The sequence below is a fragment of the Chelonia mydas genome, chromosome 12 (assembly GCF_015237465.2).
Source record: "Chelonia mydas isolate rCheMyd1 chromosome 12, rCheMyd1.pri.v2, whole genome shotgun sequence".
Classification (NCBI taxonomy): domain Eukaryota; kingdom Metazoa; phylum Chordata; order Testudines; family Cheloniidae; genus Chelonia; species Chelonia mydas.
This window is the reverse complement of record NC_051252.2, coordinates 14,656,338-14,728,426: the sequence shown is the minus strand read 5'-3', so window position 1 is coordinate 14,728,426 and position 72,089 is coordinate 14,656,338. Positions and strand designations below refer to the sequence as shown.

General features: G+C 39.9%; 1 long non-coding RNA gene across 4 annotated transcripts; it reads left to right on the top strand.

The window, feature by feature from the left end:
* The first annotated feature begins 27,300 nt into the window (after nt 1-27,300).
* Nucleotides 27,301-52,698, top strand: LOC119563728. 4 transcript variants are annotated; one of them, XR_006285198.1, is made up of 6 exons: nt 27,301-27,751; nt 29,051-29,259; nt 48,992-49,090; nt 51,016-51,186; nt 51,823-51,911; nt 52,468-52,698. It is a non-coding gene; the product is annotated as an uncharacterized LOC119563728 (long non-coding RNA). The 4 variants fall into 4 exon arrangements; XR_005222306.2 differs by lacking the exon at nt 51,823-51,911; XR_005222307.2 differs by lacking the exons at nt 48,992-49,090; nt 51,823-51,911.
* The last annotated feature ends 19,391 nt before the right edge of the window (nt 52,699-72,089 follow it).

Here is a 72,089-nt window from a genome sequence, read left to right as displayed (position 1 = left end):
CATTGCTAATTAAACCTTTGGAAATTAATTGCTCTTGTACTGAGGAAATGAAACTGCCTTATAAAGGCTTAAGCAGTCTTATTTTCAGTGTTATTTATGGCACCTATTTCTGCCTGCAAGCAAGTTATTTATATCGTCACCTTATTTGAATCAAACAGGCTTCATTATTATATACAGGATCCACATTCTGCTCTCATTTACACTTGTTTAAAACGGGGGCAGCTCCCCTGCTATCAGTGGAGTCACTCCGCATTTGCATTCATCTAACAGAACAAAATTTGGCCCACTGGAATTACAGGCTCACAAGAATTAGTCTGGCCCATATGGGCATACTATGCAAAAGCCCAAATGTTATACAACTCTCTTCAGAGTTTTTGTGCCAAATTCTACAGTTATATGTGTGTAAGTTGCATGTGTGGTATCAGTCAAAAAACAGATCTCAGTGTAAAGGAGGGTGTAAAATAAAGGCCATCCCACACTTTACTTGACACCCTCTGATAGTTGCTTTCCTGCTATACACACAGCCTTGACATGTAATTTACACTCCTTTTTCTACATAACTGTACATTATACTACTTTACCACTTACACCGTGATTTTTATCTTTGTAGAATTTAGCCCAATGTGTATACAAATAATAAGTGTACCTGTAAAATGCAATGATAGATATGTCTTTTTTTTGTAATGATTCGGGGAAAAAAAAAGTTTCCTACCTATGGCAGTCATAGCACATCTTTTAAATTTGCATGGAGCTGCTACACATTGAACTTCTTTAGCTTCAACAGCTCTTAATTCTATAATTTTATTAGATATTCTGCACGCATGAAGAAGGGACCAGGTTAAATCAGAGAGAAGAACAAGATAAACTATTTACGCTTTTGCTTCCTGTTCTTTGAAGTTTAGTACCATAAACGCTATTATGGTGAAATTCAAACTTTTCTAAGCCAGCCACTTGTGACCAATGTGCTGTAAGTACATTCATAACTCTTCCTTTAAATCTCAAAGCCCACTTCTTCTGTGCTGTTTAGAATGATGAGCAACTTTTTCAAATTTAGTTAACTGTGTACAGTTAGAATGTATTTATTTTAACTCTCAAATTTGTGAGCGCAAATACAGGTGAACATTTTTCAAGCACTGTCTTCTGCACATTCAAGATGTATCATATAAACAGGCAAAATCCTTTTCTCTAAATAGGCGGTGTGTGTGTAGGGTAAATTCTATCCACCACACTATCATAGCAATTAAAATTGAACATGCAAAGTTGCACGTGCATAAATGGAAACCAGGTGGAGGCTTCCTTGAAAATTAGTCCTCTTGATCCTGAGTCTCCTGTTAATAGCATCATTTTTATGGTGCTGGTACTCCATTGATTTAAATGAAGATACTTCCAACAGACACCAGTGTAGATGAGAGGATGGTCAGCTCCCTTATATCTAACCAGGCAATGGGTACTTAAAAAACAGCATCAGAAGTTGTCATAATGATTTGGCACATAATCCTGACTTTACTCAGGCAGAGCCCTCTTTAATGCCAGTTGGAGATCCGCCTGAGTAAAGGGTTCAGGAATGGGTCCATTGAGCCTTTGAAGACCTTGAACTACCTTGGCTAAATCACCATTGTAAACAAGCATTTATTTTCTGCAGATCTTATTCAGCAAAACAATGGTTTTCAGAGATTGACAAGACATATAAGAAACAAAATAATCATGAAGAACTAAATCCAGTGCCCTCAGGAATTAAAACTACAGTCGGGAGAGGGGTTTACTAACACGCAACATGCTGGCAACCTGCATCAAGTGGACTTGAAGAAGAACGCTGTTTCCTCTTCTTTTTAACAGTTCTGCTCACAGGCTCAGTTTTTTCAGTACTTCGTGTTTCCAGATGTTCATAACTGAATTAATTTTTTTAAAGGAGCCCAGAGGGCTGTTTTATACCATTGGTCACATGGTGCCATAGTGACACAGAAACAGAAAAGAAAAACACCATATTACACCATTGACATCATATTGCTACATCTTCATTAAGAACTAGAGCTGTCAAGCAATTTAAAAAATTAATCGTGATTAATTGTGCAATTAAAAAAATAAAAGAATACCATTTATTTAAATATTTTTGAATGTTTTCTACATTTTCAAATATATTTATTTCAATTACAACAGAATACAAAGTGTACAGTGCTCACTTTCTATTTATTTTTTATTACAAATATTTCTGCTATAAAAACCAAAAGAAATAGTATTTTTCAATTTACCTCATGCAAGTACTGTAATACAATCTCTTTATCATGAAAGATGAACTTACAAATGTGGAATTATGTACAAAAAAACTGCATTCAAAAATAAAACAATGTAAAACTTTAGAGCAGGGGTGGCCAACCTACGGCTCCGCAGCCACGTGCGGTTCTTCAGAAGTTAATATGCGGCTCCTTGTATAGACACCGAATCCAGGGCTGGAGCTACAGACACCAACTTTCCAATGTGCAGTGGGGGTGCTCACTGCTCAACCCTTGGCTCTGCCACAGGCCCTGCCCCCAACTCCACCCCTTCCCGCCCCCTCCCCTGAGCCTGCAGTGCCCTCGCTCCTCCCCAGAGCCTACTGCACACCACGAAACAGCTGATCGGGAAGGAGGGGAAGGCGCTGCCTGGTGGCGCTGCTGGTGGGTGGGAGGTGCTGGGAACTGGGGTCAGGGTGCTGATGGGGGGGCTGCTGACGAAGTACTGTGGCTCTTTGGCAAAGTACATTGGTAAATTCTGGATCCTTCTCAGGCTCAGGTTGGCCACCCCTGCTTTAGAGCCTACAAGTCCACTCAGTCCTACTTTTTGTTCAGTCAGTCACTCAGACAAACAAGCTTGTTTACATTTGCAAGAGATAATTCTGCCTGCTTGTTGTTTACAATGTCACCTGAAAATATCGCAAGATATTTACGGACCAGATGTGTTAAAGATTCAAATGGTCCTTCATGCTTCAACCACCATTCTAGAGGACTTGTGCCCATGCTGATGATGGGTTCTGCTCGATAACGATCCAAAGCAGTGCAGACCGACGCATGTTTACTTTCATCATCTGAGTGAGATACCATGACCAGAAGGGGGATTTTCTTTTTTGGTGGTTCGGGTTCTGTAGTTTGCGCATCAGACTGTTGTTCTTTTAAGTCTTCTGAAAGCATGCTCCACACCTCATCCCTCTCAAATTTTGAACAGCACTTCCGATTCTTAAACGTTGGGCCGAGTGCTGTAGCTATCTTTAGAAATCTCACATTGGTACCTTTTTTGCGTTTTGTCAAATCTGTAGTGAAAGTGTTCTTAAAATGAACAACATGTGCTGGGTCATCATCTGAGACTACTATAACATGAAATATATGGCAGAATGCAGGGGACATACAATTACTTAACATATTATTTTTTTAACAAGCGTCATCAGCATAGAAGCATGTCCTCTGGAATGGTAGCTGAAACATGAAGGGGCATACGAATGTTTAGCATATCTGGCATGTAAATACCTTGCAATGCTGACTACAAAAGTGTAACGCCTGTTCTCACTTTCAGTGACATTGTAAATAAGAAGCCAGCAGCATTATCTCCCATAAATATAAACAAACTTGTTTGTCTTAGTGATTGACTGAACAAGAAATAGGACTGAGTGAACTTGTAGGCACTAAAGTTTTACATTGTTTTGTTTTTGAGTGCAGTTATGTAATAAAAAAAATCTACATTTGTAAGTTGCACTTTCATGATAAAGAAATTGCACTATGGTATTGTATGAGATGAACTGAAAAATATTTCTTTTGTTTATCATTTTTACAGTGCAAATATTTGTAACAAAAATAATAATATTAAGTGAACACTGTACACTTTTTATTCTGGGTTGTAATTGAAACCAATATATTTGAAAATGTAGAAAAACATCCAAAAATATTTAATAAATTTCAATTGTTTTATTGTTTAACAGTGCGATTAAAACTGCGATTAATCACAATTAATTTTTTTATTGCAATTAATTTTTTGAGTTAATCACGTGAATTAATTGCAATTAATCAACAGCCCTATTAAGAACCATAAACAACCCTACGGCATGACATTATGGTGATTCCTTTTCTGAGTGAATACAGTGCAAACTTTCCAAACAGTTCTCTTTCAATCTATGGTTCTTTATAATACTCACATTGCACCAGATAATGGGTTTCAAGACCCATTGTATTATCCACATGCAACCAAACTCCGTGGAGGGCTCTCAGCAGCATTCACATCTGTGTGTGTGTGTGCCGGGGGGGGAGGGGGAGAAGGAGAGCCAAAGGGAAAGATATTCACTGTCTATAGCACCACAAAGATTCCCCCCAAAAGGTAATGCAGCTGATCTGTATTACCAGTCCTGAAGCATCCCTTCTGTGGTAGGCGACGTGTAAGGTCTCCTCATGGCAGTAGAGGCCCCATGTTCTGCCAGGGCGGGAGTGGTGCCCCAAGGCATGGAGGCAGTACACAATAGGAGAAATCTGGGGGCAACCCCTTGGCCTGTCCATGGGATGGCGCACATTTTCCCATCAACCTTTACTGAAAATTAGAGTAAGTCAAGAGTCTCCTTGTGCTATAGTATTCCTCATTATTTTTAAAAAATGAAGGGATACATATTCTTTACTTGATAAATGGGTGTGCACGCATGTGTATGTGTGTAATTCATCACTGGGAGAATCTCACAAAACTTCATTTACATGATTTTGTGGAAGAGATATTCAGACCTTTGTGTATCTCACTCACAAAAACTAGCCTGATCACTGCTCTTGAATGACCAAACAATGCCTCAGCTTAGCTGAAATGTTTCCAGTGAAGTTGTAAGTGAACAAGAAGCTTGAATCAAGCACTGGAATAAAAGCCCTCCACAATTTCAAAGAAAAGATAATAGATTTGGTTTGGTTCCAAACATCGTCAGCTAGATGAACACCAAGGACAATGTTTAGTTATAGATTAATAATCCAAAGTACAAATAGTTCTGAACAAATTGGGGGAAAACATAAAACCACAATATTAAGCAAACCAGAGGCCAAAGGTCTGCCTGCGGTTACTAACCATTCTCAGAGTTATCTATTTTTTTAAAAGTGATGACACAAACTATACTTAATAAGCCACTGAACTTCACAACACAAATATTAAGGTGAATCAGCCTGAATCATATATGCTGCAAAGAATCATGAAATGTAAAAATCAATCACAGTGTGTGCAGATCATAGTTCTTATGCAAACAGCAGTAATGAAATCACATTTATTTGCTGAATAGGAAAATGAAGATTGCTTTGCTCTCCTTTAACAAGGACTCTCATTTAGAAGGGAGGGATTCTAAATTATGATTTAAGTTTATTATGGAAAGTTCTCAAGAGTTCTCATTTCTGCATGCTCCTTTAAACTGGCTGGTAAATGCCAAGTTATATGGGAAAGATTCTATATGAAATTTCAAATTCCATATGAAAGAAAACTGGCCTAATAATCCTATTATTTAGGTGACCATGTGGCTGTAATATGTAACATCACTGGAATTCTACTTTAATTATATTTACTGTCAACTCCTTATAAAGCATTACCTACAGAAGTAACATGGGTTGTGGATTGTTAAAATATCTGAGGAGTAAATAGAAAAAGAAAGAGAGATGGACTTTCTTTCAACAGGAAGATAACAGCTAGAAAGACAAATTCAGACCTGCAATTTCACATATACCAGGTCTGAATTTTGTCTCACATTTTACAAACTGTGATCATTCCTTAGTTTGTACCACTAGGCCCACCATCGAAGGTGACAGCAAAAGGCCTTCATGCAATACAACATGCAAATCCCACCAACGCTCTATTTTGAGGGACTAAGGTAAGATTTAAGTGGTGCACAATGTGGTTGTCCTCTTCACAGTCAATATTAACCTTTTTTCTGTTGTAGATCATTTCCCAAAGCAGTCCCAATTTGAATGAATGGGAGCAAAGCTCCTGTTGGCTTCAATGGGGGCTTCATGTGCATACTCTGGCCACAAAAATTTGTTTCATGACATTTAGCACAAATAATGTCACCATTTTGTTTTGCCTAACTTCACACCTTTCCCCACAGCTTACACCTCCCACTCCAGTTCTGATTTAGTTGCAGTTTTCCCTGAAACCTTGAACAAGTTTGCATGTTTAGTCAGCACTGAATTTTAAGCCTGGAGATTTCCTGACCAATTTGAGGTCTGATAAAACTTAAACCACAGCCTTATATCCTTTAGACTCTGATTCTATGTTACCATTCTATATGCACTGTATCAAACTATTCACATTTTTGCAACATACAAAGAGGCTTTTCTTTTAGTTCCCAAACAATTGACCTCTTCAAATTCATAATGAGGAATGAATCGAGCTAAATGGACTTCAAGGTGAGTCATTCATTAATCATAAACAAAACAGGACTGGAATCAAGGACACATCAGCACATACTGTAAAGGTAAAAGGTTGCACAAGCTTTTTATTTAATATTAACTACATTATGTTTTTTTTATGTGAATTCTGAGAAGTTGATTTTCTCAGCTTGTTTGGAAGTGTTCAAAGTGACTGGCTAATCGCTCTCCTCAACCACTTTCCCTTCAAGTTAATATTTGTTTAACAAAACTGTATCATGTGTTATGTGTTTCTCTTCCTGACGTTAGAAAGCTATGGACATATTTAGACTAAAATTATTTTGGCAATTATGTAAATAGAAAAGTGCTGGGGGAAATTTCACAATCAGAGGAGTTATGGGGACAAAGCCTCAGGTGGCTAACTCCACTGGAATCAACTATTTCATTGGAGTTATACTGACAGAATTTGGCCCATACCATTTAAGAGGAGGCCAACCATTGCATTTACAGAGCTCCACTCAGCACAGCTGAGAAACTGGGCGGTGGGGAAGGAGAGAAGGCTTTAAGCCAACTTTACTATTCCTAGATCCTGAGACCAGGTTGGGGTCAGTAATGCAGTTTAGGGTGAGGACTGCTCTAAATTACACCTCACTGCCCCTTCAGCTTTTTTTTTTTAAATAAATCAGTCAAGCAATCAATAAAATCAATAATTCTTCTCTAACTTGTTATTGTCATGTGAGGGGGAAATGGATCACAGCTATGATGGTGAGTACAGTTCCTAACAGCTGTTTTGAAGCGAAATACTGAGCTCTGATCTGGATGGTGGGTGCTGAGCTAGGAATATACAAGAGGTTGGGTTCACAGGCCGGTACTGATCTTATTTACACACGTTTTACATCCGTGTAATTCCATTCACTGCAGTGGAGCTATTCTTGATTTACATCAGAAACAGTCTCAAGGTCCTGGGCATGAAGGTAGATGAACCTTCCCTCCCATACACAGCAATGTGAGACCTAGCGAGGACCATGGTGTGCAACGTGAGAGTTGAGTGACCCATTTGGAAAGTACTAGGTCAAATCTGAGGGGGTTAACAGTGAGAGTACCACAGGCGGAAGACAGCATATCAATTTAAGTCCATATACCAAGGTAACAGGCTTGTCCTTTATACGGGCAGACTTTTCACCCTCAGTTCTGACTTTGAAAGATGTGGAGCATAGAAGTTGGTGAGGCAGATTCACAAAACTAAACAGCAGAATCACCCACAAGCTCTAGAACATTCTGTTGCCCAACCAAGACCCAAGTTCTGTTGGAAACACAACAAATGTAGCTAGTGATTACATATATATGCCAGGAGTTCAGTGGTGACTAAGCCTGGCTCTCCCTGCATGAGGTGTGCAACGAAACAAAGGTCAACTGGCAACTCTGTATTTTCATAGAAAGAGAGAATAGTATTTGGACAGCAGAGGAAATTAAATTAAACTGCTGCACCTGTTGCATCCAAAGCTGAAATTCATATTGTCTGAACATGCTTATTCTGTGAGCATATTTGACTGAAAGGTTCAGCAGCAGCTTGAGACACTTTCAATAAACAAAGGCGCAAGAGAAAGTGATTTAAACACATGGGGCCATGCTGCGACGTTGCACCTGTGCGATGCAGGGATTGAGTGGAAATACTCTGAGGCCCAGGGCAGAAGGCGGCAGACTGCCATAAGGAGAGCAGGGAACAGCACCCTTACACATGGGGCAAAATGAAGTCGTGTGCTTTCTCCATTGAACCTGCTGCAAAACACTAGCCGCTATACTGGGACTGGGGTAAGATGTGGCCACCCCATTGACTACATTTTTTAGGGGACCACTGGATGTTGCTGGGTATGCTAGCCAGCCTCCCACCCCAAAAATGTAGGGAGTGCTAGAGTAAGTACAGTGCGTGGCTCTACATTTGTGCAGAGTGGGGAGAGGAGAAAGGGAAGAGGTCTTCCTAGCAGTGCATATACACAGCTGCTCAGATAGTCCAGTGATGGGCATGATCTAAAAACCAAAGAATTGCACCCTTGATTCTGTGTAATCATTGTCCCTCAAGGGATCTCTAGTTTTCACAATATTACTAACCCCCTCCAGGGCTAAGGCACAGAACCTGGCTTTTGTCATACATGTATGATGCAGGCAACTTTAACTTCAGCAAATACATTTTCAAATAATTGTTCTAGAATTTCCATCAATTTGCCTGTTTTTCTGCAAACTCTCCTCCAGGAGAGGGTAAATAGGGGAATACTTTCCTCTCGGATAGGTATCCTGGACCTATTATCTGCACTGTGGATACTTCAGATAAATAGCCAAATACTGGCCCATTGTGTAAATGGCTCCAAAACAGATATGTAATATGATGCAAAACAGCTCTATTGTGAGCCCTTAATCTAACAAGGAATCCTCCCTCCCCACCGTCACACACCATAGCAGCCCTGAAGCAGGGTTACTATTACTCATCTGGGGCACTGGTGGGTCAGGAGGGTGACAATGTCAGAAACCCCCTGAGGTGGTTCTTGGGGTGATGTAATATATTGAGTCACCACTCTCAGAGCAGATTATTCACAGTAATCTGGATTGCTTGGTAAAAGCAAATAATATGTGTTTTCATACAGCCACATGTAAAGTTATACATCTAGGAACAAAGACTGTAAGCCACACTTATAGGATGGGGACTCTATCCTGGGAAGTAGTAACTCTGAAAAAGACTTAGGGGTCATAGTGGATAATCAGCTGAACAGGAGCTCCCAGTGTGATGCTGTGGCCAAAAAGGCTGATCTGATCCATGATATAAATAGGGCAATCTCAACCAGGAATAGGGAAGTTATATTACCTCTGCATTCGGCATTGGTGAGACTGTCACTGGAATACTATGTCCAGTTCTGCTGTCCACAATTTAAGAAGGTTGCCGATAAATCAGAGAGGGTGCGTGAAAGAACCACGAGAAATAATAAGGGATAGGGAACAAAACTTTAACAATGGACTTGAATAACGGACTCTTCAATTTAGCAGACAAAGGTATAACGAGATCCACTGACTGGAAGCGGAAGCTAGACAACTTCAGACTAGAAATAGGGTGTGTGTGTGTTTGTTTTTTAAAACAGTAAGGGTTACTAACCACTGGAACAATTTACCAAGAAAAGTGGTGGATTCTCCATCACTGCCAATTGTAAAATCAAAATGGGATGTTTTTCAAACAGATAGGCTCTAGTTCGAAAAGGAATTAATTCAGGGAAGCCCAGTGGCTTGTGTTACGCAGAAGATCAGATGAGATGATCACAGTGCTCTCTTCTTGTGTTATACTCTGTGACATCTATTCTTGCCCTGGACAGTGCTGGATAGACAGTTCTCATTGCCAGGTAAGGAGCCCTAGATACACTAGATGTTCAAACCACACACCCTTATGCTCTTGATTCACCATGGCATAAGAATAAAGTGTTTTTTGTAGCATATCACATGTCTCTCGGAGCACCACCTCTCTGGAGGCTTTGGGGAAACCTCAGAATCAGGGAGGAAATGTCCAATCTCCAAGAATCTGGCCCTTAGCAATAAAGATATGAGAGGCAAACATTGCCCTTAGCTTTTCAGGTGTGTTAACTATCTCCCAGACTACAATTTACATGAAGAAATACAAAATACTATGTCCACTTACGTAATCAGTCCCACGATCATGTTTTCCATACCTTATCTGAATAACCGATGCAAGTCCTGGAGGGCTGCTGTGGTATCTTTTTCCATAATAATCCCGTCACCTTCCATCTGTTAATAATTAGCTACGTAATCCATGTGTCATGTTATATAGTCATCAAAAAGTGATCTTACCTGCATATAACACACACAAAACAGTATGAGAAGATACTTTTAAAAAGAAGCGAGAACCTTAAACATTAATAAGTAGAAAATCTGGGAAATCAAAGCATTTTTTTTTAAATAGCCTTTCATTCTTTTTATGATTTTGTCTTTGAAAGCTCTTTCTGTGGATGACAGTTGATATTGTTCTTCCATCCTTCTGCAGACAGCATTAGGGAGGGAGAGAAAAAAAACTATTGTAGAGCTTCTCGTCTCTGCAACATGATTTTTATAATTAATATATACAACTGAGCAGAAAAAGGTACGTTATAATGAAGTGCAATTAAGAGGTGTTTGTTCCTGTCCCACACACAAGATGACTATAATTTCCCTGGCTGTTTAGAAGTCGACCATGATCATTATATTTCACACATATCTTTTCTACTTTTTTTTTTTGCACTCCTGATTTTGTTTATTTTCAATTAAAATACCAAACAAACATGCGTTCAGAAAATCTGATATTCTGTTAACATCATCTTTTAATTACCCTTCTTAGCAATCATTAAATCTAACATCCCACTCACAAAACCAAATTCTGTTCCAATGTATATCCGGCATAACTCCATATGGAATTATACCACATTTACACTGTGGTAAAGGAAAACAGAATTTGCTCTGTCCCCAGGCAGTCTGGCTCACATGCAACTTCTGAGTTATTAATCAATTAATTTTAAAATTAACTTACCTTAGAACAGTGGGTTTAGTTTACCAAAGCTGGGTTTAGACTATAATGCTTAAATTTCAGTTTTGCATTATTTGTATTGTAGTAGCACCTAGAGGCTCTAGCCCCATTGTGCTAGGGTCTGTACCAACATGTAATAAGAAAATGTCCCTATCCTGAAGAGTTTACAATCCAAATTCATGAGACAACCATTGGATGCAGGAGACAGAGAAGAGGAGAATATGGAGATAAGGTTCTGTTTGATATGGATCTGACAGTTTGTGCTCTAATTACAACCCCAACATGTTGGTGCCTTAATACTGATATTAAGAATAAAGATGGAGGAAGCCAACAAAAGCTGATTCAATTGTGGATCAAACTTTGCAGTTCAGGCCTGGGTCTGCAGGAAGTTGATCCAAAATGCTGAATCTGGCCCTCCCCAAACTTGGTTTTGGAGGAAGTCCAGAACTGAAGCTGTTTGTGAGTTTTGCAGGTTGGGCCAATTGCTAAGGCCGCAAAGGAGCTAAAGAAACATTCTCTCCCTCCCTCTTTAGATTTGGAAAACCCTTGTAAACCAATTCTGCAAAGCACCTAATAGTGACAGTGGAAAGCCAAACCAGCATTTATAACCTTATTAAAGCCAACTGAATCCAATGAAAAAACTACCTCTGACTTCGATGGGCCTTGGATTAGGTCTGTATAATTTTGCTCAGATCCCATTTACAACCATAGGTAAAGAGCATACTGTTTCTGAAAACAAGATTAAAACAGATTTGAAAATGTTATTAAACCTAATGTTAAAAAATTATATAATACACAGTTTAAGAAAAGAGTGTCTGTAAATCTGGGTATAGTGCTTAGATTATCCACAAATACAAAGTTTGTTTTAAAATTCATAAGATACATATGTACATAATCAGCAATAACCCAAATTTAGGTGAATAAATTTAACAATACAGTTTAGATATTAGCATTCAAGTATTTGAGTACATCACACATGAAAAGTTATACAGAGAGTTGGTTGTGGAAAGCAAATATATCAATGCATGAAGATTGTCCCTCAGCAATTGAGAATTTAGGGTAGTACTACCCCTGCCTATCTTGTGGAGATGACTTTCGAGAGGTAGGAGGGTATTATTTCTTAGATCTGAGTGAATAATTTCCAGCTGCATTATTAAATGAATGAATCCTCTGACTCTGCTTATAGGATGGCACAATTTCTTTGAAAAAATTCAAGAAGTTTGAAGCACAGATATAAATTTTACCCTCTGTGAGCACTTGTCCTAGTAAAACTGAATAGCTCAAATTTTCATGGATAGGGAATATAAAAGGGGTGTGAGCACAGCAATACAAATTCATTTTTAAACTGGAGTGAATATCTGCCAAACCTTCTTGTGACATTTGCTCAACTCTACAAAACACTTGCTGGAGAAAAAAAAGTTTCATATTTCGATACATCTACATCACTTTAAATCTATCTAAAACATCATTTTTAAATTCATTGTTGGGGTTCCCCAAATGATCTAAAATATAAAAAAATTAAACCTTCTGTTTTTCAAAACATATTATCCATTTACCCTGTTAGATTACTGACCTACCCTCATATTTGTGTTCTTTCTCTCTCTGCTAGTGTCTCCAACTAGCTTCACTTCAACAAACTACAGCTGATAAAAAATACAGGATCAACTTCCACATCCCGAATCCCTGCAAAACTTTCCCCTCAGTATCTTTTATTCACTCCTCAGTTTTTCCATGCGATATTTTGGCAGAATTTAGTCTGCTTGTTTTAATACTGCTTTATATGACTATTAATTTAATTGGACAGAAGAAGCCTTCCTACTAGGCGGAAATGTTCAGTGTCTAGTACCCGTGCAATAGACAGGTTTCAGAGTAACAGCCGTGTTAGTCTGTATTCGCAAAAAGAAAAGGAGTACTTGTGGCACCTTAGAGACTAACCAATTTATTTGAGCATAAGCTTTCGTGAGCTACAGCTCACTTATTACGGTGTGTGACTTCTCTTATCTGCTATCGATAAGCCATTTTGCACTGGTATCCCTTCACATTATGTTTTACACTAAAAGTCATAAAATACCCTCTTATTTCAAAGAAAAAAAAATCCAATCCAACCAGCTCTCCCCCATTAACTAAGAAAAAACCCAAGTCTGCCAAAGTAATGATCTTATCCCAGTTGCTCTGTAGTAGATGCGTTAAAGTGACCATGTAGACTTCTCACAGTAACCATGTGTGTTAAAAGACAGATTTGATGGGATTTGCATGTTGTTAATTGATTACAAGTGAGGAGCCAGCCATATCTTTCAGCAGTTATGGAAAATTATTTACTATAATACACATTTGGAAACAAGGAAATGGACAAGAAAGTCAGTCTAATTTCATTCTTTGGATTGCATAACAAAACCTAAACAATTAGAAACTAAACCACCTTTCCACCTTAGGCTCCTTGCTAATCTCCCCTAAACTCCTCATTAATCCTTTGTCCTCCTATATTTAGTTAACATTTTATTGTACTGCCTACAGTGCAAATCACTTGTCGAAAGCAAAGAAACTGAAACTGCATGGCATCAGTCATGGGATAAACAGCATTCCTGCATAAATGACAGACTCCATTCCGGCAAATACTTATGCACGAGTAACTTTACTTAAATGAGTAGTGCTATTCAATTCTTTGGGATTATTCACATGAGTAAGGAACTGAGAAGACTGCATACATGTAGTACCATTCATTCACCAGAGATGGTTAAATAACCGTTTAATGGACTGCAAAGAAAATGCCATATTGTCATGAGCATGGCACAACTCTCATCCTTCTCACCTTGTCCCAAGTTGGAAAGCTCCATTAATAATCTTAAACTAGTAATTCTTACGTGACAGCTTGCTGTACTATCCCACTTGCTACCAGGCCAGATCCCATTCTGTTTAGATCTTTAGGGTCATGATCTTCATTTTGCTTTTTAAAGGGTGTGATGAAGTCGGTCACAGAGAACTCCTTGGGACTGTCACCTGATGTGCTGAAATTACCTCTGAGCCAGTTTTCCCTGCCAGTTTGGGACTTCAGAACTCTGTCTTGTTGAGCCAGACACACTAGCCTGCTGCAACACAGACCCAGGGTCTGGGCCATGCCCCCAGAGCTGCAGGCTTTAACTGAAAACCACTCAGTAGGTTACCTATCTCCAGCACCAGGACACCCAGTTCCCAATGGGATCCAAACCCCAAATAAATCCATTTTACTCTGTATAAAGCTTATACAAGGTAAATTTGTAAACTGGTCACCCTCTATATCACTGATAGAGAGATATGCACAGCTGTTTGCTCCCTCAGGTATTAATCACTTACTCTGGGTTTAATAATAAACAAAAGTGATTTTATTAAGTATAATAAGTAGGATTTAAGTGGTTTCAAGTAACAACAAACAGAACAAAGTAAGTCACCAAGCAAAAGAAAACAAAACACGCAAGTCTAAGCCTAATACATTAAGAAACTGATTACAGGTAATATCTCACCCGCAGAGATGTTCCAATAAGCTTCTTTCACAGACTAGACTCCTTCCAAGTCTGGGCCCAATCCTTTCCCCGGTACAGTCCTTATTAGTTCCAGCAGACATCTTAGGTGGTAAACATGGGTATTCTCATGACTAGGTCTCCTTTGTTCTGTTCCACTCCCTTTTATAGCTTTGGCACAAGATGGGAATCTTTCATCTCTCTGGATCCCCATCCTCTCTTCTAAATGGAAAAGTATCAGATTTAAGATGGATTCCAGTATCATGTGGCATGGTCAAATGTCCTGTGAGACCTCATTCTTCATTACCCAGGGGCTGGTCATATGTACACAGGAAGGCTTGCAGGTAAATAAACCCATTCACAAACAATTGTCCTAGTCAATGGGAGCCATCAAGATTCTAAGGTACCATTAATGGCCCACACTTTGCATAATTACAATAGGACCTCAGAGTTATACTTCATATTTCTAGCTTCAGATACAAGAATGATACATACATACAAATAGGAGGAATATATTCAGTAGGTTATAACCTTTGTTATTATACCTTACAAGAGACCTTCTGCATAAAGCATATTCCACAGTTACATCATATGCACACTCATAAGCATATTTCCATAAAACATATGGAATACAACGTCACAAAGGCACTCACTGAAAATTCATTGGGCCAGAATCTTAGGTTTTATAAATTGGCATATCTCCATTGAAATCCATTGTTTTAATTATTCTATTGTTACAAATCATATTGCTCTTATAGAAAATAACTTTTCAGACAAAGTTTTCTCTCACTCAGGTATGTTCCCTACATTGTGTGGCTTAAACTTTTAGAGGAATAGTTAGAACTTGTTAAAGAAATATCAGATGATATTTATCCTCCTCCCTCCAAACGGTCTTGGAATTCAGATTCTCCCCCTATAGATTTCTTTCCTGATCAACATATTATATAAAAATACATCTTGACTTTGCTTTGCTTAGAAAGGCTCTAAATACTCAGTGTAGCACAGCAGGAAGCTCCTTTAAAGCAGTTTAGATTGGTGGGTGGATTGAGAGGGGAGGAGACCACAATTATACCCCATTTCAATGACATGTCTGGAGATGCAGTGACTCCAGACAAAGAAGCTGAAATGTATGAAAGTTGCCATGTCTTCAAGACAGACCTAAAAATACCTGCCTGAACTGCAGGTTTGAAACCATTTCCAAGAGCAGTTCACATAGGCTCCCAGCAGGAAAGCCTAAGACAGCACTGAATCATTTACAACAGGCTGTCTAGAGTACCTGGTTATCAGTGAGAGTGAAGCACAAAGCACTTCTCTACTTAGTGCAAACATATAGTCTTCTTTGTACATGCAGGTAACTACATCTCTCTATCCTCTAGTTGTTACTCAGGCAAAACTCCGACTCACTCTCATTGCTGATCATTACGATGTGCCATTCATTAATAATGTTTGCTGATGTGAACTAAAGTAGACCATTCCAAAAAAATCAAGACCAGAGCTGAGATGCTTGAAAAGAACTCTGAAATGGCTACCAACCACACAATAGTCTGCAATTCTCAGAACACTTGTCACATGAAGCCAGAGTTGCTAAATTCTGTAACTTCCTCCAACTTGGCACAAGGTACTCATTTCAGTTCAGAAACCATTTCGGGCTAGGGATGGGTACTCTCACACACCTTGCCACTAAAGAAATTTATTTTTGTGGCCTCAGTGTCATACAAGCTCTTTTGAAACCAAAAACAATTGTTTCCTAACTGAGATTAGCCCAACAAAGCCAGCACAGGTGGCATATTAGAAATATCCAGGTCTCGATCTTTCCCCGTTTTGGCTAGAGGAATGGGTATAGGATTGAATCCCGTATACACAACTCTGCAGTCAGAAAAGCATCTTCAACAGCTGCTGCACAAAGCTGCTTCCTACTGTTGTTGCTGACTCTCCGGTATCTGTGGGAAAAACATGCTCCAGATGTTTGTGAGAAGAAACCCCAAAGTTCAGGCCTCTGTGACAATTATAGTTCCTTTCCCAAGTGGGTCAGCCTCTTCCTCTGAACAAATGAGCAAAATGGCTTCCGCTGTCCCTTCAGAGCACCAGAACTAGGCTCAGCCAAATCAGGAAGTAAGAAGAAATACCATTTGTTTGCCCATTTCACTTCCACGTATGTTGTGCAAGATCAAAACTTGAAATACACTATGAAACACAGGAAAATCAGAGAGGAGACAACATATACTGGAGAATTGGGGCCAGTGTTATAATGTGAATGGACCTCAGCTTCGACCTACTGTAATATTTTTCAATATTTTCCCATTCATTTGCAAGAGGCAATCAGACAGTTATATGAATTGTCTGTGAGAAAGCTGTGACCTCGTTCACAGGTGATGATGCAAACCAACCCTTTCAGTTTTGCCTGGAGGATTCAACTACATGACCGTACAGCCTCCAAGGGGAATCTTACATAGATGTCTCCTTCCCAATGCACTTTCACATACATGGGTGGAGGTTTAAAGAGTTGTAACCCCAATCAGTGGGTTGGAAATCTAACAAACAGGTACCGTCCTTAGTATGAAGGCAGACATGAATTTGGAGAATTTTATTAAAAAACAACTAAAAATAATTATTACACGCAAACATCTAGTTTTTCAAAACTTAGGTCCCAGGTTGCTCCAAAACACTTTCCTACAATAACAGCAAGATTTTGTCACTTGGCAGTAGGAGTTTGTATGTCTCAGGTGGATTATAAGATAACTAACAGGCCTGGGACGCATATGAACACAACTTGCTTTTCTCAGATATAAAACAGAGCTTAAGAACACTTTCATCTGCTAACTCCTCACTTCAAACTCCATCTTTTCTGGCATTAATAATACCTGTCAGAGGGCCTTTTAAGTTTCAAAGTGCTTTATAGACATTCATCAAGGCTCACAACTTTCCCTGTGGGATAAATATCAATTTATTATCTCAATTTAATGGTGAGGAAACTGAAGTACTGAGGCCTTGCCTACAATGGGGAAAAGCTGGGTGTGAAATTCTCCACTGGAGTAGCTCCACCTGTGGTAACAACAGTGGAGACTGTAGTGTAAACAAGGCTTAAGTGCTTTTACCATCATGTCATCTATCTCACAAGCTCCTGCCCCTATCCATGATTGCACACTTGGTCACTCAGGCTCTTTTTGACCTGAGAAATCATTGGAAAAGTGAGTGAAAGGAGATTGTATTTCAGAAATGGAGAAATTAAAAAATAAAGTACCCATAAAACTGCACAGCAAAGGCAAAACAAATTTGCCATGTTCCATTTGAAATTCTCACATAGCTAAAGGTCTGATCCTGCACACATTTAAGTCAATGGTAAAGTTTCCATTTATTTCAGGATCTGAGTAGAGGATCAAGCCCTACATAAACTGTAGATGAACAATTTATTTTACAACATGGTTTGGAAATACTGTTACTATCTCAGTAAATGGTGTAGATGGCACCCAACAAACCCTGGTATTTTATAGCTACTTCCCAGAAGGAAGACCATTCTGTTCACATACAATAGCATGTGACAAAGGAAGAACTTCTCAGCAGGAAGTGACTGCATGGTCAAGCCTGGAGAAATCTGCAGGCAGATCCTGCTGTAAATCAGCATAACTCCAGCATAACTGAAGTCGACAGAGCTATGCCAACAGAGCTTGATCTTGATCTTCCATTATCTGGCCCACATTTACTTTAAGTGCAACACCAAGAATACGGAAACAGGGGTGAAATTCTGGCTCCATGAAAGTCAGTGGGACTTTTGCTATTGACTGCAATGGAACCAGGATTTTACCCATGGTGAAGGCGGCTACTGAAAACTCTTGGCCAGCTTCTGCATAGTTATTGCACAGCATGAAAGCACAGTAACTCTACTGAAGTCAAATTTCCACACTCAAATCCCATTTACATCAGGGTTACTGAGTAGAATTTGGCTCTAAAAATTGAGAAGAATAGGATTCACAGAGAATTAAGACAAACACTTAGCAGTACTCAGAACAAGACAGATACAGAGACCAGACATACTGTAGATTTTGATGTCAGCTCTGACAGCTACCGTGATGTTTAGTGTGTGTATGTTGACAGCTGAAGATGAGGGGCTAAAGCAGAAGGAAAATCTCCCACTCTTGAGACACTAAATTATTCAACTTAATTGATGCAAATGACTGAGACTTAACTAAACTATAACATGAGCTACGGCTCAGAGACATATGATGCATGCCAATTTATAGCACTTTACAGTAAATTTTTACTAACTAAACACTAATAACTGATCAAAGTTATCCCTGGTATAAGGGAAATTAGTTTTCCTTTTTTCAATTTAAATCCTTTATCTGTAGTTTGACTAAAATCAGGAAGGGATATGGAATGACTAGAGAGATTTGGTCCAGATCTAGGATAGGACATACATTGAAACAAATAGATGAAGTGCAACAACAACAACAACAACAAAATCCATGCCACAACATTTGCGCGGCACACAAAGCTTCCATTATCACACTAGTTTAAAAATTATTTTGGAAAAATACCCTGAGTTGACTGCTATGCCATGCTTAGTGGGCTGGTATATATTTCCGTGATTTATTTTACAGTCTCCCATTATTCCCTCTGTCTAAACAATTTTTCCATGTCATTAATTGTTTTGCAACGAGGTAAATACGACACAGACTTTTTCCCCACTGTGCATCGGTTCCTCTCATTTTGTTTTGTTCTGTGCTGTTTCATGTGCTCTTCTGGCTGAGACAAGTAACTGGAGATCTTGCAGAATTTTGGCAACAATATGAGAGTTTCTGGGAGAATTTTCAGAGAGCTTTGCCAAGCTTGTGCAGCAGCTATCATACTTGTGACGATACAAGACTATTTCATTGCGGTTGCATGCCAAAGTGAAGCCTATTCAAAACACCTGTTTTGTGAAGTGTAATTACCAAGCAATATAAAAAACTTGGTTTCCCAAAACATATAGTGGAGCAGTGGTTCTTCATCTTTTTTCACTCTGGCCACGATTTTCAAGAGTGACTAGCAATTTTATGTGCCTGTACTTTTGCATGCCCAGTTTGAGACAATCTATTTCCCTTAAATGCTAAGCACCAGCACTAACCATCATTAGGTGTCTCATCTGGACACCCAAAAATTGGAGGACCCTGGATAAAAGCCATCAAGGTCTGACCCTAAATACCTTACATATTTATTGGTGCGGATCAAAAAATCACATTTGAAGAATCTTTACCCTCTCAATTTCTCAAGAAAGAGATCATCTTGTGTGTTTGCTTCCCCTTCCAATTCTCCTTTTTCCTGGCATTTTCAGAGTCTTCTTTTGATGTCCTGTAGACTAAGCTCCGTACATCAGTGATGATCCAAAAATGGTCTCCCAAGGGAGCAGGGTCAGGCTCATGTATGAGAACCACTGTGTTGGTTACATTAAATGGACTGGGAAAAATGGGAGAAGAAGAGATACACTCCCTGTTGCAGTTTAAATATAGTTGTCCAGATCCTCAGTTGGTGTAAATCAGGGTAACTCTTTGATTTAAGCCAGCTGAGAATCTGGCAAATGGAGTGCAAAATAAGATGCCAAGGAACTGCGATAATACATTTCTTATAATGTGAAACACTGAAGTGCCGAATAATAGAACTTCATCCCATTATATTATGTTTTATTAAAATCTATTGCTGCCACTGGGATTTATGAAAACATTTACCTAATTGCATGACCAACATTTACTTGTTCTTTGCTTTTAAGAGCAGGTTTTTCCTCACTGGCAGAGTGCTTTCACAATATTATAGACAAGAATACTTAAAGAACAGATAGAAAACACACATATTTCAGGGACTGCAGGGTTTAGGAAATTGGAAATGGATTCTGGGAGCTTTATATCATTGGTGGTTCAAATCCAGTCTGAGTTGGTAGTGACCGAGATAAGTTACCAGATGGCTTTTCAGTTCCCTCTATGAAATGAATTTGATAGTTTCAGTCCACTATCCTGTGAAAAAGTGCCCTTGTCACAAAAAGCACTATCTATATTTCAGTCGCACCTACAGTCCACCACTGAGATCAATTCCCTATTGCCAACTCTTATGATTTAGTTATGAGTCTGATGATAATCATTGTTTTCTATAAAGCCCCAGCTCCTGGAGTCAAGTGGATATGCGATGATTTCAGCCTTTATTCTTAAAGAAAATGTAAGTTTCTAGCCAGTGTGGCTGTGAAGAAAGCTCCAAAATGTGACCCCAGAGTACCGTAAAGGCTCAAAAAGCAGAAGGCAAATAAAAGCACACCAAACCTATTATGTTTACATAATCTCATGATTTTAAAGCACTCTCTTTATTTTTGGCAAGCCTGACTCATGATTTTTTGAACATTTGGATTGGCAATACTGGTGATAATACTTGCCCTGAAAGCTTTCAGTCTAAATAGACAAGACCATCAAAGGTTAGGAGGAGAAACATGGGCACAGAAAGATGAAGTGACTTCCTCAACATCACACAACGGGTCTGGCAGAACCAGGAATAGACTCTAGGTCTCCCAATGCCCCATTTGGTATCCTATTCTCCCAACACCAATGACCCTATTTGGCAATGCTGGTGAGAGTCTGAACAGACAGACAAGGAATTAATGACGAAGGAGACTGAACAAATCTCTCGCTCTAATGAGGTGGTCTCTGAAGATCAGGGTTGCAACGCATTGACAGCGTAGCATAGACCAGCTTACACAGCTGTAGCTCATGCTGCACTTGCTGTGTGGATAATCAGAGGACTTTGGGCCAGAATCTGTTGACGTACTCTGCTGTAATCTCCATTGAAGTCTGGCCCTTCAATTTTTCAAGACTGTTAATGTGGAAACTTTCATGAGGACTAAATTTACACAATGTTTTTAAAAGAAGAAATCCCATATCTTTTAGGAAAGAATACCACCAATCACAGCCCAGACTCAGCATTTAAGCACGTGTGTAAATTTACTTGTGCAAGTAAATGGGATTCTCATGGGGTGTGCAGTTACGTATGCGCTCACATATCTGTGGCTCAGGACCCACAAGAGAAGTGCAATATTATAGTTCCCAAATCTGTGGACAATTTACCATGAAATGTTGATTCATAATTCTTCTCATGCTTTAATGAATAAATTATACATGTATTTTAAGATAACGATACAGGCCACTTCATAAACATTGTCTTTGATGCAAAAGATCAGACAACTGTTACTGTTTTTTATTAGTGGGGGAGGGAGCTCGGGTTGGCGTCAGCAAGACAGACCATTGTATGTATAATATCAGCGACTTAAGTTTACTCTGAGTTGGCTCCTTTGTAAATTCTCCAGGCTCCATGAAATCCAGAGTTGGGGCTGATAAAAACACTTAAAAATAAAAAGGCATCAAAAGAGCATTTCATAAATGCAGCATATTTTATAAAAAACAATTTCAAATCTGATCCAGGTAGACATAAAATTTTAGGAATAAGTTCAAAGCATGGTTCAAAAAACCTTGATATGCTCCCTTAAAATACAAAAGAGACTACAGATGCAAGTTTGGGAGAATCTTTTGCGTGTGTGTGTGTGTGTGTGTGTGTGTGTGTGTGTGTGTAAACAGAATTAGGAGTAAATGTTCTATATTTATATCCTTCCATACTGAAGCTCTAAATTGCATATTTTTGCTCTTCAATATTGTTCTTTATTTTTCCTATGACAAACAATTGCTATGGAGAGGAAATAATTACCTTTATTAAACAGGCAGTAGCTTACTCTGTCTCGTACACCTTTTAGACAATTTTGTATATAAAGGAAGCCAACAGAGCCCATACTGTGGGCTCACAGTATCGGAAGGTCCATCTGAAATGGGAGCAGAGTAGTGGAAGACTTCCCAAACCTCTTAGTCAAGGGCCCAGACTGTCTGTAAGCAGAAAGGGGCAGCTAAAGAACAGGCTGGTCAAGGCTATTTGTATGTAACCCCCACTTGGAGTTTGCCTGCTCCTGGACTTTTGAACTGAGCTTCTAGGGGACCTACCAAAAGGAATACAACTAAAATGGCTACCAGAGCGCTCTGACGCCATTTGCCAGCATACTTGGGGTTCGAGTGGGGACAGAAGGAACTAGAAGCCTTTGCTGGGGCCAACAGAGAGGATTCTGCATACGGTGATACGGACAAGTGGTCCACTGGGCCAGTGACAAGCCAGAGCGGCACAACCTCCAGCGAGAGGGCATTCTGACTCTGCAGCCCTAAGGAGAGACTTTAGATTTTAGTTTTAAGATTGGAAGCTGAGAGAGAAACAGCACAACTGAGGAAATCTCTGTTAAACTGACACTCCCTCCTAAGGGAGTTCTTGCACGGCTGTGAGATTATTTTCTTTACTTTCACCTTATATTACCACATTTAAACTCTCTAATCATCTCAGGCTCACTTATGAAGATACTAGGATCAAGAAGGGTGTTCCACAAAGTCTTTTAAGCTCCTAAACGGGCCTGCACCTTTTGTACTGAATCGTTCTTAAGAGAAATACATGGTCATATTCTAATCCACTCTTCTACTACTGGGGAATCAGACTTTAGTATTCATAAAATATTTTCAACCCTTCCAGTATCAAAACCTCATATTATTTCACACCATCTACACAAGGTCCCTTGGTATCATCTGTCAAGTTATTATTTATAGACATCCATCCTAGTAAGGTAGGTCCGGTACCCATGGTCTGAAACTCCAGCTACTGCTGATATTTGCTGACCAAAGCTGATTGGGGACAGCAGTAGCACTCTAACACAAGAACATAAGAATGGCCATACTGGGTCAGACCAATGGTCCATCTAGCCCAGTAGCCTGTCTTCCAACAGTGGCCAAAATGCCAGGTGCTTCAGAGAGAATAAACAGAACAGGTAATCATCAAGTGATCCATCTCCTGTCGCACATGTCCAGCTTCTGGCAAGCAGAGGCGAGGCACACTTCAGAGCATGGTTTTGCATCCCTGCCCATCCCGCCTAATAGCCACCGATGGATCTAATCTTCATGAACTTATCTAGTTCTTTTTTGAACCCTGTTATACTCTTAGCCTTCACAACATCCTCTGGCAAAGAAGATGTCTGCCATATCTTCTTCTCCCCCTGACACTCCACATGCCTCTTCACCAAGGTAATTTTAAAAAACGTCCCGAGTTTATTTTAATATGAATCTTTGTTGTTTATTACACAGATGCCTTAACCCCAATAATGAACATTTAACATTTCAATGTTTCAAAAGTGAGTCTTTATATAATAGAAACATCAGCAGAGATTATATCTACACATGCTTATGATCAGATTTAACTACTTTTTTCCTTTTCATAGCTTGTAAGATCCACAAATGTTAGAGGTGAGGCTGACAACAGAGGCAAGAAACACAAGGAACTCATTGAACCTATGGCCTTGCCCTTAATAGAGATCATCTGCCCTTGAATTGTTAAAGGAGGTGCACAGCAGGGATAGCCAGAAATACTTTCTCTCTATTTGGTGAGCTAAGAGCTGTGCCTCACCATTCAGATGTGGATCTGCTCCATGGTTTGGTCACAATACAGCTGTAGTATTACAAAAACTTTTCCCATGGACAGATCACGATGTCCACCCAGAAATTACAGCTCGTTCAACATACAGTGGCCTACCTGTTAAATTACACTGCCCAACATGAGTACATTAAATAAGTTCTCTGAAGTGGCTACCTATCCATTACCAGGTACATTTGAAGTGCCTGACCTTTATCTTTAGAACTCATGGATATGAAACTCACTACAACTGGCGAGGAGGCTGAGCTCATATCTTGTCACATTTAAGGTCAAATACCAGACACATGCATTATGGTGAGTCTTCTAAACTAGCAGAAGTGATTCAGCAGGCAGTGCACAGAATCTTAACCCTTCTAAGAAAATAGCTTAAAGGCTGGGGAGGAATAAGGATCGTCTCCTAGTCAAGGCGCAAGACTGAACAGCAAGAGAACTGGATACTAACCCAACTCCACCGCAGACTTCCTATATGACATTGGGTAGGTTACTTCACTTCTCTGTGCCTCAGGTCCCTCATTTGGAGAATAGGCATAATGGTATTTCCATGGCAAACATGGGTAGTTGTGAGTCTTAGTTCATTGATGTGTATGGAGATTCTAATGTAGACAGCACTGCATGAGACAAAAATATTAGTGCAAAACTTGGGTGTGGGTGACCAGAGAGAAGGTGAAATCCTGGTCCTACTGAAGTCAAAAGGGGGCTTTGCCAGGATGTCACTCAGGGAATCTTAATCCTCACTCTTGACAGAATTCCTTAACTTTAGGTAACTGGTGTCCAGATACCATGGTGATTTCTTTTAGAAACATTAATTAAACATTTCCTGCCAGTAACATAGTCTATTTAAAAAAAAAATGATGGTAGGATAAAGCAGGAATTGAAGATGAAATTTAAGTGAATTCATCATGATTTCAAATAAATAAAATAGCTGCTGAAACACGCTGGGGAGTTTCCAAATCCTAACTAGCGAGGCAAATAAGAGGAAGGGGAGTCATTGTTTGGTGCTTCTGACCTAGGGAGAGAAGTAAAAAAATCAGAGGCAGGAAAGTAGACAGGAATATTTAACGTCCCTAAAAATCAGAGGCAGGGATGTTTAACATCCCTTTATTTACCCACTTCATTTAGTAAATGCATTAAATTAAACTGCAGATGTTCTGCTGTCAGTGCAGTGAGCAAGCTGCTGAGTGTTAGTTGGCTGTTTCATGATGGAAACATTTTATGTACTGTAAATAAACAAACACTATTTTGTTAATTAGTTAATGAATTATTTTTAAAAATGCTCCATTAGGCTCTTTACAGCCCAAGTAGCTGTAGTTCCTGTTTTTAATAGAGACCCTGCACTAGAAAATGCAGAATGCTCAAGCTCACAGAAATTGCAGATCATGAACAACTAATTACTACTAGTACACCCATGTTTATGTTATTATACGTTATCTATAGTATTTCTATACACAAGACCACCAAAGCCATGACACTAGAAATAAGAAATCCAGTCTGTGGGAGGGATGTCAAGAATTAAGGTTTATAAATCAGTGGAAGGTATAAAAGATTATTAATGATGAAGAGACTCCTTGAATAGGTTCAATATGAATTGGGAGGGAGGCCAATAACTGGTAAATTCTGAAGAGCTGCATTCTCAGTTATATACGTACCATCAAATCAGTGTCTGAAATAACAGCAAACTGAAGATTTTCAAGAATAAACAGTCCACTCAGGATTCCGATAGATGGAACTGTACAAAAATAAATAAATAAATCCTGTATCTGACTGTATTTCATTGCATCACTGTGCTCATATGATTCAGGCTGCTAGCTGTGTGGTAAAGTTTTTAATAGACAGATGGCTAATTTTACAATTCCAACCCAATTTCTTAATGGACCAACTCCAAAGATCCAGTGTTAGTGTAATGCCATGGATAAAGGTCAGCAGAACACAGAGCAGAACATATGCTCATGTCAGCATTTTCACATAGTCTTCTTTAACAGAATATACAGCGCTAAGCTGAGGGATTTGCACTGGCTCAACACTAGCACCATATGGGTGGCCTGTTGCAAAGTAATGATGGCCTAAGCATAGAATCTTAATCAGGTACTGATGGCCAATGAATCAAATAGCACCACACAAGTAATCACTAAGTGATTAAAAAAAATGACCGAAGATGTATTGCTGAAATTACTCCGCTAACTAGAGAAGTGATTTTGTCTCAACTATAGCCTGTCATGTCATTACCTCTTAATCTGAGCCCCAATCTTTCTCTCTTGCACAATCTCTCGAGAAATATAAGAAACTTAATGTCTAGTAGTTATAAACTTTTACATATGTAATGGAAACGGAGCAGTGATGCTATTGTGTTACCATTTGGAGATATTGATTTATTTCGAGTCATTTGTTAAAGGTGCACATGAACTGTTCTAATCCTATTTATGGTTTAAGGTATTCAGTAGAAAAACTTGATACAGTATTATTTGTTGACAGTGTAACACTATTGTTACAGATTTCATAGCATGCCAAGCCCAGCTAGCTTTACTCACATGAGTAATTCTGTTTAAACCAGTGGAATTATTGGTATGAGTAAGGTGAGCAAGATTTGGTCCTGCAGTATATCCTGCATTATAATTTGATTACAGAATGTGTCTGCATTTGATGATCATTTTGGGAGGAACTGCAGACAGACAGTATCATAGAATATCAGGGTTGGAAGGGACCTCAGGAGGTCATCTAGTCCAACCCCCTGCTCAAAGCAGGACCAATCCCCAATTTTTGCCCCAGATCCCTAAATGGCCCCCTCAAGGATTGAACTCACAACCCTGGGTTTAGCAGGCCAATGCTCAAACCACTGAGCTATCCCTCCCCCCTCTAATACTTAACCCAGACTGATGCTTTGCAGAAGAGCACAGGCAATGCAATTTTTCTGTATTCCAGCGGAAAGGATCTGCGTGATTGCCCTGCATGGGAGGCTCAGGGCTGCGATAGGGGTTGGCCAGAGGCAATGCCATGGGATCTGGGTTTAGGCAGATTGTATTCCCACTGCCCCACTCACCCCCAACTTCCATGCACTGGGGGGACAGCAGCCATTACTCCAATACATAGACTGTGATAGTGGCTGTGAAACTGTATTGCCACATCTTGCACCCAGTTTCAGGGGTGAATTTCAGCTTCTCAACTCATCTGCAGTTCTGCACTACTGGAAGTGCAGATTTTGCAAGGCACTTAAACTCACCCTTAACTTCAAATTTATGAGTAATCCCAACCTTATTCATCAAAGCACTTGAGGTCAATGGAGTTTAACCACATGCTTAGGGGCCAGAGTCCAATATTTGGACTTTCCCCTCAAAGTGGGTTTCACCCTTATACATATATAAAATAAATCTTAAGTAAAAATAAAACATTTTCTAAATGGCTCCTTGATCTATGGTGCTGCTAGTTTTTCCACAGTAAGGAGACGCAAGGCCAACAATGAGATAAGAATGCAACACGGAATATCAGTGCACTGTAACTAAAGACTCTGGACCTTAACTTCTATGAAGAATATTCTATTTTTACCCTAAAGTAATAGATCAAAATACAGAGGCTCTGTGCTCGCAAACTGGGAGGGGGGGCGGGGTTGAGTGATTTTAAATCTCTTTTTAAAAATCTTTTGTTAAATCTGCATTGAAATCTCTGGGAAGCTTTCCTCTCTAGGTTTCATGTTCTGAAAATGACTGGAAACCCTACCAGCCATTTCAAACGTGTCCACAGTAGTTTTATTTAAAACAACGTGAATAAGTGGAACAAAGCCTAACACTCCATATATACAAATCAGACTTCAGTTTTGCGAGGAGAATAATGCTGAAACCTCAAATTTAGTAAGTAAATACTTCCATTAAATTAATGTTAATTGTTTATTTAAAAACCTGAAAAGTATTGCATTTCCTTTTACCCAACAGGTTGTTTTAGTCTCTTCCAGACTGTTTGTTTTATATTCAAAATAATTCTAGTAAAATGACAGGACATATACTTTTGAGATTTTTTTGTAGATAAAGTTTAGGAGCAATTTAAAAAATGAAAAAAACTTTCTCCCTAAGCCTAATAGATAAAAGTTAATTACAACAGAAAAACCTCAAAGAAACTCAGATAATTATTCTAACTAACTCAAATACTTAGGAACAAAAAGCCTTATAAATATATACAAAATCCAAATGATCAAAATCTTCATAGTTAATAGAAATATGGAATGTTCTGTCTGAACTGGAAGCCTGTAAAGGAGCATTTAGGCTAAATACAAAACATAGTTTGAAGAAACTTTAGACATGTGCAAAATTACTTTGAAAGGGAAAAAGGAAAAAAGAAAACCCCCAGAAATTAGGCCAGTTTTTAGGCTACAAGCCAACTGTTTGCTCTACTTTGCTTTATTTATTAGTTCTTAAGGTATTTAAAACTTGAGCATTAAAACTGCAGAATGATTTGCAAATGAATGCAGTTGCAGTTGTGAAAATATAACTCACAGCTGAATGTGGGTTATTCAGACAAATGGCTGCTTGTTAGAGGAGGGGAAGTGAAGTTCTGTGTTAATTTATTACAAACTGCAGCATTTCACCCTGATGTCCAGGCAACAATGTTTTTTATTTCAAGTAATTTATAAGTATTCCCATAGCACTTAACAGTGATGTCTTTGGTTGTTTCACCATCGGTACCAGAGTGTATATGTATTTACTGTGGGAATTTGTTTTTAATAAAACTGTTGTAAGGCATTTTTATTCCTTCTCTTTGTTACATTAAAACATTCGCTGCATAAGTAATGTATTTTATTCCTACTTGAAAGGCAGCAGATTACGGCCAGCACTGTATTTGGTTGTGTAAAAATAATGACAGGGTAAGTAAGTCTCAAGCAAGCAAGCTATTTCACTTGCCACTGTATCTTTTTTCTGTCTTGGTGTGATCAAGATAGACCCAGGACTGGGTCTGTCCTAAGTAAGTGAAAAACACGAAGGGGAAATAAAATAAAGGAAAAGAAACCAAATTATTATGTTGGACTAACCAGAATTAATTATAGTAGCATATTTTAGCAATGCCAGTGTTATAGTTCTTGAAGACTTTCCATTATAAATGCTTTGAGGGATGTATTACAGGGCCATGAAAATTAATTTTGGATTATTTCGTTACAGGCTGCCACCTCAGAGACTGGCACACAAATGGACTGCTTAAGGGAGTACACAAGTACTAGTTCTATATATCCACACCCAGGACTAGGATGGGACTTTTTGTCATACAAGTTTTTTTCCTGATCCAAAAAAATGAATAGATTTTAAGGCCAGAAGGGACAATGATGATTATCCAATTTGACCAAGTGATGACAAATTCACCATGTCCCCAGGTAAGCAGTTCAAATGGTTAATTATTCTCACTGTTTAAAAATGTACACATTACTAGTCTGAATTTATCTAGCTTCAGCTTCCAACCAGATGATCTTCTTTGCCTTTTTTATGCTAATTAAACAGTCATCTACCATCAGAAATATTTTTCCCATACAAGGAATAAGTACTTGTAAATCATGACCTCATCTGGAGTAGGGACGTTTTAATATTTTTCGAAAAATTGTTTCACAAATCCCTAGTTATTAGGCCAAAATTGATGTTCTTAATGATGATCTTATTTCATTGCTCTCCCAATGATTTGTGTTTCTTCAGTTTATTGTTGCAGCTGTCAGGAAAAAAATTATAGGCGGAAAACAAAATGATAGGCTAAATTCAACTTTCGGCATGGCCTACACCACAAAGTTAGGTCAATGTAAGTCACCAGGTCTTACTTTTTGTGCATGTGTTTTTATTCACATTTGTCCCTGGCCAACATATGCACCATGGTCAGCCTACTGATGTCTTCGCAGTGCAAGTGTAGACACTGCATGACCCGTGTTGACCATGGGAAGCGAGTGAACTTCTGGCTGGGGGAGGCTAGCCCCTGACTCTTCTCCCCCTGCAGACCTGCCCCCCTCCAAGCCACCAGCACCTCCCCAAGTGCTAGGCGGGCAGGCCAGTGGCACACGGCCCCCAAGCGCAGGGTGGGTGGCACGCACCCCCCCCTCAGTGCCCCAATGCCCCCAGCCTCCCCAAGCAGCCCCAGCTCCTCCCCACCCTGAGCACTGAGTGGTGCAGCCCCAGCACCCGGGGATCCTCAGTGCTGGGCACTCCAACCACTCCAAGTCCTGGCTGCCCTAGTCCTGCCCCGGCAACACTGAAGAGGAGCATTCTGCCTGGGCTGGGGCCAAGGCAAAGCAGGAAGGGGCTTCGGGGAGGAGCATGGGCGGGGCCACGGCGGCCTGTCTGGGGAGGCACAACCTTCCCCAGCCTATGTGCTGCGCCGCACATGGAGTTGACCACAAACAGCGGCTTATCCTGCTCTGGTCACAATTATAACTTCACAACCCAGAGGTCACAGACACCGGAAGCCACTCCACCTTCTAAAGCCCCCCAGGCATTTTGAAATACCCTTTCTTAATCACCCACTTGTACAGCATACCTAGCTGCTTTTCCTTATTGTGTGCAACTGCCCAACCAACCATGCCAGCTCCATGCACTAGACATGCACCTGCCTGAAACAGACAGAAGATATTGAATCTCTTGGGCCCCTGTGGAGAAGAAGCCGCGCAAGCACAGCTGCAGTCCAGCCATAGAAAGCTACATAGACAGCTACAAAATGATTGCACAGGGCATGCAGGCAAAGGGGTACAACTGGGATCAGCAGCAGTGCCATGTAAAAGCGAAGGAGCTGTGGCTCCATGTCATAAGGCCAGATTTCCAATTAGGCAGAGTAGGGCACATGCCTAGGGGCACCAGTGTTCTAGGGGCACCTTACCTCTCTAAAACTGTGCAACACGAAGGTCAGCTGTAGGCTGGGGAGGGGATACTCAAGACGCTGTGCCTAGGGGTGCAGAAGGTGTAAATCCAGCCCTGCCAGGGAGGGCACCAATCGATCTGATGCTGAGCCACAGATTTGACAGCTTTACAAACTACACGCCAACACTTGGCGGAGATCCAACCAGCACCTTGAAACCACCCTGGTACCTCGCTGGGAGCCCAAGACAGAGACCACTGCCATGAACAGGGAGGAGGAGGTGGTGCAGGAAGAGAGAGAGGGGAGATGCAGCAGGGTGACCAGCTGTGCACAAGCCAGGACCCGTTTTGCAGGGGTACTGGAATAATTTGTATAGTGAGGGTGCTGAACAGCGAATGAACCAAACTGTAAATCCTGTATATGATGGAAATCACTTCAAGGTAGGGGGCACTGCAGCACCCCCAGCACCTCTAGTTCCAGCACCTATGCAGTCTAGCCAGCCCTACCAGTCAAGCATAGATGAGCCCAGTTGAAAGGGAAGGGAATTCAAGGCAAGTGTGTGCATGCATTTTTTCTTACAAAGTTCAAATTTAAAGGATGGCGCCCATCTCATCCCCAAGTTAACAAAGACCAGGCATTGACTTTTCATTGTTTTACTGTATGAGACGAGGTAGCAGTACAAACAAACAGAGGTAGAATTTGGTATCTGCTTTTCATTCCCCTTTTGGGCTAGGCCGGGGGTGGTGGGGAGGGTGCGGTGCAGTTTATTTTATGTACATTGGGATGTCCTTGTATCCTCCTGAGAGATCATTATGAAATTTTTCATGGAGATTCTCTGCAATCCTTTTCCTGAAGGCTAGCAGCATATGGACCGGGCAGCGTCAGGACACCAGCAGCTGCTGTGCTTCTCTGACTCTGTTTACTCTCAGGGGTGAGACATCAGCTAAAATCACCATTCCTGGAAAAACAGTGCCAATATTCAGTGCCAGTGCCCTATATGTTTACCCCTGGAATATGGACTGAGATTTTATTTGACCATTTCTCCCCAGCTCCCCCACACTCGCATTCAGAATCATAGAATCATAGAATATCAGGGTTGGAAGGGACCTCAGGAGGTCATCTAGTCCAACCCCCTGCTCAAAGCAGGACCAATCCCCAACTAAAGCATCCCAGCCAGGGCTTTGTCAAGCCTGACCTTAAAAACTTCTAAGGAAGGAGATTCCACCACCTCCCTAGGTAATGCATTCCAGTGTTTCACCACCCTCCAAGTGAAAAAGTTTTTCCTAATATCCAACCGAAACCTTCCCCACTGCAACTTGAGACCATTACTCCTCGTTCTGAGAACAGTCTAGATCCATCCTCTTTGGAACCCCCTTTCAGGTAGTTGAAAGCAGCTATCAAATCCCCCCTCATTCTTCTCTTCTGTAGACTAAACAATCCCAGTTCCCTCAGCCTCTCCTCGTAAGTCATGTGTTCCAGTCCCCTAATCATTTTTGTTGCCCTCCGCTGGACGTTTTCCAATTTTTCCACATCCTTCTTGTAGTGTGGGGCCCAAAACTGGACACAGTACTCCAGATGAGGCCTCACCAATGTCAAATAGAGGGGAACGATCACGTCCCTCGATCTACTTATACGTCCCAAAATGCCATTGGCCTTCTTGGCAATAAGGGCACACTGTTGACTCATATCCAGCTTCTCGTCCACTGTAACCCCTAGGTCCTGTCCTGCAGAACTGCTGCCTAGCCATTCGGTCCCTAGTCTGTAGCAGTGCATGGGATTCTTCCATCCTAAGTGCACGACTCTGCACTTGTCCTTGTTGAACCTCATCAGATTTCTTTTGGCCCAATCCTCCAATTTGTCTAGGGCCCTCTGTATCTTATCCCTACCCTCCAGCGTATCTACCACTCCTCCCAGTTTAGTGTCCTCTGCAAACTTGCTGAGGGTGCAATCCACACCATCCTCCAGATCATTAATAAAGATATTGAACAAAACCGGCCCGCTAACCCTTGGTGTACTCCACTTGATACTGGCTGCCAACTAGACATGGAGCCATTGATCACTACCCGTTGAGCCCGACAATCTAGCCAGCTTTCTATCCACCTTATCGTCCATTCATCCAGCCCATACTTCTTTAACTTACAGGCAAGAATACTGTGGGAGACCGTGTCAAAAGCTTTGCTAAAGTCAAGGAACAACACATCCACTGCTTTCCCCTCATCCACAGAGCCAGTTATTTCGTCATAGAAGGCAATTAGATTAGTCAGGCATGACTTGCCCTTGATGAATCCATGCTGACTGTTCCTGATCACTTTCCTCTCCTCTAAGTGCTTCAGAATTGATACCTTGAGGACCTGCTCCATGATTTTTTCCAGGGACTGAGGTGAGGCTGACTGCCCTGAAGTTCCCAGGATCCTCCTCCTTCCCTTTTTTAAAGATGGGCACTATATTAGCCTTTTTCCAGTAGTCCAGGACTTCCCCCGATCGCCATGAGTTTTCAAAGATTCTTTTCAAAGAATGCCTGACTCGGATGAGAGGAGAAAGAAGAGGACTAGGGAGGACATGTTCAGCGAGATCCTGCAACCAGTGCTGCCCTGGACCACGAACATAAGGCCTGGAGGACTGATATGGCAGATGACGTGGTGAAGGAAAGAGCAGACAGAAGGACAAGAAGCAATGGGCTTAAATTGCAGGAAGGGTGGTTTAGGTTGGACATTAGGAAAAACTTCCTAATTGTCAGGGTGGTTAAGCACTGGAATAAATTGCCTAGGGAGGCTGTGGAATCTCCATCACTGGAGGTTTTTAAAAGGAGGTTAGACAATCAACTATCAGGGATGGTCTAGATAATACTTAGTCCTGCCATGAGTGCAGGGGCCTGGACTAGATGACCTCTCGAGTCCTATGATTCTATGAAACACCCAGGAGTCCCATGAGGAAAAGGGAGAGGACATAATGGGTCCTCCCAGGCAGCAAAGTCAAATACTGCAGAACCTGGTTGACCTACAGATCCAAAAATCCCATACTATCTACCCTTTCCAGTCCTTGGAGAACTCCATGGTAGCAGGTTCCCATACTTCTCAATATGCCATGAGGCACCATGCGCTGTATTATTACCCCTACCACTCCACACTGGGGAACAAGAAGGAAAACCACAGCTACACATACATGGACCTATGAGAACCGCGTTCGGTGTATGTAGTCACAACAGATTACATTCATACACTGAACTAGACAGAAACGTTTGCTGCCTTTCCCATTTTAAAGTTCCATTCCGTTAATAGATGTTAAAAGTTTGTACAGCTTTTCCTATTTTATGTATGTTGATTCTCTGCACTATTCTTGCCACCCAGTAAATTTTTGGAGTATAAAAGTTCACAATACATACTGCATAATGCAGAGCAGTACTCAAATGTAAATGTACAGCAAACACCACAGATCTAACTGATTCATGAAAACTCCATGTCAAGGTTCCTTCCCCACTCTGAACTCTAGGGTACAGATGTGGGGACCTGCATGAAAGACCCCCTAAGCTTATTCTTACCAGCTTAGGTTAAAAACTGCCTCAAGGTACAAACTTTGCCTTGTCCTTGAGCCCTATGCTGCCACCACCAAGCGTATTAAACAAAGAACAGGAAAAGAGCCCACTTGGAGACGTCTTCCCCCCAAAAATATCCCCCCAAGACCTACACCCCCTTTCCTGGGGAAGGCTTGATAAAAATCCTCACCAATTTGCATAGGTGAACACACACCCAAACCCTTGGATCTTAAGAATAATGAAAAAGCAATCAGGTTCTTAAAAGAAGAATTTTAATTAAAGAAAAAGTAAAAGAATCACCCCTGTAAAGTCAGGATGGTAAATACCTTACAGAGTAATCAGATTCAAAACATAGAGAATCCTTCTAGGCAAAATGTTAAGTTACAAAAAGACACAAAAACAAGAATATACATTCCATTTAGCACAACCTATTTTACCAGCCATTTAACAAAAGGAAATCTAACGCATTTCTAGCTAGACTACTTAATAACTTAACAGAAGTTCTGAGGCGTTATGAAGAGCATTCCTGATCTGTTCCCAGCAAAAGCATCACACAGACAGACAGACCCTTTATTCCTCCCGCCTCCAGCTTTGAAAGTATCTTGTCTCCTCATTGGTCATTTTGGTCATGTGCCAGCGAGGTTATCTTAGCTTCTTAACCCTTTACAGGTGAAAGGGTTTTGCCTCTGGCCAGGAGGGATTTTATAGTTCTGTAATCAGAAAGGTAGTTACCCTTCCCTTTATATTTATGACATACCCCACAAACCACAGATAGGGTGAAACAGTGGCTGTGATTTCTTCCTGGAGCTCTAGGAGAAAACAGAGTTAATAAGACACATGCACCTCTAAATATGCTACCAAGTGTATAAAGACTAACAATATTTTCCACATCTCAAGGACAATTATAACCAGTTGATTCTGGGAAACTTTCAAGGGACAGTGCATCAGCCACTTTGTTAGAAGCTCCTGAGATGTGTTGGATGTCTAAATCAAAATCTTGGAGAGCTAAACTCCACCAAATAAGTTTTGTTATTTCCCTGTGCGGTATGAAGCCACTGTAGCGCAGCATAGTCGGTTTTGCAGGTGGAAATGCTGTGCCCAAATGTATGGGCGTAGCTTTTTCCCAGAGCGTAGACAATGGCATAACCATTCTTTTTCACTGACTGACCAGTTGCTTTCCCTCTCAGATAGCTTCTTGCTGAGAAACGCTACAGGGTGGAATTCTTGATCTGGTTCTTCCTGCATTAAAACTGCTCCCACAGCACGCTCAGACGCATTCTGTGGTTACTAGGAATGGTTTTGTCAAAGTCTGGGGCCCTTAGCACAGGGTCAGACATGAGTGTTGCTTTAGCTGGTTAAAGGCCTTCTGACACTCTTCGGTCCACTGAACGGCATTTGGTTGTTTCTTTTTGATTAGGTCTGTCAGTGGGGCGGCGATTTGGCTGTATTGCAATACAAATCTAACTGATTCATGAAAACTCGCTGTCATATTAATAAATGTACAGCAAGCACCACATAATTCATAGCTTCAGTAAAACACAGTCTCATATTTATAAACGTAACAGTATAATGTTCAGTGAAGCATATACTCATAGTTACAATGTACAGCAAGCACTACACAATTCCTAACAGCATCCAAAGCTCCAGGCTCAGAGAACCGTCCTGCACAGAACACTACCTGCGGCTGATTGCTGAAGTGCTTTTTCAAAGCCTCCCTCTCAGCCACTGCATCTGAGCTCTTGTTATGGGTCTTGTGTCTGGCTGTTCAAAGTTAGCAGACAGCTGCTTCACCTCTGCTCTCCACCCTAGCTACAGCTTTTCCCCTCTTTGTCTCACAGATATTATGCAGAAGCAAACAAACAGCTGAGATATTTTTCTCACTGAGATCCAATCTAGTGACTAAACACCGCCAATGTCCCTTCAATCTATCAAAAACACATTCAGCTGTCATTTTTGCACCTTTCCTTGCTGCCGTCAATGTGGACCAACTACAGCTTCATGACCCAGGGGAGCAAGGGATAGGCTGGGTTCTCAAGAATCATTATTGGCATTTCAATATCAACAATGGTAATCTACCGGTCAGGAAAGAATATCCCTGCTTGCAGCTTTCTGAATAGGTCTTGTGTTCTTAAAGATGTGAGGGTCATGCACCTCCCTGATCAGCCCACACTGATATCAGTGAAGAGTCCCTGTGATCACCAATTCTTGAATAGCTAGAACGGTAGCCCTGTCTGTTGACAAACTCTGATGCCAAATAGGTTGGTGAGTGCCATCTATAGTCCCGTCACAGTTTCAGGAAACCCCATTGCTGCAATGCTGTGCACATTGCCAAGAGTCACAGTCCCTGCGTAACAGGAGATGGACTGATGGCCTACACACTTGCATGGCAAAGGCCCCCCACTGTGGATTTTCCAACTCCGAAATGATTTGACCACTAGACCGGTAGCAATTTGGTGTTGCAAAGCTTCCAGAGTGTGATCGCCACTCACTCCTCACTGTCAGTGATCTCAGGCTGGTGTCCCTGTGCTGGAGGGCTGGGGTAAGCTCAGCACACAATCTAAGAATGTGGCCTTTTGCATCTTAATGTTCTGCAGCCACTGCTCATTGTCCCATATCTGCTTTCCAATGTGATCCCACCAGCCAGTGCTCATTCCTGAGGCCCAGCAGCAATGCTCCACCATCTGCAGGTGCTCCAGGAAGCTCATCAACCACTTGAAATTGCTTTTTTTGCTATGTCCCTCAGCAAACTATCCCTGAAGAAATCCTCCTCTGCCCCTTGTTGTTGCGGTGCTTCCTGAGAGTCTGCAAATACAGGGAATTGTGCATCTTGTATTGCAATGTTCATAAGAATAACTCAGAGCTCTGTGGGCTCCATGCATCTGTCAGAGATGGCAGACACCAAAAGTATCAGGTTGGTTTGTCAGATTTAAAAAAAAAAAAAGGTGTGAAAATTATGGATATGGATGGCATTAGAAGATGGAGAAAGTTGCTTGCTGGGAACTGATCCTATCTCCTCCAGATCCCTGTGCAATTCATTTTTACCCCACAACACACTGAATAATTCCCAAAAAGTCACTGCTCCAGATAGCAGTGAATAGCACACTAGGATACCTACCCATGGTTCACTGCCCTTTGCATCAACACATAACACTCCTGGTGAGTTGTGCAGCACTGACTCAAGCAGCAAGTATGCACACGCTCAAGTGACACACAAACTTGTGGTGGCTGTACACCAATGTAATGTGTGCCAATCCAAATTTTTACTATAGATATGACCTTAGTGCAAGTCCTTCTAGTTCCTTAGCATAATTCCATTGCCGGATTTAGCCCTAATATACTAGGACTAGATCAAGTCCTACTTAATAACATTAGTAACTAATTTTGTAATAGAGATTGATACTGTTAATATAAAGTGATATGTAACAGAAGTTGATAGTACGGAAATATGTGATCCAGCCTGGAAACTTATTCAGATAAAACGTGTTCCCTTGAACAATAGCAAAGAAAGCAACCTTTTGGGTGCCTCTGCTCTAAAACCCAAAGAGACGCCAATATTACCCATCCTAATCTCTTCTCCCAAGAGAGAGGAAAACACTTGTCATTGGCTACCCATTTCTGTACTCCAAGGGCAATGCTGAAGAAAAGGCAACTAATGGCCTCGTTCTTCCTTCTAGCAGCCTGGAGCTGTGTTCTTGATTGTTATAAGGCTGGCCTTGCTCCAGCCACTTTCTGTGCTGTAGCATATGTCCTCCAGCTCACACTGACACTGCTTGTGGGGAGCACACCCCAGAAAACATCTTTGCATAAGGGCTCTCAAAAAATTCTCACCTCCAAAGAAATCAAAGAACTGTTTATTGGGTTTGCCTCATATTTTTGTCTTAAATTCTGCAAAAATGAAAGACAGCTTCCCTGTGGAAAAATACCCATTTCAATGACACCCCCACTCCTCCGCCCCCACACAACCACCCAAAAACCAGCAAAACTCCTTGTCCAAGCAAATGCAGAAAAATCCACAAGTTCACTCACAGAAAACCTAAGTATGCATTCAAATTTTTTCTCAGGATCATATTTATAAAATCTTGTGAACACTAACAGTCTCATACAGGCTAAACTTGTGCTTTCTCATTTTGCTTCATTTTAAGTAGATTTGAACATGGAAATGGCGACAACTTCTCCTTAAATTTGGTTCAATTTGACACACTGTAAGCTACCTCTAAATAATTAGTTATATTTTCCTTTCGGAAGGCAAAACAGTAACACTTAGCATTTTATGGGGCTTTCTGTATTACTAAATTACAACAACAAATTAATTAAACAGGGCGAAATCAGAGACTGATTAGCATGAAAGTCAATCTGTGTGCATAGGACTTGAATGCTATCAGCAGTTTCGGCATCTCTGTAAATAGTTCTCTTAACAAAAGAACCAGTTTAGTTTTTACAAGCATGGAGTTCTCTTATATTATGACACAACATGTGAACTATGAACATGAAATACGGTGGCAGTGATCAGGCTAGTGAGACCCACAGCAAAGAAGAGAGTGTGATCAACAAGCAAACAAAGCAGCAACTAAAAACAGAGCAACAGGCATCATGGAGGAAACTCAGACCACTGGGAATGATGGCTTTCCAGTCAAAAAACCTTGCACAAGCATGGAATAGTGGAAACAAGAATTGACTCTGTTCACAGACCTGCCCATGAGAGATAAAGGGTAAGTAAAAAAGCTTTCCCTTATTTTCTATCTCATTTGGGGAAGGGGGGCAGAAGATGAGAAGTGAGTGAGATACTGTTGCTGGGAATAATGACCAATACACTGGAACAGCTATATGAGTGTTTAATGAACACTGTGACTTAGACAGAATGAGACTATAGAGACCCAAATCCCAGAAGCTGAGGATGGTGCAGATACCTATGTTACAGAGCTGAGAACTCTGGCATCCATGTGTAATTTTGGGGACATTAAAAATTAAATTAGGATTATTTGTGGAACACGTGATTTCAGGTTTCAGGAGAGATTATTGATTAAACTGGCCTAACCCTATAGAAATGCTTCCAAATACCAAGGGCACCTGAACTGTCCAGGGAAAGGATCAAACAATAACAACCACTAAAGTAATAGTGAAAGCACAAGCACACAGGCAGGTGCAAGATCAAGAAACCCAGGAAGCAGTGACAGAGACAGAGTGACTGAGAATATAGGCAACATGGTCCAATGTATATACTGTGGAACGCAACACAAAAAGCAGAAAGAAAAATACCCAGCACATAGGCAGTGGCGCAAGGGGTGTGGAAAACAGAACCACCTAATGTCCCAGTGTCGCAGGCACCCCAGGAAGACTAAAGCAGTTAATACAGTAATTGAACATAAAGACTTCCAATGAAGAGGAGGTTCTGCAGTGTGATGTCAGCAGATCCAAAGACTCTCATTCCACATGCACCGCAGAAGAAGGCTGCCGGCTATTCAACGGCCTTATTTGCAACTATGTTCTTGTATCAATGACCAGTTTGATTCCATCCAGCCAGTTGTAATGTAATCTCAGCAGCAAATGCAGCAGGGTCTACAGACAACAGTTCACTCCATAACCCTGATTCATCCCCAGAGCAGGCCCTCTTATGCAGTGGAGGAGGGAGGAGTCCTGTGGAAAAATAGCATGTGATCATGTAATTAAAGACTGCATCAAATTAAATTTTTACAGGCAACCCCTGAAGTATCATCATGTGACATGATATTGACATTCTCAAAAAAAATTTCAGCCTCAGGCAGACTCCCTACATGGAAAATTTCAACTCAAATAGTTAAAATGTGATAAAGTTTATAAACAACTGAAAACAGGGTCATATAATGGGAAGTGTCAGGCAACCTTAATAATAGAAAGTGCTATCAGCTCAACCTACAATAACAGATCACTCCAACATTTGCCATCTACTGTAGATGTCATTTTTTATTTAACCCACTGGATGTTTCCTTAGATCAGCAGTACTGACTGAAACTCATCATGCAAATATCTGTAATCATGATAATATTTTTGAAGCTCAACCCAGAGTTCCATGACAATAAATACAACAAACTTATAGGACATACTCTTATGTGCTCTCACATGCACTACAGTGTACTGTCAAATGCAGCACTACCAACTCAACCATTCAAAAATCATAAGTCAGGACCCACAAAATTGACGTAAAATCACAAAATCTTAAAACAAAAAGTTTAATTTGCCTTTTGAGTTGTGATCCTTTAGGGTACAGTTGGGTCATGTATTTAAGGATGTCTCCATAAGCACAACAGCTAGAAACTTACTTTTACGTAAGATGAAAGCTGATACTTTCACCAAACATGATTTCGTGAGCTGGAACTTTAAGAAAAAAACATCAAATATCACCGGACTTGCAATAAAGTTGCAAAAGTTGGCAACACTGCAATTGTAGTACATCTGGGGAGAGATCAAGAACAATGACAGTTACAAACTCACACCCCTGCGATGAGGTAAACATGTAAAGCTTCTTAAAAGGGCTACCAAGTTTTTTAAGGTGGCAACATTGGGTTTCAATAGCCAGAAACACAAGGCATTTGAAAATACAGAAGTATTTTGTGGGTTTACCCTGGCCACCATTACTCCTCTGAGACAAGGGCTTAAGTCCAGAATGACGCAAAATTAGTTTAGTGGCTACCTGAGTAGTGGGGAAAGACACACATAGATGTTATGGGCATTCAGGGCACACAGGTTCTACTGGAGAGATACACAGGAAAACCATTAAGACGACACCAGCCCTCACAATCAAGCTGAATTCCCATTGACTTCAATGGGAAGTGGTTGTGCAGATGGATTGATGATTGGACTCAGAGCATTGAAAACTTTGTGACAAGAAGTTCTAGCCACACACACTATATGTGGAGGAAGTCACATGGCGGATAATAGCAGCAGTGGATAAACTCAGCCACAGAGAACAGAAAACTACAGACCTCGAAGATACTGCTTATATACTTGAAAAAGTGTGACATCTCATCCAAAGGGGCAAATGGATGTGCCATACTGACTTATGAGGCTAAAATTCTCATATTTTTATGTTAGAAAAATATAGCTTTTCTATGTAGTGAACAGAGAGGAAAGATCCTCCTTCTCCTAGCCACTGCAGACAGGAGCAGATCAACATTTCAGGCTGTGATTATTGTGAGTCAGATCCCATAACTCTGTCCTAATAAAACTCAGACAAGCGCACATTAGAAGCATGTCATTTTTAAGGGTCTTGGACTTCCCACTTCTAAATCAGAATTTTCTCTCCAGGAAGTCATGTGATGGTGCATTATAAATCTCAGAGACTAGATTAATCCCCTTAGAGATTACATGAGAAAAACTGCAGGAATCCTATTTCAAGATGAAAAAAGTTCTTTCCTATCAGCTGGTCTTATTATAACAGACACACACTCACTTTGATGCCTGCATCAAAAATCTAACAGACAAATGACATGCTTGTAAATATATTTATCAGGCTGGCATCATAACCAAAACCCTGGATCAGAAAACTCAGTTATATGGCTACCTACAATAATTGTGGAAGAGGGCAGGAGAACAGGTGTGAGTATACATTAATCCTGTGCCTGCTTTGAGGGGGGACATTCCCAGCATAGTAAATGGTAAGATAGTGGTATGTCCCCTTCAAGCCTTCCAGTAGTTGCACCTAGATGAACACCAACATTTTTGAGGGGTTTGGAATTGAGACCGAATCTGAAATTTGCAGCTGGCACCTGCCTCCGTAACAGGCTGAACCAAAAACCTGATCCCGACTCACTCTCTCTTACACTGTGGAGTAACTGTCGAAGCAATGGAATTCTATCCCTGTGTGAGATCAGGACGAGGCCTTCTATATTGGAACATCTGTGACCTTCAGAGAGAACTTAGATACTGGATGCAAATTTCGCAGCTCTGGCCTGACTCTACTTTGGAAGTTTCTTAAAATGCCAAGCTGATTGCAAAGAATTGTTGCACACTGGGTCACATAGCTGTTCTCGCCCTTCATGTGAGCCTAGTTATTCCCAATATGCAGTGACAGTGCAATGACATAGTGGAGCCATACACAAGAAAATGCAGTTGGAAAGCCTAGATAAATGACAAAATAAGGCTATTTCCCCCTTAGTAGCCATTCTAAATATAGCCTTGAAGTTGGTTACTTAAAAGCAACGTCTTTTACATTTTGACTTTAATTAATCAGCTGGGCTTGTGCAAGTCAAAGCAACACCTCCTTCAATCTTCTGAGTTTTCACCTGTTTGGTTTCTGCTATGTACTACAGCATTACAGAAGCCAAGATTTAGAGACACACTCACTTCATATTATCTTAAGAACCAGTGACATTAACTGGAAACAGTCCACACAGCTTTGTATTGTCCATCAGATGCTTTAAAATCATTTATAAGCTGAGAAAAACACACAGATTTCTGTGGCTGGAACATCTGCACTTTCTCAACTATTTGTAAAGCATAAAAAATGCCTATTAGTATAAAAATTGAAGAAAAATTACCCGCAAGAGGAATGGGCATTAGCCATGCTTCACTTCCTCCCTTTCTGTTGACATTTGAAGCACTCTTTTTCTCCTCCTTTCTTTCCAATTCACAGTGGGTCTAAAGAGGTGAATCAGTGCACAGAGAAACAGAGAGAGAGAGAGAGAGAGAGAGGAAAAAATAAAGAAAAGAAAGAAAAAACCTCAACCCTCTTTTTGCCAGGCTGGGTATGAAATATGAAGGCCCAACAATTGTTTGAGCTCAGTGCATTGGAATAACATTGGTTAAATTATGGATAGTTTTGAATAGTGTCACTTTTTTTTCCCTCTGCAGATGGTTGTTCACACAAGGCGCCTGGCCTGCATAATTGTATCACTAATAAGCAGTAAGGCAATTAGTTGTGTAAGTGTGCTATAATCATTCTAACAGAAGAGATGACGAAGAGACAAAAAAAAGGAGGGGGGACAAAAAATGTCTTTTCTCAATTCATCAACTGACAGCCATAATTAGATATATATAATTGAAAATTCCACAGTAGGGGGGCAAGCTTATACAAATGAATTTTCTTTGCTTCCCTTATGCATTTTTCCCCCTTTGCCTGAACATCCCCCCAGAAAAAGGCAGAAAATTTGTCATTCCAGGGGAGCGTATACTGTATGAACCACAGGCTGCTCATTCAGAGCAATGATGTCAGAATAACATCCCCTCCACCCCCCAGTATGAAACAGACAGCTTTGAACTGGGCTTTTATTAGCTGTTTTCAGCCAGTAGCAAATAATACCCCCTAGATGATCTATATCAGCTTGCGGATCGCGAAATGTAAAACTCTAGGAGAAGAGGTCACCTTTTTTTCCATTGACATGAAGACGGCTTGTTTTTGGGGAGGGTGCGGGAAGAGCTCTGAGTTATAATAGAGCATTACATCATCAAGTATTATGGGAAGAAGGGGATTTCTTTTGAGCGAAGCCTGATTATCAAAGGCTATAATTAAATTTGGGCTAAAAATGCTCAAGTGCTTATGAGTTTGTGGAAACTATGCACAGAACAGCTTTCCATTGAATTAATCAGCTTGCAAGTTTTCATTATTCTGGACCTTCTCTTTCTAAATGTAAGCTCACAATCAGAGCCCCCCCCCTTTTTTTATCAACAAACTCTCCTAAATTTAATTGGACAAACCTTAACCGTGATTTTTTTTCCTTAAAGAGAGAGCATGTTAAGTCTGGAGCTTGTTAATTAAGTTCTTTAAATGCCCCCAGCTGTGCAATAAATTTTCAAAGTAACACAACTGCATATTTATTTTTTTAACATTTGCTCCCTCGTTTTTCAATTACAAGCTGGTTTTGAAAACAAAACAAAAAAATCTCAGAGAATTCCCATGTATCATTGTGATTCTGGCTGGTGAAAATTGGAGAAAGTCAGAAGTTGCATTTGATTAAAATATAACTTGAGATCAAAGGAAATGTTTTCTGTGGCCAAAATTTACTACATTCTTCAGAGATAATCCAAGAGTGGGTTGTTTTTTGTTTTTAAAGTGTCCTAGCAAGTTATTGTGGCAGATGTGTGCAAGGAGAAAATGCATTCTGCAGCTATTTCACAACGGAAACCTTTTACCTGACACCAGATAAGAAGTGGGCAAATGAATTTATATTTAAACTTCAAATTCAAGGGCCAGGTCTCCAAACTGGTGTAGATCAGTATTGTTTCATTCATTTAAATGGAGCTACGCAAAACTACACCAGTTCAGGTTCTGATCCCAAGACTTAACAATAACTACTGGTGCTGATAAAAGTAGGATAACATGCTAGTATTTATCTTCACATTTACTCTTCAACATATGCCCCACTGTCTGTATTTAGGGTCCTGATTTATAACACAGAAAATGCATTGATTGGATCTACACAGTGAAATCCCACTTAAATGTTAAATTAAGAACTACGCTTGGAAAATATTCTATAGTACTAATGCTCTTCTGTTTGGAGAGAGAGACAGAGAGAGTGTGTGAAATATGTGGTCCCCACCCATCCTTATTAGATCCATATTTTGTGGATAAAAGTAATCATACATAAGGACTTTTAATCTCTGTCAGCTCAGAAAAGTTTGCAGAATGGAAATAGCTTAGTATGGCACTAAGCACTGGAAAATAGCATTGGCACCTTTGTGTATCATGGAATCAACAATGAAATGACAGTAGGTGGCTACACTTTTCCCGTGTAGAGTCCTCAGTTTAAACAGCCCACGGCTGCCTCTGATGAAAAGAGCTAACCACGTTGAACCTCAAGAACAGACCTGTTCTCCATGCTAAACAATCAATGGTAATAGGAGGTTGTTACTACAAGGGATACTCATTTAGCTTCCCTCTATTTTGAAGAGCTCCTCTTTAGATTCAAACTAGAGCATTTCACTCAAACATCCCTCATTTTAGACCCCAAATTCCCAATGTTTCATACAAATTTGGTGTCCCACCTCGTTTTTATTGTTGAGAATTACTTAAATCAGAAATGACCAATTGTGAAAGTAAAGTTATAGAAAGAGGTAAATATGCTAAAGGGGCGAATCCCACTGGATATTAAGTTTCCTGTAGGAATAATTTTTTGGTTGTGTTCCTTGGTTGGATATTTGTTCCACGTTGCATCCCACATTTTGGACCTTCAAAGATTAAGAGCTGTGAACTAGTGTGGCAAATGGAGCAAAAATGTTTAAATGCAGGTGACAAAATGCAAGGGGCAAAAATTGCTGGCCGCACAAAAAGAGAATAAGCACATTCCACTTCATACAATTTTGCAACATTTATCTTAGTCCAATTGTTTATATAAATGGAAATAAATGGAATATCTCAGATTCAGCAACGAATAGAAATCCCCCAAATAGTTCTGGTATCCTTTAAACGTATAAAATATGAAATATCACAAACACATTGAAATTGTGGCTAAATTCTCCTTGCAATTACATCCAGGCAGTTCAATTTACTTTAGGGACCCAGAGGAAATTTGGCCCATACTCTCTTGTGCATCCCCAGTATAGCAGACATTGTGCCTCGCTATGAGTGGATAGAGACAGGAAACAAAACAAAACTCCGAGGTATTCTGCCCTTAAGGACTGTACTGGCCAAGCTCACCATTTCCTTCTTTCTACTGCTCCCCCAACATTTTCTCTTTTACGGGTCTACAGTTTGAAAAGAGTTTGGTTTTCTTCTCTCATTTTCAGATCATTACCCATTTCTGACATTTTGTTTTCTTTTTCCTGCCTGCTCTTTTTTGAGCTCTCTGAGCACAGTACTCCACTGCTTTACACAATGTCTACTCCTTTCTAGATGTTGGGATCAGCCCAAAAGCAAATGCCCCTGAAGACTCTTGGGCATCCCATTTAGCTTCTTGCCAATATGGAGGTCACATTCTTGGCGAGAGATTTACACAGAATCCAACCCTTCCAAACCAACTGAATGTAGCCTGCAGTAATTACTAACTTTTCTATCCTCACTCCATTATCAGGGAGCCTTTAGATCTTTAGTCTTGCAGTGGATGTGCTGGTATGAGATAAAGACAAGTCTTTTCTCAGGGTAACTTTTCCAGAATGAATCACCACCCTTTTCTGAAGTGGTTTTGCTTTCCATGCTGTCTGGGGGAGGTAACCATGACTCCAGCTAAGAATGCCAGACACGTAACTGAATGAGGTACATGCTCAGTTCCACTATGGAGGGCATCAGAAGGTCAGCAGAACCCCCACATATTTCAGGAGAACTCCAAGGACATGGATTTGGGTCTAAGTCTATTACACTGTTGTAAAACTGTATTCACGCAAAAAGTTAAGTTTACTTTCATTGCAGCTCTAAACTATTAGTTCTAGTTGAAATTTTTCTATCAAACACTTTTTTAGTGGAAAATTGAGTTTTTGATTAGACAAAGTTCTTAGAAGACACTTAGAAGAAAGTGTCTGCTTTCCTCAAAATTTTCTATTTTCATTGGAAAAACAAACATACTTAGTGTTCCGTCAAAAATGTTCATTGTTCATATTTTCTTTTCGTTTCTTTTCTTTTTTTTCCTACAAAAAGTTGAAATTTTCCAGTGGGGAGAAAATTCCACACAGTTTGATAAATTATGCAGTTTCTGAAATGAGTTATTTCATGTTTTAGAACTTTTATTTGTATGGCAGTGACAAACAATTCTTGGAAGCTCACTGATTCCACAGAGACAGGAAAGGTGGCTTATGCTAACTTGATAAAAAGCTTGGTTAACTCCCTAGTTTCAAACTTCAATGTATATGCCATCGTTTTCTGAACAGATGTTATACTTCCTTTGGCCTAGATTGCAACTCTAGGCTCAACTCTGGAGTAATTCTGAGAGGCCTTGTCTCTCGACACATCCCTCTGAGTCACAATTCAGCCCTCTTTGCTCCTAGGGAATACTATTTACCAATGGCCTATGCCAGACATTAATTACAACCCACAACTCTGGCTCAGTTACGCTGATCAGCGGGTGGAACCAAAATTCTGCCTATACACAGCCTGTTCCACATCCACATGCCTCAGGGAATAAGTGGGTGGATAGGCTGCCCTGCATTCTCCAGTGTGCCCAGAACGAAGGTCTAGGTAGCCCTAGTCCAGGTTGGAGGGGAGTTCTTACTTCTACCTTCCCTGAACAGGCTGTAGTTTGAGTCACCATCCAGACCCTTGATATTAAAGAATGAACAGCAGAGACAACTTCTATCCTTGTTATTTAAGATAGCGTGATCAAGAGCAGAATTTCATACTAGTTCCCGAAAGAGATTGACTCACACCAAAATCCTGGATGAAAAAAGCCCCAAACTTTGAATTGTTTGATACCCAGATCCAAATTCTGCATCCAACTACTAACCGTTAGAATGCATAAAATTACCCCAAACTGCATGGCTGGCACCTTTGCACTCAGGTGAAACCCCCATAAACTTAATGGAATTCCACGCAGGTGCAAGGGTCTGACCATTCAGATAGATTGTGGGATTAGGGCCACAGAGAGGATACACGTTTGTCAAGCTACAGTATCAATCACATTCCAGAACAGCAAATGAATCCTCATAGTTAAAACCTTTACTTGTTCGTTCAGAATTTCAGGCGGCTGCTTTGTAAGATTTTCCTCTCTCAGCCCCATCTAGTTTTTATAACGATGTCATTTTTCATTAGCAGCAACACAATCAGCCATGGACAAAGAAATAAGACTTATTTTGGAGATGTCGGGGTTTTTTTAAAAAAAACAAACCATAATGCATTTTTCCTTTTGTTGCAGCAGCTGTCTCAGGTGTTGCTCTCTCTTGTACAACAATATAACAAATCAGATACACTCCAAATATATACCCAGGACTTGAAGTGAATGCACATTTTACTGGTTTTTTTCCTCCCTAGAAGAATGAAAGGTTTTATTTTATTTTACTTTACATTAAAGGAGGATTCTTGGCTGCATTTCCATAGTACACAATGACACATTTGATCCTTTGTGTTTCTAACTAAGTAATGACATAGTTTCTCTAAACCATGAAAAATGTTGCGTTTGACCAAACAAGAAAGGATGAACTTCTGGGAAATTCTATTCACTGGATCTTGAATTAGACCCAGAACACTGGGACATGTCCATTCTTCCTGCAGCCCCCTGCCAAACCTGGCTATAGCTCCAGCGGCACTGCATTGTTTCTTCCTTATTCACTGGATACAGTAATATCAACACAAACTGTTCTCAACTGCTGAAGGCTTGATTCTCAAACATATGGATACGTTGAAAATTAAATTGCAGGGTTTATTTGAATTTATAGACAGCTCTGTGAATGTACTTTTGAGATACAGTCTCCGTCAAGGAGATAGATGTCACCTGCCATGAGTAACATGATTCTCTAATGTTAAAATGCCACATTCTCTTTGTAGGTAATTCTATTCAATCACTTCCCGCAAAGATTTGGGTAATGAACACTTGAACATCTGTTTTTTTTTCCTCCTCCCCTCTCCTTTCCTGAAAAATCCTGATTTGGATATTTCTTTACTGAATGCAAAACTCCTCAGATCAATTAATCTCTCATGATAATTTCAAGACTCTGGTTTGGATTATGTTGGTATATTATTCTCTCCCCTTTTATTAAAGTTCCCACATTTTCAGCGGGAATGTGGCAGGGCAGAGTAGAGGAGGGCCATGTTTGGCTGTATTAAACAGTCTGCTTTCCTCCTTGTAGTCCGTTGCCTGGCATTGGAATGCAGGAATAGATACAAAGTTGGTGTTTTGTCTTTTTGTAGCCCAAGCCTCATTGCTACTGTAAATTATTAAAAGTCTGAAGTGAATGATGCTCAGGAGTCAGTCGCCAATGAACAGAAGCACGTCAATAATTTTTCAGTGTAAGTATTGCATTACCTTATCATTATATCCACTTGTGATTAGAAGGTTTTTTAAAAAAAAATCTTTCAAGCAATTATAATTATGGTCCCCTCACGAGTCCCCAAGTGATCTTCAGAGCTGAAGAACCCCATTCTCTGACCACCACCACTTGGGCTGAAGCATTAGATTGGACTATGATTAAATATGAGTGGATAGGTGGTATCAAATAATTCAACCAATACAGATCTTTTTCCCGTTTGTGTTTCTATCTGCAAATAGGCTATTATTACAAATGTGTTTGTTATTTGAGATGTCTGGAAAATTCTATGCAAACTTAATCCAGTTGTTCACAATCAAAGTCTTTGATTATTTGCTATTTCTTCTGTGATTTTGTTTATTTAGATTTATACTTCATACACACAGGAGTAAGAAGCTATCCCAGGCTTTAGTTTGTTTTACCATGTACATGGAAAGTAAAACCAATTGATTATCACTCGTTTCACAACCAAAAGATAACCAACCAAAGATGGAGTCAAACCCAAACAATACTCTCTCTCCAACAAATACCAATCTATTTCATGCTCCTCCCTTCCCTACAAGGTTTAGGGGTGGATAATACAATCCTCACTCATGTGGGTGAGTAACATTACTTGTAAAATATTAAAAGAAGAAACTAGATTATATGGGTACCTCTTCTCAAGCTGAAGCGTAGTTAACATATAAGAAAGGAAGCTGCTAGTAGTTCATTCACCATGAAGGTCCCTCTAATTTGGAATTTATTCCCTCTTCCCCAGTTTTAAATACCTGTAATAAACGGAGACTTTCTGATCACATGGCATAGATAACCGGTGAGATGGTCAGCTGCAGTGAATGCAGCTATGCTGACCTACCACAGAGGAGGATATAGCCCTGTATTTTTAATTGATGGCAAGAACACCTAGTCTGGGCTAGCACCGAACTCCTCTGGTGCTTTGAAAATTCCAGCCATGGTGCCTCGGATAGTTTTTCATTTTCAGGTTCACGCTGTACTAAAATCAACATTCAGCACCTCCAATACTTTGGTTCCACCCAGGCAAGGATGATCATTTTTCCGAAGGACCCGAAATAACACTCTTCACAAAACATATATAAACTATTGAGAAATATTTTGGCCTTTTGAAAATGAAAATCTTGCTACCGCTTTATAACTTAAAAAACCCAAAACAGCTCAACTGGTGACATTTGAGCAATTCAGTATAATTTACCACCAATGGAAAGCTAATTCTACCTGTCTTGATTCTGACATGAATTTCATTAATTTTTCTGTCAGTGAACTATGTTGCCTCAGTTGGGATGGAATCCATAATTTGGTTCAGATGATTAGTGAGTATATTTAAAGTCCCTTTAAAAAGTCCAGCCACTTTTTAATATCTAATAAGTTCAAAAGACATACACATTCCCTGAAGATGGAGAAAGAATGTAGAGGATCTATTATTCTTTTATGTTCTTTTGGCACAATGTAAGTTCATATACAGCGCAGCTTGGATGCCATTATTATTTTTTATTAGTAGTAGTAGCATTCATTAACAAAGATGCCTTTCCATTTAAGTAATCACCAAAGAACTATATCAGAGAGTATAGTCACCAGGAAATATCACCATGTACTTATTAACTTTGTACGTGATGACCAGGTTTGGATGTAATAACTCCTATAATACTACATCACAATCACTTGGTTTCATATTCATTCAGAACTATCTACTCCCTTGACCTTTGGGAATCTGAGAGGGCTGTTTATTTTTTCAGACTCCAAGTTAGTGAAATTAAAACGTGACTAAATTTGAACAGTACATTATAGAATTTTGCCAAACAAAGCAGCAGCATGTTAACTGAAAAGTAAGCAGCGATTAAAAAGTACACTTATTTTCTTGGCAGTTCCTATAGGTTCTCACTTGTTGCATTTCAGGTCCCAGCAAACAAAAACACAAAGTGAACCTCAGTCAAAAGCACGGAGATTCACCTGGTTTCATATTGAAATGGGAAGCTTAAAGCCATAAACCCAAAACTGATTTGACTATGATCAGGTTTGTGAACTTTACCTGAACATGGCAGTGTTTCTATTAAGACAGGAAAGCAGGTAAGCTGTCTTAACAAAAGTTTTGCATGGCCCTCTCTCACAGAGGTGTTGTGAGGCTTAAATAATGTCAGTTAAGCAGTTTGATGTTCTCAGATACACTATACAACTATACAAGCCACTATACAACTGTGAAGTATTTATAAGTGCAGCTGTTAGCACTGCCTTAAGATTGCTTCACACTTCCATTAGAAGTCCCTGTTTTCAGTTGCTTTTGTACTTTGCTATACTTTAACCATTTGGGCAGAAATTTTCTACGCTTCCTCTGCCTCAGGTTGCTTTTTTAAGCTTCATCAGCTAAAACAGTTAATCTGTTTCCAAGGAAATTAAGGAAAATATGTTGTTTCCCCATGTTAAAAATTACTTACAACCATTTGATTGAGAGGTTCTAGCACATCCCTCTGTGCTTTGGAGCTGGGACTTGGAATTTGGGCGTGAGGGGTGAAGGGGAGGGCTTCCCTGGCGTTAGGGATGCCCTTTTTGCCATCCCTGTAAAAATCCGCTCAAATCTGGTGAAGTTATAAGCCTCTGAAGAATCTCAGTTCACACATGCTCAATAGAGACTTTCCAGATTTGGCCGCTAATTTCTCCAAAAATTCTATCTGTACTGAGCATGCTCTGTCCCCTCACAACCTCCAGGTGCTGACAGAACTCTGAGGAGACTGAGGCAAGGAACATCAATAGCTGTGTTTATTATTTTATCTAGATCTGCATGTCTCATATGCTATGTAAGTAAAGAATAATTTGTTTTAGAATCCTATGCAAAGTCTATTGCTTTCACTGTCACGTTCCACTGAAGAGTTAAACAGTAAACCTAGAGCATGCACACGATTGAAGTTCTGGGAGAGCAACTGGGAAGTCTGAGGGGTAAGCAATGGTTCTGGGGACCTACGGTAGCCAGACCATATAAGTCCCATTTCTTTGCAAGAGTAACAGACAGCGTGCCAGTGCCCAGGAAAAGTGCCAGAGAGGCCACAGGAAGAGATAAATGGTACATCCTACTTAGACCCAGGGAATCTTAGAGCACACAGGTGCAGTGGATTTGGACTCAACACAGCAGCCTGCTGAATATCTAGCAAAGGGAGCTCTATTAAGGTGACGTGTGAGACAAATCACATACTATTTTTTTCCCCTGAGGTGGCTGAATTAAGGTTGCATCGATAACTCTAGTTCTGGAATTTCCTAACTTCCACTGCTGACTTTGTAACCATAACATTCTTTTACTTCAGGTTTCTTGGCTGTAATTATGATGACTGGATAAAACATTTGCCTTCTTTTTTTCAGGGTCTGCAGTTCATGCTCTAAGAGTTTATTGCTCTGAAATCTCTGTCAGTCTGCTACTGGGAATATTAGCTTCTGGATGGGAACAGAGCAGCAAACCACTGGGAGAATGACAGAGTGCTCAACCGATTAGTGCTGGGGCGGAAACAGCAGCAGGAAGCCAGCCAATCATTTGAAGAGGAAATGGGCATCAAGGAGAAAGTACATGTAGGATAGCTTTTTCAAAAAAGAAAAGCACTTAAAAATCCTCCAGAATTAATTTGTTTGAAATATGAAACTTTTCAAACACATTCTGTTTGGGTGATTTTGTCCTCAAAATTTCATGTGGTACTTGGGTTCAAAATGACTGCATTAAGCCATGCAGTAAGTGGCTCAAGCCGTGCCACCTCGGGGAGAGCAGCAAGTGGGCAGAGAGAAGGTGATAAGGGTAGGCAGTGTCAGGAAGCTTTTTCCTTCTCACTGGTTTAAGTTTTATTAGCAAGTCTCTTGGAAAGCACTGTACTGTATCAAAGGCCTTGATGTTTTTAGAACAAAGAATTTATGTGCATTAGACGTGTAACCTACCTTGTTCTGTTCACTGAAATACATCATCATTTTGTGCCTTGTGATTGCAAAGGTAATTTAGAGGCTCCTGACAGAAATATATATATATATCATTAAAACTATCCATTAATATACTTGTAGTATTATAAACATAGGGGTTTGTGGATGACAGAAGTGAAAACCAACTCATTAGTTCGCATCAGTATTAAAATGTGATACATTTTCTTTTCAGTCTGATTCAAGTTAAGTGAAAGGAGCTCTCTGAGCTCCTAAGTAATTTGTCTAAACCAAAAAACAAACACCTTCTCCTCACCCCTCCCAAAAAAACTCCAACTCAGCCATAAAATAGTAATCCTTTAGAAATCTCATGTCCAATTTGCATTTGCTCACAAATGTGATGAGTATGATAGTCTCAGGCCAGACCAGGGCTCAGCCCAGTGCAACTGACCATGCTGCACTTAAATAAACAATACTTGCAACCTTTTGCATTTGCATTCTTATCTCAGGAGACATCTAACACTGTCATATCAGGGCTCTTGCAGATCCAGACTGACATCATCAGCTATTAGTATCTTTCCCATCTATTCCTGCAAACAATCTAAGCAGACTTCTATCAATACGGTAAGACAGGACTGAATTCTCAGCTGTGCAGAGCTCACAAACAGCTCAGTTATGCCAGAAGCAATGATCTAATACAGATCTCTCCACTGAACAGCTTTCTGCCCCTCTTTTTCTCCAGCATGCCCTCTACACAAAGAGGGGGAGAAAGAGTGGGTGATACAGAACATCTACATATAGGGAATTTCTGGCTACGAAAGCAGCACAACAGAACCAGAACAGCCGTCAAAGATCTGGTCCATGAATCTAATATTCTTACTACAGTAACTGGACACAATGGCACCAATGACATTGAGTAGTTCACTGATAACTTCAGTGTAATGACGATATAACAATCCTGCAGAAACAATCCTGATTTATTTGTCATGTATAGGAGTGTTATTTAATATTGCAACGGTTGTACATCTATATCCCTGAACACAGGAGAAGCTTTTCACATTTTTCTGTCTGCCTTTTTTTTGGTCAAGTTTTTTATGTCTTGAGAAATATTATGCTCATAAAAATCCAGTGGAAAATCCCCAGCGTCTAAAAACTGAGGAAACATCTTCTTTCCATAGTTTTCCCATTTGTGAGCCTGTGTCATCTAAAAGCAGAGGACAAACCAACTGTACAAAATATTGGTATTGCTTTAAATGCATGAAGCTAACAACTTAGAGGCATGCAATTGTTATTTGTTCAATAAGATATTGGCATGGAAATTTGCGTATATAAATATGCTTCCACCTTCTTGCTTATAATGAAGAATATCTTCATCTGAGCTGATAAAAATCTTTAAAAAAAACAGTTATTGGTTTGGTTGGGATAATTTAATTATGAAAAAAAATAAGTAGAGTTTCACTACTGTATTTAAAATAGATATGGTTATCTGAAGTATTCTAATGACTGCATACATATTTAAATTACCCATTTTGGGGGTGAACCACTTTTAAAGGTTTCCTGTTATATTCTTGCTCTTAAGTTATTCTTTGTTCTCCCTAAGATCCATCACCCATGAAACAATGTAACAATGTAATGCAGTGATTTGGGACCAAATATTCAAAAGAGCTCAGTTCCCATTTAGGCACTTAGATAAGGGCCAGATTTTCAAATGTGCTCAGCACTCAATTTGCTGAGGTCTTTTGAAAATTTGGCCAATAACGGGGAAAAGCGAAGGAAAATTATTTTCAAGGTCAAAACTCAATCTTGGTGAATTGGTTTGGATACACCTCACGCCAGCCATGTCCTTCCTTCTGAAACCAACCAAAAATTGAGCAGCAGTTGATAATTGTTTCTGATCTCCACAAAGAGAAGCCACACCAGCCAGATTTTCATTCCAACAACCCATGGACTATATACAAACAAACCATATCAAATAAACTAGGAAAAGATTTGCCCTACATTTTACATCCCCTTCAGCTTTTATAAATAGGAGTGAAACACAAACTAAAAAGTATAGGTGGATGAAGAGCCATGAGAAACTGACCATGGAAATGAAAAAGGGACGGCACTCATAAGAATGGCCATAGTGGGTCAGATCAAAGGTACATCTAGCCCAATATCCTGTCCTCCAACAGTAGCCAATGCCAGTTATCAAGAGGAATGAACAGAACAGGTAATCATCAAGTGATCCATCCCCTCTCGCCCATTCCCAGCAATGCTCAGGGGTGCTGAGTGCCTACACCCAAGAGCATATTAAAGGGGAAAAGGATAAGTGTTAGTTTACTATTCATAAAGAAGATCACTGCAGACATTATCAGTGAATTCAGAGCTAGATGAAAGCTAGCAAGATTCACTCCCTCTTTTCTTTCAATTTGGTCAGTACCAAATTGAAGTCCTAAACTGTGACAGGGTCAGGCCAGATGGCTACAGGAGAGTGATAGAAGGTAGATATATTAGCCCCAGATTAAGCAGATCCCTTTTCCCTGAGTAAGATAATGGGCTGTTCCAGAACAATCAGGAAGTTGCTGGAACCAATTAAGGCAGGCTAATTAGGACACCTGGAGCCAATTAAGATGCTACCAGAATCAATTAAGACAGGCAGGCTAATCAGGGCACCTGGTTTAAAAAAGGACCTCACTTCAGATAGTGAGGTGCATATGAGGAGCTGGGAGCAAGAGGCACACAAGAAACTGAGAGTGAGTAGGCGTATTCCTGGAGGACTGAGAAGTACAAGCATCATCAGACATCAGGAGGAAGGTCTGGTGGTGAGGACAAAGAAGGTGTTGGGAGGAGGCCATGGGGAAGTTGAGTTGTTGCTGTCATTCAGCTGCTACAGGAGACACTATAGACAGCTGCAATTCACAGGGCCCTGGGGTGGAACCTGGAGTAGAGGGCGGGCCCGGGTTCCCCCCATTCCCCTCAAGTTCCTATTTGAGACAAGAGGAGGTGACTTGGACTGTGGGTCCCACCAGAGGGGAAGATGGGTCAACAGAGACTGTGGGGATTGTTCTCCTCCCTTTCCCCCTGCTAGCCAGTGATGAGGTTAGCTGAGTGAACAGCAAGTTTGAGCCACTAGCAAAAGTGGCCAAACTGAGGGCTGCCGTGAATCTCTGAGGCGAGTAAATCCGCCAATAAGCACAGGACCCACCAAGGCAGACGAGGAACTTCGTCACATAAACTTATGACCCAATATTTTTTAATAATTAATAAGGGAAATATTCTGCTCTCTGATCAGCCTGGGAGACCTCAATTCTGATAGCGTGCTCTCCCTAACTGCATGACACTACATGAAAAATCTGTATATGTGGGAAGAGTAAACCTGGTGAGCTCTGCCATGCACATCTGGAATTCTGCCCTAACTTATGTCCATGACCCACCTTACTCTGGAATTTGCCATTATATACCTCTAAGAGTGTGTGTGTGTGTGTGAGTGTGTGCATGTGTGTGAGAACGCATTCTACCCTTCTTTACAGGATAGGATGTCAAACATGTTCACGTGACCATGACATGCTCTAGCATTTGACTCAAAGAAGATACAATCCCCACTACTTTGGCAAAGATTATTCGTTAACTCATGAACTTTAGCTCTACCCTCCAACACTTAGGTTCTATTATCAATAATACAAGCATATTGTTTACCTGGTGACATAGGTAGAGTCCATTGTTTGCAGCCATTACCAGGTGCCCATTGTTTGCAGACGTGGTGAATTTGTTACAAACTACTGTATTTGCTGGTCTGTGAATTTCAGATGATCAAGGTGACTATAGTCTAACTGAAGGAGTTGAGGAGGATTAAGTAATGTATTGGCTAAGTGGATGTATGTATCACTAGAAAGTGACACCTGCTTCAGGAGAGGCTATCACTCAAAAATTAGCTTGTTGCATAATAATTTTGGAAGACAAACTGGAACCACTAACTGCATAATGTAAGATATATGGGTGAAGTCTTGTTCTCATTTATGCTTGCAAAATGGTATTTCTGCAAAGTTCACTCCACAATGTGAGAGACATACAATATATCATCCGGTTTTCACTAGGTATGAGTGAAACCTCACAAATGTGGAGATCAGTTGTTAGACTTTTGTGGAAAATATGCTACACAAAGAAATTGTGCCAAACACATTGTTGGGGTAAACTGGAACAGCCCCATTGACTTCAACAATTTATACCACCTGAGGATCCTGGCCATGGCTGTTTCCTTAAATTTCCACAAATTGTTTCACTGGCCTTAAATTGTGAAGTTATCTTGTGTTACGCTAGAGAAGTTCAGGTATTAAAGTATTATCTTATTAGCTCACAAGGAGTATATGACCTTTTGGTAGTTTTCTTTATCTGTTAATTAGCTATGACAGTCCACATAGGTATCTTCCCGCCTGGATTTGTTATTCTGAATTGGTTTTCTGTAAGTAAAATAGTGGCGCTAGTAATAAAGATAAGTTAAAGGGAAATTTAAAATAATATCTCTGAATCAGAAAACTGCTATCTAGATATGCAAATAATCTATTGCGTGTATCACTACCACATTTTCCCATGTCTGCTATTCAGTTGTCAGTCACTTCTAACCATACACTGAGACTTGCTTTCTCCTTCTATTTAGCCCATAGGAAAAATATTAACAAACAGTTTTGTGCTGAATGACAATGTATCATAATATATTCACTGAAGAACTGAGGGAGGGAAATGCACATTGGATGATGATAGTGCTCTGCTTTGACCATGAAAAGGCCTCAGCTTTACTTTCAGAGTATGAAATGCTCTCACCTCTTATAGCTATGGAAGATAGAAAAGTCATCTCTAGAAATTATAAAGAGAAATGGAATAAAATGCTATATTTACAGCACGTATACTAGTATTTTGAACCTGCAGTGTTGAATAAGGGTAGATGCCCACTGCTGAGCTCTATTAAAGGGCTCCAAAGATTGCTATCCACATCAAGTTTCCTAAAAGTTATTCTTTCTAAAGAAAAAAAGGACACGGACACACACACTTCATTTGTGATCATAGTTAGCTTTTCCAGTGTTGAAGGTCTACAAAATACAGCAACTTCTGCTGGCTAGTGGCTAGGAGGAGATGAAGCCACAATCCCTCCTACTCTCTCCCCACTTTTCATGGCTGGCTTCCAGAAAGAGCAGTAACAGCTCAAAGACTACAATTTTGTGCAGTTCTTAACATGCGCCAGGCAATGGACTGGGGATGCTCCTTACTCACTGTCCTTAACAACCATCCACCAAAAGACCACTCGCTTTGGTGAGGGAGAGTTTTCACAAGAAAAAGTGTTACTTGAAGTCGTGCAAACTTTTACCCTGTATAAATATCCAGTCTCCTGCCACTTCATAATAACGGGATTGTCAAGTGTCAATACTGCACACATGCAAAGCTAGAAATACTGCATTTACACAACACACTCACCATATACCTAAAAGGAGAAGCTGACTTGCCCAAGGTCACACTGGTCAAGCTGGAAATAGAGCTGAGCATTCTGAACCCAACTTCCACTAGTCCATAAACAAAATATTAGCAAGTACTGAATTGTGGATAAAAATAAATGCACAACACGAATTTCATCTTTATGAACACACCTCGGATTTGGTTTCAGACTATGGCATTTACTATTCTTTTAACATATTTATATCAACAGTAATATTTATAAGACACCTATCAAGGGAAAAAAGGCCCCTTGATAATAAACGTTCATCTGAAAAAATATTATTTTGCCAAAAGGTCCAGAGGATTACTGAAATTCTATTCTCACTGCAAACCAAATTTTTATCAGCAAAAATATGAATACTGAACTCTATCATCATAGGCCTTCCCATCAATTTTTCCAAACCAAGTATTAAATATTATATTGTCTTAGACATGTTCAAAACTTTATTCTTATGTTGGTACGCGTCAGCTACTTCCTATCCAGAAGCATGACCTGTGCTCCTTTGCAACAGATATTTTTCCATACAGACAGTGGGAGATGATACTTTAAAATTTAAGTTAAACTCCTTCCATTCATCTAAAACTCATTATAATTCAAGCCTGTACACTGAAACTGACAATGGTCCCTTTCCTTTATTTCTTTAATTAGTACTGTCATTTTTAATACACTGAAAAGAAGGATTGTATGTCTTGATATCAGGCATCTTATCCTGAAACTTCCAATGTGTCTATTTTACAAAGCAAAAAATAAAAAAATAAAATCCCCTGTACAACTATCAATTGAAGACAGGATCTTTTCTGTGTGTCATTAATTTAGTTCCATTTTTGGACATAGGACACACAATTTCTTTAAACAAAGATGTCAGATTGTTAAATGCCTTAGCTATAGTGTCCTGGTAATTCAATCCCTTGGATTTGCTTGGATGTCCTAAAGTGTTTTGAGTGCAAACACTGGAAGGAAACTGCAGCACCGGTCAGCCCTCTCTTAAATCTTCTTATGGATTTCATTTGCTGTGTGGCCTGAGAGAGGTCAAAAGGTTTTGGCATAGAAGTAGAATTCTAGAAATAATCACCTTATAGACCCACTAAATCAATCATAATTAATGCACTTGCCTAGTTCTGTCAGAGGATTGCTGCTAGAGGGCAAAATAAAGAGGCCCTTTCTAATACAATTTGAAAAGAGATCAAATCTGTCATTTCATCTAATAATTGAGCCAAATGAGAAAAGAGAAGGGTCAAAGTTCATCCTGTGACCTTATGTAAACCCAATAATACATAATTCATTTTCATTTTATGGAATTTATAAGATGCTGTAAACTGTCAGAATACAGACACATCTGCTTTAGCTTCCAACAAACTCGAGTCTCCTGCTTACCATGCAACACACACTGAGCTGCCAAAACTTTTAAGTGGTATATTCTGGCAGAATAATCCAAAAGCCTTCAACAGGGACTGGTATTTAATTCATTCTTCCAAGCGTGTGAAGTTAATAACTGAATAAGTCACTCGCAGTTCTTTCTAAATGATATCAAACCTGTAATTTATTTATTGAATGTTACAAATACAGTTAAAACATGTTTTCAGGCAAAATGGTTTCTTTTCTTTTTTTTTATCATTATCATCATCAAAATGTAATCTGGATTTTTTTTTTTTATAATATGGTCTATAAATACATATGCATCCTTAGAGAGCAGCACTTTCATTCCGAGCCCCTTGCTTCAATCAACAGGATGCAGCAGAACATTTACAGGGACCAGGTATTTCAGCTGTTAACTACTTAGAACAAATGGTGGGAGGGCATGCTTAGAAAACATTCCCCGGGGAACAAGCTCCCTCAGATGGTTGTCCGTTTAGGCGGAAAACATTGAATTCCACCTGAAGTAAATGCCAAGTTGTTTCTAAGCCATTTTATTACACTTTACTCACACCTTGGCCTATTTAGTTCCTTTCGGGGACACATTCGCCTCTCAGTTAAGCTATTTAGGGTTGTACTGGAGGAGAATCTGATCCATTATGTTCAGATGTTACATGAATGCCAGGGGTCCTATTCCTCGCTGCCTTGTCCCGTGTGCTGTTATTGTGCCAGGCACCTTGTGGAGCATTCTATGCATCCCTGACTTTATAGTTTCCTCAGAGACACTCCTGGCAAGCAGTTTACTTAGAGATTTTTTTTTAAATATTTTATTTGATACAGTTTGTAAAGTGCTTAGAACTGGAGATAGGCACTAACGGAAGTCAAAAGAAATAAATAGTAAACAACAAATAAATAGATCAATATGGAGTTACACTATAGAATGTATTTTCCATTACATATGCTGCAGAGTGGAAGTCGGATGGAAAATCTAGCACTGTCTGTTTGCTCCGTTTAGTGTTGCTGGACACAATAAAGAGGTCTCACACAGTCCCAAATCCAACCGCTTTGTACTGCTTGGACAGTACAAAGCTACCAGAAAGATGTCTTAAATCATGCCAGGGGCTGCTTTGGCCCCAGGCCAGTCCAAAACAGAGAAGTAAAAATGTGGCTTAGAGCTCTCTTTACTCCCTTCTCTCCCTAGCTGCACCAAACTGAAGATTGAGCCTTTTGCTTACATAAATTCCTCACTCCACGAAGATTTCCTTAACTCAACAGTGAAGGTAAGAGAGACAAATGAAATTCACCATTAAGACTGACTAAGCTATGCTAAGAAGGTATCCAGATTCCAGTTACATGTACAATATGTGAGCTAGTTACTCAGCAGTAGAATTAGCAGTAACACTAATCTGCATGTCTTTAGCGCCTTCTATGGGTGAATTTCAAAGTGCTTTACAAGCACTAATGAACATATACTCACAGCACCCCTCTAAAATAGAAGAGTATCATTTCCCCATTTTTACAGGTTGGGAAACTAAGGCAGAGAGAGACAGGTGACTTGTTCAAGGCCACACCAAAGCCTGTTAAGAGTATACCTAAGCAGCAAAGAACAACCTGCGGCAGGCTCACGCCAGGGACTCGGGCTTGCGGGGCTCAGGCTGCAGGGTGTGAGGGTCCAGAGCTCGGGCTCCAGCTGTGGAAGTCTACACCTCAATGAAATAGCCACACAGCCTGAGCCCCCACCCCCGAGCCTAAGTTGACTCACATGGGCCAGACGGGGTTTTTTCTTTGCTATATAGACATACCCTTAAAGCCAGAATTAGAACCCAGATCTTCTGAGTCCCTCCCTTTCCCTTGTAGTTTTACCACACACATCAAGACAGAGAATACATTTTCTCACACATACACACACACAAAATTGCCTTTTGGCCTTGTTTGTGAACTATGAGAAATAAAAATGTAATGTGTATGTCAGTCTCTCAGGATTCACATTAACCTTTATCTATTTACCCTTTTTGAGTTTGAAGTGCAACAATCCTTGAATTCATCATATTGTTTAAGTTTGACCCCTGGCCCCTAAGGTCATATCACCCCCTGAGGTCATCTGCCCATCTGATTAACACATTCCATAATTTTGGAGGTGGCCAATCTAGTGGGCCATCCCATTAATCATGGCAGAGGCACCAGAAGCAGTATGAAGAAAACACTGAGGTTATCAAATCCCCGCAGGAGATTAGGAAGTTAGATAAGCATGTGAAGTTTAACAAACAAAACGTACATGAACAAACCAAAAAGTATTCAAGGCCTGTAACCTGACACAGGCAAAGCAGCATGAGAAAAACAAACACATCAGCATAATCCTCCTCCCCCTCATCTCCCTCTGTCTAGAATTTCATAAAGCTCTGATATTTCCTTTTGAAGATAATATAACAATCTGGTCTTCTCAAGACAGTGTTAAATATTTCTCCTCTTCTTGGCCTATTTTAATCAAATTGCCTGTATAATATTCAATTGAGTTAGATCTGGCTATATAGCAAACTAATGTTCATCCAAGATGGTAAATTAGGGTGGCTACTGCTGCATCCCCCGAATACTGGACATTCTGGAGTACCTCTGGGAACAGCAGAGGCCTGCTCCCACTTGTGTGACCCCATATGTGATGCACTCAGAAATAGCCTCCTCTGTGAGTCCACTGACTCCACATGAAAATACTGGACAAAACCAGGCCCGATTCTAAATCATTACCAAAGAAGGAATAATACTTTAGAAAACCAGGACGGTCAGGCTTAAAACTGGCTGCATGGCCTCCTTGTGGCAAACTTTGGCCAAAGATCACTTGCAGAATGACAACAAAGTGCCATGACTTTGGTTTCATCAACAAAGAGATGTTTAAGATGGTGTGGTTTTGCTTGTTGACACTGGATCTGATTTTGACTTAGCTGAAGGGACATGGAAGAATTATAAAATGGGCTATATAACCACATTTTTAAAAATGGCTTCATTTAGAGTAAACATAAAAATATCTTTAGAGGTAAAAATGAATGAGAGGTAGCCTGATTTAGTGGATAAGACAGTGGACTGAGAGGTAGAAATCCTGAGCTCTTTTCACAGATCAGTCACTGACTTGCTATGCAGCTTGGGCAAATCACTTCAACCCTGTGTGCCTCTGTTTTTCCTCCCACTCTTTGTCTATCTTGCCTACTTAGACTTCAAGCTCTTCAGGACAGGAACTGCCTCTTGCTCTGTGTCTGCACAACACCTAGCACAATGGGATCTTAATTGTGGCCTGTAACTGCAACAGCAATACAAAGGTTATAGTTAAGGATGCTAGGTCTTACTTAGGCAGTGTCTGATATTGTTAGTTTTTCCCAGAATGTGAGATCTCTGTCGCAGAGACTGGGTCCTTTTTTGTGTTTGTAAAGCCACTACCAAAATGGGACTCCAGTCCTGAATAGATTACGATCATAATAGAAACAGGTCGACATACTAGCTGACCAAAAAATGAAAACTTATTTTCATGAAACACTGAAATCTCAAAGTTGTTTTCATTTCAAAGTGTTCAGAACTGACCCATTTTTGTATTTTTCACATTTATTCAATTTCTCCCATTTATTAAAATTAATATAAAACATTGAGAGCTTAACAACATTTTTAATTGACTAAAAACCACAAGTTCCTCTTTGATATTTTTTGCTAAAAATAATTTAAAACAGAAAAAAGCATATGTTTTTATGAAAAACAACATATGTCAACAGTTGACATTGTTTTGCAAAAAGTTCCAGTAAATCTAATTGTCCCCAGTTAACTGACGGTGAAACTGAAGCAAAGAGAAGTAAAGTGACTTTACAGGATTACTCAGCTACTGAGCTAATGTCAGAACCAGGGTAAAAAAACTGATCTCCTGACTCCCAATCCTTTGCCAAATCCACTAGACCACAATTCCCCCAGTTGGCAGAGAATAAATGATGGTTAAGCTCTGCAGAAAAGAGAAAAAGCCTTTTGCCTGTTGATAGTAAAAGAAACCAATATGGTTGTTTTCTGTTTGCAGCTTTCAAGGAACAAGTTGTGGATATTTCAGTCTCAGGAAGTTCAGGGTATGGATAACAAATGTCAGCAATGATTGAGCAGTTCATATGAAATTGACATTCTTTTGCCATAAGTCTACCCTAAGCAAACTTCTAGTCAGACACAACAGCAAGAACTAGAAAGGCTGGAAGAGAGTAGTATCTTAACCTGGAAGGAACTCGCTGATGCAACAAAACATGCTGAAAAAAAGAACATGGCAGTAGTTATTAATTGTATTTTGTAACCACCTTGCAAATTTGGAAGTCTCACATGAGGAGACTCTTACTGCATCTTCAATCTTTGCCCCTGAATGCTTACTGAATTATAAGGACCACGTTATCAGAAAGGAGCTTTATATTTGTGTCTATAATTTTGCATGCACAATCAATCATTTGTGTGGGCAAACAGCATGTACAGCCATGGACCACACAGAAGCCCAAATGCAGACTTTTCCCATCTCATTTCATTGTCATTTCAGTTGAGGAAGCTGCAGGTGCAGAGCCTGGTTTAAGGCACATTTGAAAACAGCCTTAAATGTTTAATTGTAGTTTACAAAGAGGCTTAGGGTCTGGCACATGCTGGCTATGAAGAGGCGGATGCCACTGTGGATTCATGAAGTAGGCAAATGATTCCATGACATTGATAAAGCCTCGGGGTTAGGGCAATCCCTAGGATTTATCGGTGTCACAGAACCATTTGTGCCTTTGTTACAATTTCTTCCCTGCTCCCCTCTTGCTCCCAAGAGAAAGTAAAGTTAATACTATCCTTGAAAAGGTGCAGTGTACATCTCCACTTGTGTCTGGCCAGCAAATAGGAGGGAGAAACCAAAATTATCTGTCCACCCGCTTGCAGGATGGACTATCTGGGGATGCAAGGGCAGCACTCAGCACTAAACACGAACCCAAAATCCAAGTGGGCTGAGACAAGGTCTGTTGGTCCCCCACTTCCCCATCAGGCCAGATAGGACAAGGGCTAAATCTAGCTTTACCTATGGTCATTAAAACCCCATAAGGTCAGGAACTCAGGGTATTAAATAAAACAATGAAAATCAAAATACAAGGATTACTAGCAACTTTTCTACTTCCTGTTGTGCTGCTTTCTAAAGCTTCACTTGCTATTATGAACAAGTTTTATCTTTAGAAAAAAGATGGAAAGACACAAACCATTTGTATACTTTTATACAAATTTCCTAATGTGAAAACTGACTGCATGAAATATATAATAATCATGATTTATTTAAGCACTGGCTATGTTTCGAGGTATAAAATCAATTAGATCAAAGAATTTATAGTTCTAGATATGCTTCAGAGAATGACATTGTTATGGCTGTAATAAACAAAATATATTGGTAAGTACATGTTCAAAACGATAACAATTTAACCACTTCCTCTGCTTAATTTCTACACTCAAATTTTTTTGACTTTGGAGTACAGATTTTGCTGAGGTGTGCGTCCAAACCTGTCATTTAGAAGGAAAAAAAACCCCAAGCCCATACTGAACTACCAAAGAATGGCAAAGCATAAAACAAATTTTATACTTAGAAACTAGAGATACTGTTTTCTTATAGTGCTCCATATTATTGTGTCAGTTATTGTATATACCAAGTTCCATTTCCAACGTGTCAATCACTACCCTAACTAAAGATGACAAACTAATTAAACAAAATTTACTTTGATGTATGAAGGTGTTCGGAAGTTGATGGGTGAGACTGGGAAGGGTATCTTACTGTATGAATAGAGAAGAGGGAAACAAATCAATCTTAGGCCTTCTCTACGTGAAAATTATTCAAAATTCATTTTTAAAGTGGACTAGTTAAACTGCATTAAACCCCCATGTGGACACTCTTATTGACAATAAAAGTGGCCTTTATTTGATTTAGTTTAATTCACTTCCAAGATGTCCACACACAGTGAAGTTTAACTAATCCACTTTAAATTCACAGCATTAGTTAATTTGGATTAATTCTTCTGAGTGAAAACATATAGACAAGCCATTGGGAGGGCAGATTTTGGAAGGTGGGAATATTAGTTGCACCCATTGAGCTAGCAAACCTCATATTTATCCTGCAGTTGGGGCGACTAATACCCCAATCAGCATAATGCTGAAGCACATGCTTATCTTTAACTTTAACTTGAAGTCAACGGGATTTAAGCACAAGCTAATTACTTTACTGAACTGGGGACCTAGTGCCTAACTAAATACTGGTACACACATTTTCCTGATTTCTAAGCACAAGTGAGCACATCAGTTTTGTGGGTGAAATTTAAACCTATGCCTTTGAAAATGTGTTGCTGTAGAGCATCTTGCAATGGCTTTTCTTGGCTTGGTAGGAATCCACAGGATACACACCACAGTGTTCAGACTGTGAGCGAGATGTTAATAAGTGTGGAAAGGAGTAATGCCCACTGTAGAAAGGCTGTGATACCACTCTGTTTGCACCTATTATTTTGCTCTTCTTTACACAGAGTGTCAAAAAGCATAAAAAGTAGTAGAGAAAACAGGTGGCTCCCCAAATGCACGTAACGACCTATAGTAAAAGGGAAATTAAAGTGGTCCAAAGCCTGACATGTAAACTGTTGAGTACTCTTCTTTATATTTCTTCTCTGTATAACAACTACAAGCGGTTTTAAATTTGCCCCTTTCAACCTGTCCCCCTCCCCTGTACGCACACCTCTATTCAAAAATATCTGGCTACTGACTGGTTCCTTAGCAAAAATCAGACATCTATATAATAAATTTGTGGATGCTGGTATTTACTCGGTTAGCCACACATTGCTTGATCTATTTTAAATGGATTATAAGGTGCCACAGGACGCTTTGCCGCTTTTACAGATCCAGACTAACACGGGTACCCCTCTGAAGCTTTAAATGGGTTGAATACCTTAGAAGAATATTGTTTTCTGGATGGCTCCTCCTCCAAGATCCAAACTCAAGATGAAGAATACATTCATAAAAAAAATTTATTGAAACAATACATGTAAATTCATGCATAACCAATAGCACTCTGCAACAAGCTGACTTGCCTGTACAGCTTAGGAATGGACACAGTTCACTCCAGAGCCCACCTATTATTGTAGGCATGAAGAGATGGAGCCACTTGAGAGTGACTCTCTCATGAGGTTAGCCATACTGAGTCCACAGTATTTTCGTGACTGGGGGATGAGTTCCAGCCTGAATCCAGAGCCTTCATACTGTACTGCTGATAGGTGGGTACGTTGGCCTCCTCATTCTTCTACTTTTATCTCTTTGCCTTCTTGGGATTTGTGTTTTTCTTCCTTCACACAATGTTAATGGGTGATGATAGAATCTATCTATCCTAGGTACTAACATCTGAGCACATCAAAATCTTTAATGCATTTATCCTCGCAACACCCTGGGGAAGTAGGGAAGTCTATTAACCCATTTTACAGACAGGGAATTGAGGCAAAGAGAAAGACTAATGCACAGCTATTTAAAGGTATTTAGGTATTGCTCCACTCAGTGTTTGTTGCAAGGCCTAAATAATTTAGAAGACAGTCTCATTTGTACAAGTGACTTCGGCACCAGGGAGTAGAGCTGGGCAAAATTTGTCAAAGCTTTTTCTTAATTTTTAAAAATGTCTTAATGTTGATTCAGGCTGATTGAAACATTTCCTGAATGTGTGTCAATTTTGCCAAACTGGTTGGATTCAACAAAAAAAGAAAACATTGCAGAAATGTTAAAATGAACCATTTTGACATCATCAAAAGGAAAAATCTCTATTCTAGGGCTAGATGTACCAGGGATTTAGGGACCATTCACAGTAAGTGGGAAGGTAGTCTCCCCCTTGTAGCCAATAGCCTAGTGGTTAGAGTACTCACCTGAGATGTATGAAACTCAGCTTCAAATCCCTACTTTGGAGTATCATTGAATATTAATGGAATTTAGGCTCCTAAATGCCTACATCACTTCTGACATTAAGCGAGTTAAGAGCCTGCATCCCAGAGCTAGATTTTTAAAGGTATTTAGGCACCTAACTCCCATTGACTTCAACGCTGAGCAAAGTAACACCTAATACTTCTAAAAATCTGGGGGTAAGAGACTTGTCTAAGGTCACACAGGGAGTATGTGACAGAGGTAGGAACTGAAGCTGGGTCTTCCAAGTCCCACACCAGTGTCCTAACCACTGGGGATACTCATCTTTCTATGTTATCACTTCTAGGTAATCATCATAGGTAAATTACCCAAATTACAATTTCTTCCCTGCACAAAGCTGTCAATCCTACAAATGTGGATTCTGACAGCCTAATCTCTCCAATATGCTGGGTATTCTTAATTATGAGGGGAGCACTTTCCATAGTCAAAGGAAAAGCAGTTCAAATAGATGACTTGTATCGACAGCTGTCAGTGTCATGGCTATGAAACCTTAAGACGATTGGCACTTGATCTATCTGCCCTATAGTGATGCTCACATTTAACAAAGCACATGGAGAATTATGACTATGTTACCTAAACTATGGACACATATTAAAGAAAGATTCATTTATAGAACAACATTGGCTTGTTTTTTTCTCAGTTACTAATCATGAGTTTAATTTTTAATGGAAAAGCATTGCTAGCACAATTAACACTCACTTTACATGTGCATCCATAGACCCAATTAATTAAATTTTATTGATGCCTAGTTGCTCTTTAAAATGCTTTCCAAATGCCTTCAAATTGATTTTAAATGGTTGATAGTGGGGAAGTCAGTTTGTACTTTTCTTGGGTGATAGCCAATACTAACCCCACAGTACTTAAAATAAGCCTTATATACTGTAGGCATTCCATGATTACTGTACTTATTTTTGCATGGCAATGGACACAGTTGTGACAGTGTAACAGTGTGGTTAAAACAAAGTTATACAGAAGAAGTTACAAATTAGGACCTTTCTTATGACTGCATTTTATGTACCATATTATTGAAGGAGAGAAAACGCTATTCATGTTCAACATTGTGATTAGCGATGGCTGACCTAGTGCAGATAGAATATGCATCATATAGACCTAGTAATAGTTATGAAACCTGCAGATCACAGATTCCTTTGGGAATGCTTCTCAGTCTGTGATACTGACAGACTCTTTGTCCACTCTTTTTATATGTTGCATAATAATTTAAATATTCTGTCTAACTATATAGGAACATATCCCTCACCACTGTAGTATTCTAGCACCACCCAAACACTGATGAATTTATCTTTGCAACACCCCTGCGAGACAGGAAACTTCTATTAGCCCTTTTACACCCACTGGGAACTGAGAAACCGAGAAGTTAAGAGACTGATCCTCTGTCTATTGAAGGCAACAGGAATCTTCAGTGGGCTTTAGGTCATATACTTCAAGACTAGCCTAAGGTCACAGAGGAAATCTGTGACAGAGCGAGAAATTGACCCCAAAGCTCCTGAGTTTAAGTCTAGCGCATTAATCACAAGATCATGCTTCCTCTCTTCTTCTATACAATGTAAATTTCATGAATTTGCTTTCTGGACACTACTGCAGTTTCATATTTTAAGGTCATTCCCACTGCTGCCTTCTTCATAGTTCCCTGGGTGGTGGCAAGTTTCTATTTTATTTTCTAGGTGGGGGGCTGTATCTTTCTGCCATGTATCATTATGACAGGATGCAATGGTTGTAAATCCTTCTCTTCCAGCTCAGTAGGAGATTGATTTTCATGACATCTCTTATCCTCTGAATAAGCACCTGCTTAGTTTGATGTCTCTCATCTAGATTATATCTAACGTGAGAAGCTGTCTAAAGTACAATAGTAATAAATATTTGTCTCCACATCTAATCAATCTCTTTTTTGCACCAATACCATTTGTTATGAACAGCTTTTAACATGCTTCAATTTTTCTGGGATTATTTTTAGTCCAAGATTCTAGATTTCAGTCAAACTCCATGATTAGCGTTGGTTTATGCTGTAACCTAAATAGAAGGAACTAGAAAAAAGTATATACCTAATACCATATATGAACCAACACTTTCAATATATATTTATATTCCATTGACCAGGGTTCAAAATACAGTATGTTAATAATGCAGAACTTTGTTACCAAATTGTGATAGATGTGATATTAAAATACATAAAATCTCTAAACAATAGGAAGTCTGTACTAGTATAATTTCTCATTCAGTTACCATTATATTTAAACACTAGTCACTGAAACATAAGAACAGCCATACTGGGTCAGACCAATGGTCCCTCTAGCCCACTATCCTGTCTTTCGACGGTGGACAATGCCAGGTGCCCAGAGGGAATGAACAGAACAGGGAATCATCAAGTAATCCATCCCCTGATGCCCATTCCCAGCTTCTGGCAAACAGAGGCTAGGGACAACATCCCTGCCCATCCTGGCTAATAGCCATTGAAACATACTGTATCAACAGAAAGACAAGATGAGATTGTAAATGCAAAAGTCTTTAAGTCAAGTGTCATTAAGAATGCCATGATGCATTTTGTAAAACTAAGATTTGTCCTGGTACCTATGATGACATTTCTGCTCCTTAACTGTTGTACCTGTGTCCCCACCGGCTAGGCACCAATTTTCTGATTGTCTGTCACCCCTATGTGGCTTTAGTTTAGCGGAGTTGTATGGTGATAGACTGTGAAAGTGTTTTAGATCTTTCAGGATTAAAGGTACCAAAAAAGTGTAAACTATTGTTATCAGCGATAAATAACAACTATATGGCATTGATACACTATTGCATTTTAGAGACTGGAATTTCCCAGAAGGAAAATACTACAATCTTCAAGTCATTGTTTTAATTTATTTAACATGAACATACATGCAGTAAAATTCCAGTAACTAGATTATTACATAATGACAGTAAAGGGTGTTAACATAAAAGAGATGATCTGGCATTCATCATTTATTCAAGGAGATCAGATGACTGGAAGATGCCATTATTTTACATACAGATCAGGAAATGAACCTTAAGATATAAACAAATATTATATAGCAAACAAAGAAGCGTATATAATGTATGTTTTATCCAAAAGACAAAAATTCTGTTAAATCGATATACTCAATAATATGCAAAATAATGCTTAACTTGTAAGGGTAGTGTAAATATGACAGATGAAGCTATTACAAATCTGCCAGAAGAGAACCAGTGATATAAAATCAGCCATAACAGATTGGATCATTGGTCCATCTTTTCAAAAGTAGTCAGTACTTAATGCTTCAAAGCAAGAGAGAAGAAAGCAAAACCAAACATTTTGCACCTAGCCTGTTGTGCAGATTGATGTATGAGAGAGGGTGAGGCTGGGGAAGATTGATTCTTGAAACCCCACTCAAGTGGTCAGCTCACATCTTAAACAAGGAAAACTGATTACTCTTAAATTATTATTCAGTTCTGACAAAAAATTAAAGGTTGCCTGCTTCTGGTCAAAGCACAAATACTGGAGGAGTAGAATGTCTTGCAACGTACTGGTATTTGCATTATAGGATCCATTCAGAACCTAGGAGCACAGGGGGCAGCAAAAGCGAAACATGTTCAGGATTTACAACACTAAAGCATTCCTGAACAACAAATTTGGGTTGCTTTGCAAAATCAAGTCCAAACTCAAAATCCTTTCAGGTGCACCTATCACTGTAGTAATAAGGGTATAATCAAATCTCATGCTTCAGGATAATCTGATTGCCCATCAGGGATAAGGAAAGATTTCCCCTTTGTGCACATACAAAATTGCACAACTGGCTAGATGCAAGGGAGAGTGTACGGTGTGTTCACGTTCCTCTGAAGTATCAGAAGTATCCTCCAGAGGGAGGATGCTAGACCAGATATACCAATGATCTCATCTATCATAGCAGGAGGCATGTTCCCTATCATCTGAAGACACATCACCAGACAACCTCCATGAGTGCTATATCCTACTCTTATCACTCAAGCTGGGTAACCACCTTAAGATCAGTTGGAGGTCTCAATAAATACATGAACAGTTGAGAAGATTTTGGTCAGGCTGGAGCCACCCGAGAACTGTTTCCCCTTAACTCCATCACCTGCCTTTTTACTTGCTGATGTCTTTAGTGGAAGTTCCAATAGCACGGTCCTCCCCACCTCCCCAATACATTCAGGGGTTTGCTAGCCTGGAGCTATCCCTCTCACCCCTACCTGACTCTTTACAGGAGCAGCAAATAGGTTCATTGCACCCTCACTCCAACAGGGTTTTCCAGCCATTTGGACTAGAAAGGCTCAGGCTGCT